The sequence below is a fragment of the Sorex fumeus genome, unplaced genomic scaffold (assembly GCF_029834395.1).
Source record: "Sorex fumeus unplaced genomic scaffold, SorFum_2.1 ptg000010l, whole genome shotgun sequence".
Taxonomy (NCBI): Eukaryota; Metazoa; Chordata; class Mammalia; order Eulipotyphla; family Soricidae; genus Sorex; species Sorex fumeus.
In genome coordinates, this window is record NW_026606067.1 from 1,956,260 (window position 1) to 2,026,350 (window position 70,091).

At 55.2% G+C, this 70,091-nt stretch overlaps 1 protein-coding gene across 1 annotated transcript; it reads right to left on the bottom strand.

The window, feature by feature from the left end:
* Positions 1–8,907: 8,907 nt before the first annotated feature.
* Positions 8,908–53,563, bottom strand: PKP1 (plakophilin 1). Its single transcript, XM_056110740.1, has 14 exons — positions 52,976–53,563; positions 42,613–42,716; positions 25,819–26,213; positions 22,970–23,114; positions 22,163–22,370; positions 20,894–21,071; positions 19,530–19,644; positions 18,233–18,388; positions 16,892–17,068; positions 16,018–16,171; positions 14,555–14,741; positions 13,826–13,910; positions 11,452–11,555; positions 8,908–9,066 (listed from the first exon to the last, which is right to left on the bottom strand). The coding sequence occupies exons 1-13, from the start codon at positions 53,175–53,177 to the stop codon at positions 11,481–11,483; spliced, it is 2,181 nt and encodes a 726-aa protein (XP_055966715.1). The 5' UTR covers positions 53,178–53,563; the 3' UTR covers positions 8,908–9,066; positions 11,452–11,480.
* Positions 53,564–70,091: the final 16,528 nt, after the last annotated feature.

The window sequence follows — 70,091 nt, forward strand, 5'->3', positions numbered from 1 at the left end:
ACACAACTCATTCCTCTCATCCTTTTCAGTAGAAAACTGAAAACTGTTCAAACTTGTCCTCTATTTCTTCTATATTCTCTTTTTCTTTTTTCTTTTCCTTTTTCGTTTCTGTTTTGGGGGCCACACCAGCAGTACTTAGAGGTTACTCCTGGCTCTGTGCTCAAGGATCATTACTGGAGGCCTCTGGGAACCATATAGGGTGCCAGGAATTGAACCTGGATTGACTGTGTGCAAGGCAAATGCCCTATTCACTCTACTTTTGCTCTGGGCCCTCTTCTATTTTCCTTAGATGCACTCATCAAGTTCCTGCTCCTCCCATATACCCTGTCAGGGCATCAGTGAGTCTCATGTCACATTTGATGGGCAGAATGTTTTATTCTCAGTTATGGTGGACTTAAATCACCTTTTCTCTAGAGCAAGATTTTGAACCTGTCATGAAATAATAGCTAAGAAGGTATAATGGAGTGGCCCAAAGTCATAGATTTTGAAGGCGTGTTGACACTCAGAAAAATAAACTTGTACTGGGCGACTTTTCTGTATTTATAGATTATTTGTTTGTTTAGGGGCCATACCCATAGATGCTTGGGGGTAACACCTGGCTCTGCACTCAGGAATTACTCCTGAAGGTGCTCAGGGGGTCCTATGGGATACTGGGATCGAACCTGGGTGAGCCAAATGCAAAGCAAATGTCCAGCCCACTGTACTATCTCTTTGTATGCCTCTAGATTTTTTTTTACCCCCAAACTGGTTGCATTTTGTGTCATGCAGACAGAAAAGCTCAAATAGAAATGCATACTTTTGTTGCATTAAAGAACAAGAGGTAAGAGTTTAAGGAAATCAGCAGAGGGGAAATGTTAGAAAGAAAGTTAGAGAGACAATCCTTCGCATCCTAAATAGAAACCTGGCCCAAATCTCTAAAATTACCCATGTGTGGAGAAGAATTCACTCAGTCCAACTGAAAGTAGTGAACTAAGTAGGGATCTCAGCTGCTTCTCATTAAGAAGTTTGAATTCTGCAAGGTAAATGCCTTCTTAAAGAAGCAGTGTTCTTCAAGGAATATAACAGAATCCAGGAACTATTCAATACATTATTCACAGTGATGCAGGTGAGGCAAAAGCTTTGGTGGCAGGTCTTTGTGTTTGTTTGTGATCCCCAGGTTCTTCAATATTTTCAAGAATGAAAATAATGAATAATAAAGATGCTCAGACTCAGAGTTGGAAAGTCAAAAAGTTTATTGGAAAATAGAAGAGAAAGAGAAAGGAACTTCCCATGTCGGGAGGAACTTATTCATGTAACTATTCACATAATTATTCACTATTCACATAGCTATTCATTCACATAACTCTTAACTTCAGTTAAAAGTAAGAGTTATGTGAATAGGTCTTTTTAAAGGCCCTTTGCATTTTTTTAAATGCTTTTTGGGTCACACCCGGCAGTGCTCAGGGGTTACTCCTGGTTCCTGTATTCAGGAATTACTCCTGGCGGTGCTCGGGGGACCATATGGGATGCTAGGAATCGAACCTGGGTCGGCCGCGTGCAAGGCCCTACCCGCTGTACTATCGCTCCAGCACTAAGGCCCTCTGCATTTCTTATGAAACAACAAGTATTACAGAGAATGCAGGAATCTACGGTTAACAATGGTTAACTCCCTGTTTATCAGAAAAGCCCAGGAATTTGCAGGAGGGATTCTGAGGACCTCTCAGGGGAAGCGGGGGTCTTCTGCTTCCCCCTAGCTGCCTGGGAGGCAACAGTTCCATCTGTTCCACTCAAAGATGCCAGGGCTCCAGAGGGGAAGAAGGCAGGAGGCATCTTCAGCTGACCCAACTCTCAGTCTCTGACCAGCTCTCGGCTCCCAGAAGCCTCCCAGTGGCTCTCATGGCAGCCCTGGGTCCCTCCATCAAGGAGCTCTGGTTTGATGGAACCAAGAACAAAGACTCTGACCCCAGGCTCAGACAGACATGGGGAACTGCTGGGGCACTCAGAGCTGGCAGGAGAAAAGGAGAACTTGAGTGATGAGCAGCCCCCCCCCCCCGCTTCCCCCCCAGCTACTCCCCCTCTCTCTCCTCCCCCCGCCCCCCCCCCCCCATCCACTTGTCTCTGAAAGGGGCTTTCTCTGTCCACAGGAGCCAGCAAGGGAGGAGGGGGCATGAGCTGAGTTCTAACTTTGCTTTGAGTGACTTTTTAGAGAACAGAAGCTCTTTCTCTCCCCAAAAGTTCTCTCAGATTTGCAAAACAAGAGAGACCCCAGGGAACAGTGAAATATTTTAGAGCCTGTCTCTTTCTCTGTTTGTTTTGGTTTTGGGGTTACGCCTGTGTTCAGGGCTTACTCCTAGATCTGTGCTCAGGGATTATTCCTGGCAGGGCTTGGAGGACCATATGGAGTGCTGGAGTTCAAAGCCTGTTCAGCCGTGTGCAAGGCAAGAGCCCTACCCACTGTGCTCTCTCTCCAGGACCCCAAAAATTGGTTTTAAGATACACTTCTCTGTGGTTAATTATTAGTAAGTTAGTGCTCTGGCCCCCAGCCTTGCTTCTTAAACTGTGAATCTTAACTCCACATGGGGTCACAAAACTGAATGTGGGGTTGGTGAAAAGTTTAAAAATGAGTGTGTGTGTGTGTGTGTGTGTGTGTGTGTGTGTGTGTGTGTGTGTGTTGGAGGGTGGTTCACACCCAGTGATGCTCAGGGATTACTCCTGGCAGTGCTTGGGGGACCATATGGGATGCTGGGAATTGAGCCCGGGTTGACCGCAAGCAAGGCAAACGCCCTACCCGCTGTGCTATCGCTCCAGTCCCCAACCCCTCCAATTGGTTTTAAGATACATTTCTCCATGGTTAATTATCAGTAAGTGCTTTTTACTGTATAGCTATTTTATCTGATCCGTCTAAACACTTCTGGGGTGAAAAGGAGTCAGGAGTGGGCGAAGCTTAAGAAACCCTGACTTTGAGTGTCTGTGTTGTAAGCATTGGCACGTTCAGACCCCATGCCCCACACATGCGAGGGCTGCCGGGCTGTCTGAGCCAGGCAGCTCCCCTGTCTGTGCTCCCCCGTGATGCTGGCCATTTCCAGCCACATTCCATGGGGAGTGTGAGCGGGCACTGTAAAAAGGTTGTGAGGCTTACAAGCAGCAGAGCTGAAAAGCTGTGAGCACAGAATGGCCAGGGAGTGCAAACCCTGGAAGAGCGTGTGCAAGCACCACCTCTAAAGAGTGTGAGAGCCCCTGAACCTGAGGTGTGAGCACCGTAGGCAGGCTTTTCTAGTCCCAAGTCTCCACCTGCAAGCTGTGTGATCTGGAGCAAATGACTCAGCCTCTTGGAACCAGACTCTCACCTGTGAAATGGGAATGGTCGGACCTACGTGGGGGCACCCGCATGAGGAGGGAGGTCACCAACAGGTGCTCACGTGCTAGAGGTCACGACTGTCTCAGTCTCCATCTGTGTCACACCGCTCTGCTGTCTTTCAGAAAACGTTCGGGCCCCAGAGTGCAGGAGGCTGAGTCTGAGAGGACCAAGAACCACAGGCTTGGGCTCACTGTGGCCTGTGGCCTCGGAGACCTGGCGGGGCGGGGGGGGGGGGGGGGGGCGGGGGCAGTCCTTTCTGAGAGAGCAGGATGTTACTGGCCTTATGTGGAGATGATGGAGCTTATGGCCCAAAGATTTTGAGCCACTTGATGAATGTCCTAATGCCTTGTTGCTAATTCACCAGACATGAGCTTTCATATGTTGGGGACCCCATCCGGGGGGGCTTGGGGCTTATTCCCAGCTCAGTGCTTAGGGAACCATGCAGTGCTGGGGATTGAGCCTGGACCACCCATGTGCAAAGCTGTGCTCTGCCTTCTGGGTCCTCTTCAGTTCCAGGAAACTTCTTCAGGGTCAACTATGGGGTTGGGAATGTTGGGATTGTGAAGACCTTTTTTCCTTCTCAGAGATACAGAGAAAGTATTTATGTCTCTTCTTTTCCTTTTTAGCTTTTGGGCCACAACTGGCAAGTGTTCAGGGTGTACTCTTGGCTCTGAGCTTAGGGATCTCTCCTGGCAGGGCTCCTCAGGCCACAAGGGATGTCAGGGATTGAACTTGGGCTAGTTGTATGCAAGGCAAACATCCTACTTGCTGTATTCTCTCTCCTACTCCATGGAAGTGATAAGTTTTCTTCTTGTAATTGCCCAGAAACTACTCTGAGATCTATTATTATTATTAATAATAATACTAATATTATTCATTTTAGAATCTTGATTGCATTTTTTCAAAGATTCCCGAGTAATATAGCTCAGTTATGGGTAATAAAAGTAAGTGGAATTCAGCAGGGAGATTTTATGAAAGAAGCAAATCTATAGCACTGGGAATTAAGTTTATGATCTGATGCTTGCCCTGCTTCCTTTTTTGTTTTGTTTTGTTTTTGGGTCACACCCAGTGGTGATCAGGGGTTACTCCTGGCTTTGTACTCAGGAATTACTCCTAGGGGACCAGATGGGATGCTGGGATAGAACCCAGGTTAGCTGTGTGGAAGACAAATGCCCTGCCCATTGTACTATCGCTCCAACCTCTATTTTTATCCTTAAATGAATTTAATTTAGTCGATGTTTATTATGCAAAGGATCAAGCTGTGACCTTATGCCTGCCCAGGGCCCCAGAAAGTCCCAGTTTGGGATGTGTCCTGTGGCTCTGGCTTTGCCTTCCTGACCTACACATGCTGATCTGCTCAGTGATGGTCAGAGTCTCTGCATCAGCGGCAGAGGTCTGTGGATGGTCCAGCAAGGTGGTGGATGCCCACTGGGCAGATTTTCTCCCTGTGGCTTTGATCTGAGCTCAACATTCTAACCAACCTCATCCTCTGGCCCCAGACTAGAGGACCACCCAGTGGCTGTCAGTATGTGGAGTCCCTGACTTGGAACTGCCCGTTTCCCAGTGTATCTGCAAGGAGCATCCATTTGCGGCCTTGGGCTGCCTGAAAGGTACATGAGCTTCCGATGCTAGAGACTGGTGATTCCCAGCAGCTGACCCTGGCCGGGCCTACCTTCTCTTGCTCAGGCTGCTGGGCAGGCCCCCCATGAGTGCTCAGAGCACACTTGGGCTGCAGGGAGGCTGCATATAGCAAGTTTGAGTCCCACTTGGCTCTGCCCCAACCTTGCTATAATGATGCTCTGGGCAAGTAACTTTCTCCTTTGGTGTCTCAATCTAATCATGTCTTGGCACACAACAAACAAAACAGTTGTGGCCAAACTGTTTTTCAGGTCTCAGAAAAATTTTGGAGACCCCTAAACTATTGAAGGTGGCCCTGTAGTCCTCAAGCCAACTACCTTCCTCCCTCTGGGAGTCCCCACTGGCCTCTATTAATCTATAAATTGAAATTTATTTATTTATTATTTTATTATTATTGGTTTTGGGCCACACCTGGCAGTGCTCAGAGCTTACCCCTGGCTCTGAGCTCAAGGACCCCTCCTGGCAGGGCTCAGAGGATAGTATTGGGGTGCTGAAGATCGAATCCAGACCAACAACACACAAGGCAAGTGCCCTACCCACTGTGCTATCACTCTGGCCCCTCAGAGGGACATTCTTGACTCTATTTATATCATAATATCAAACATTATTTGATGACCTTGGGTAGTCACATTGGGAGTGAGAGAGTTGGGGGGACACTGAGACACCTGGGGAGCAGACAGTGCTCTGTTCTTTGTTGGCGTGCTGGTGTACCTGTGTGCATTTCCCTGGAGCTGCCTGTCTTTGAACTGACACTATCCCGCATGTCTGCTTCACAGAATCGCAGCTTCACGGTGAAATGCAAGAGGACTTTGAGTTCCTAATCATGTCTTGGAACACAACAAACAAAAGAGTTGTCGTCAAACTGCTTTTCAGGTCTCAGCCAAATTTTGGTGGCCCCTAGACTATTGAAGGTGGCCCTGTAGCCCTCAAGCCAACTACCTTCTTCCCTCTGGGAGTCCCCACTGGTCTCTAATCTGACCAAACCTCCAAGAAAGGAAAAGGCAAACATGACAGAAATATGGAGCCTTTCAAATCACTGGTTCTGGGCCAGGCGATAGTACAGCGGGGAGGCTGCACTTGTTTTCAGGCAACCGACCCACGTTCCACCCCCAGCATCCCATATGGTCCCCCGAGCCTGCCAGAAGTAATTCCTGACTGCAGAGCCAGGAGTAACTCCTGAGCCTTGAGCATTGTCAGGTGTGACCATACCCCCCGAACCAAAAACTAAATCACCAGTTCTCAGATGCCACATTGAAACAGCGGTGTTGCCCTCCCCTACCCCTCCCCACTGCCCAGACAGCTGAGCTCAGGCCTTTCCCACCGTGAGTCCAGTTGGATCCTAGTAAACGGAACCTGAAAACAGTCCTACCTCTCAGGCAGCGGCCCCAGCTGCAGGGCCAGCCCAGCCACTGCTCGGATCTTCTGTCCCAAAAGTCCCTGTGAGCATCTTGTCCCTTATGAGCCTCTTGGGGTCGGGCCATGGACCTGCTTTTCTGGCGGTTCCTCTGGGAGGACACAGAAGCACCCGCATTCAGGAAAGGGAGGACATGGGGCAACCGCATTCGGGAAAGGGTGGACATGGGGGAACTGCATTCTGGAAAGGGAAGACACGGGGAAACTGCATTCGGGAAAGGGAGGACATGGGGGAACTGCATTCGGAAAAGGGAGCTGCAATGTCCCCCTGGAGGGCTTCTGCCGGGGGGTCTGGGCTCTGCTTCACACTTTCTCAGCTGGTCCCTCACATGTTCCCCCCCTCCCCAGCTTGTTTGTTTGTTTTGCTTTTTGGGTCACATCCGGCGATGCACAGGGGTTACTCCTGGCTCTGTGCTCAGGAATTATTCCTGGTGGTGCTTGGGGGATCATATGAGATGCTGGGAATCAAACCTGGGTGGGCCACGTACAAGACAAATGCCCTCCCCACTGTGCTATCGCTCCAGTCCCACATCACCCCCCAGTAGTTGCCTCTTCACAACTGCATGACTCAGTGCGCTGATTTTCACCCCAAGCCTCACATGACTTACTGGTGTGATGGCAAAGGTGACAATACCAGCAACACAGAGCATCCATCGGGGGATCAAGGATTCCAACACAAACATGTCTGCGAGGTGCTGGCCCCCTAATGAACTTGCTACCTCCCGGACCTGCCCTGGTGATGCTCTAAGCCTGGGTTGCACCCGGAGTCCCTGAGTGAGCTTGCAGCCGCCTTTATGCCTCCATAGGGACCCCCAATAATTCATTTCTTGCAAAAGTTCAAAGAAACGCCAGCAATTTATTGATTTCTTCTATTTCCATAAAAAGCAAATACATAGTGTATCCCGCACGGAGTCTGGGCCTGGCCAGCTCGAGGTTCTTGTACATTAGGGAGTGAGTGGGTGGTACAGTTAGGGAATGAGGGCGCCCCTCCCCAGCTCACCCTGAAGTCCTGCCCGGGCTGTCCTGGCCCCTTCCCCTCTCAGTCAGGTCTTGAGGTGGACAAGACAGCGTCTCCCCCTTCCCAGTCCCCAGGAGAAGTGTGGGGAGCTGTGGCCAGGTGGGCTTATGGAGGAGCTTGGGGGTCAGGGCAGGGAGAAAGCAGGGCTGCATCTTTTCCCAGAGGGTACCAAATTGGTGTATTTTTTGGGGGGTCTGCACCCTGCATCAGATACAAAGAAATGATGCCCCCTACTTATTCCTACTCTTGACCCCTCCACTAGTGACTGTCCTGGTTCCAAGGCAGGGGACACCCTGCCCCCGTGTCACCCACTCCCTTGTTGCCACTATTCCCTCTTGCCCTGATAAGATGGGACAGATTTTGGTGGGGCCCCTGAGCCCACGGCCTGAGTCCCCGTGTCCCCAGGTGCCCAGTTTCCTTCAGAAGGAGGCCCTACAAGGACAGAGGTCATGGGACGTGAGTGAGTGGGGGGGGGGCAGACCCCACTGGCACAGATGGGGTCTCCAAACACTCTTGGAGAAGAAGCAAGTTCTGTGTCTGTGGCCACTGCACAAGCCCACATCAGCGGACAATGGGCATGACCTCTGACTGTGTGTGGTCTTGTGGGTGCCCAAGGCTGACAGTGCCCGCCCCGACTACCCGAACCCCTTCCCCAAGTCTCTGCAGGTTATATTGATGGGGGGGGGCGTATTGACCTGATTATCCAAATGGCCTTAGCTGTCCCACTGGGAGCTGGAGCAGGCCCCGCCAGCACCGCCTGGGTCCCCGGGGAAGACGGGCAGGGGACAGTTGAGCCAGATGGCTTTGGCTTTCATTTGCCTCATTCCTCAGTGCCCAGGAGTCCGACACACGCCGTGCAGACAGGTGCTTTCCAGCCTGAGCTGCTCTGACGGGAACTTCGGAGGCTGGTGAGTCCCACCCTAGGACTGACGTGATCTAGCAAAGCCGGCCAGACTGTCCCCTTTCAGAGGACCCACCATCCCCTGCTCCCCGCTGCCTGCCAGCCTCCCTCCACTTGGCACTGCGGGGAGGGGGCTTTATCAGACAGCTGTTTCCAAAGAGATACACTGAAGCTCAGCCCCATGCCCACCTCCTTTCCAGCAGGTGTGCCTCTGAAGGCCAAGGCTGCCTGCTGCCTGGGCGTCTGGAACTCCTTCTCCCACGAGGACTCAGGGAGGAGGTGGCCAGCAGCCCACAATACTTGGCATCTATGGGTAGCTAAGAAAAAGATTCGCTGTAATTTCCCGGGAATAGGAAAGGTGGGGAGGGGGGCCCGCCAGTCCCACCTGCCCTGTCCCATGAGCTGTGGCGAGCTGCTGCCCTCAGGTGCTCCACACACACGTGCACACGTCCTCACACTCACGTCACACGCACGCACACACGCACACATATATTTACCAGTTCTCAGCGAAAGAAGTACTGACATCAGACACAAGCCCCTCTAACTCAAGAAAGTTCCCCCCCACCCCCCACTCACCCTCCCAGCCCCCATCGCCTGCCAGTTCCCACTAAGGAAAAAAAATAGAATCTAAAAATATTTCCATCATCCACAGTCTTCAGCGTTGCTCTGGGTGCATTTGAATTCTCCAAATACTGCACAGGGTTGACACAAAAACTCCTCCAGTGAGGCCCGAGGGCCCTCCAGGGGACGGTGTTATTTCTAGAAAAGGAGAAATCCTTCAGTGAGCACTTTTAGGAAGATATGGCTGCTCCTAGGAGCCTGGCCAATACCTTTGCCCCTTTCCCACCTCCAGAACTAACACCTTTTCGTTTATTTGGGGCCACACCCAGCAGTATTCAGGGCTTGCTCCTAACTTTGTGCTCAAGAATCACTCCCAGAGGGGCTCGGAGGAACATCTGGGGTACTGGGTATCAAACCCCAGTCGGCTGCATACAGGAGGCAAGTGCCCCGCCTGCTGTACTATCTCTCAGGACACACATCTTTGGTTTTATTTTATGTTTGGGGGCCACACCTGGGGGTGCTCAGGGGCTGGTTCTGGTGGTGCATGGAGGATCATGTGTGGTGCTGTCAATCAAACCCTCATGCCAGTTTCTTGACCCTAGAACACACATCCTAACAATCATGGACTCAGCCTGACCTGGCTTTCAGGCTGCCCCAGGCACCTTCCAAGAGGAGTTCCCATGAATTCAGAAGCTTGTCTTCTGTGTCTCCTCACCGCCATGCCCACCCTGTGCCCCCAACATGGAGCCTGGCACAGGACTGAGCTCCTGGGCTGTGCTCCGGAACCCAGTGGATTCAGATGGGCATGCAGAGAAGTCTCTTTCACCCACAAGGTCTCATCTCGGCTATCTGCAGATGAACCACGTGACCCTGTCTCTACAGAGTCCAGGCTTGATGATGTCCAGGTTGATTATCAAATTGTGGCCCTGTCTTTCCTATATATGAATTATTTTGGAGACTTGTTTAAAAAGGCACTTTCCAGGGGCCGGATAGACAGTACAGCGCATAGGGCACTTGCCTTGCATGTGGCTGACCCAGGTTCAATTCCTAGCATCTCATATACTCCCTGAGCATTGCCAGGAATAATCCCTGAATGCAGAGCCAGGAGTAAGCCCTGGGCATCCAATTTACCCACATCAAATAAATGTACTTTCCCCAGGCTGGGGAGATAGAACAGGGAGTAAGGCCTTGCCTTGCACATGGTTAACCCGGGTTTGATCCCTGGCACCTCAGCTCCCCCAGGGACCGCCAGGATCCCTGAGTACCATTGGGTATGGCCCAAATCCCCCTAAATAAAATTCTGGACCCTACTTCACAACTGCTTTGACAAAATTGTTGGGCTTGGGTCCGGGAGTCAGATCCTGGGAGAATTTAGCAAAAGCTAAGGCTTGTGAGCCTCCTTTGTTACTAAGCTGAGTGCTCAGTCTGGGCACCGAGGATCACTAGCTGGAAAAAAAGCTAGTCTACACTGTGCAGCCACAGAGATGGGTGCATTTTGGAGTTTGGTTTGGTTTTGGGGCCATACCAGGCTGTGCTCAGGATCACTCCTGGTGGGCTCAGGGGATCACACAGGGTACCAGGGATCAAACCCCGGCCATCTGCGTCCAAGGCAAGTGTCCACCCTGCTGTCCTGCTCTGCCCTGCTCTGGCCCCTATAAACAGTCTCTACAAGCAAGGGTTGGGAGCAAGGATGTAGGATGGAGCCCTGGATGGTGGTAGGTGTTGCTTTTGTAGAAAAATAAAGCAAAATATAAGAAACGCAACAATACAATGAACATTCTTAGTGTCTGGAAGTCTCCCCTAAATTTTCAGGAAGCAGCAGTGTGGGAATCACAGTAAACAACAGTTGCATTGACAGTTGACAGGAAGTGCCAGGGACTTTCACTTTCAGGGAATTCTCTCAATGTGCTACTATTGCGTGTCTGCAGTTTCTTCCCTGGAGGAGCCAGACTGTCAGCCACAGCCAGTGACTGCAGATAACAGAGTCTAAAAAACTCCATGCCAAGGCCAGTACAACTTTTCTGAGTTGATCACGAAACTTCTAATTGGAAGGGGCCAGAGCAATTCAAATTCCTCTTCAATGTTATATTGAGAGATCATTTTCTCGAACCCAATTGTAAATCAAGACCATTTTTCCAGGAAGTAAAGATTTCTCTCTTTCTGATGAGCTGTGGAGTTCCTCACCTAGATGGCCACAGGCCCAAGTCCAGGCTGGCCTCACACTGTGGTCTAGGCAGGTTAGTGCAATGTGCAACCTCGAGAGCTGGACTGTGTGGTCCTGCCCAAACCTTGGCCTGCTGATGCTAACCGAACATGGCACATCCCTCCTGTCCTGCAGCAGGACAGCACCTGGAGCCCCAGCCAGTGTCCATGGCTGCTCCCAGGCCTCGTGTCACCCCAAGCCAGTCTGCCTCTCAGGCCAGAAGCTGCTTTTCAGTCCTCCGGGAGAACCAAGGGGTCCTCCCTCTGGAACCAGATGAGGTTGTTGCAAATATCCCAGATGCCCTGGCTGTGTGTGTGTGTGTGTGTGTGTGTGTGTGTGTGTGTGTGTGTGTGTGCACGCACACGTGTGTGTAGTCTCACCTGCAAGCAAACGTGCCTGGAACCTCTTCTTAGAATCGGGAGGTGAAGTTCCTGAGACTGTTGGCCCCGGTCAAGGGTCCCAGCATGCTCCGGTCGAGACCTTGCTGCAGGGGGAAGCGTCAGTTGCACAGCAGGTCGGGGGGCGACAGTGGGCCCCACGGCTGCCCCAGAGCACCACCCTGGCCCCACGGACATGCTAGTAGCTGAGTGTGCCTGCAGACAAGCGGCGAGTGGGAAGCCCCCCATGGCTGCGGCCGCTGCCCCTTCTTACCGGCACGGCTGAAACCTGGTCAGCTGAGGGGCATCCGAGCTGGGCCCATTGTTCATGAAGCAGAACCACGCCCCCCCCTCGAGTCAGATAAGAAAAGATCTCCCTCTACTCCCTGACTGCTCCCCCACCTCTTTTTATAACTGACAATAGTCCCTCACCGGCAGATCATGCCCATGATTCTCAAACCCCAGGACATGGCTGGAGTGGCCTGCAGGCTGCTGGGTGCCCACTGTGTCCCCACCCGCAGCCCACTAGCTCCTGGGCTTTGAGAGGCCAGTCTAGTTCCCGCTCTCCTCCCGCTTCCTTCTCGCCCTCCTCTCGTCCTCCCTCTTCTCTTCCTCAGTTCCTCCCTCCCTCCCTGCCTTCCTCTCTTTCTCCTTTCCCTCTCCTCCCTTCTCCCTCCTCTCTTCTCCATTCATCTATTACTTCTCCTCCCTTTCTTCCTTCCTCCTCCCTCCCTCCCTTCCCCTCCTTCCTTCCCTCTCTCCTTCTCCATCCTTCCTTCCCCCATCCTTCCTTCCTTCTTTCCTTCCTTCCTTCCTTCCTTCCTTCCTTCCTTCCTTCCTTCCCTCCCTCCCTCTCCCTTCCCTCCCCTCCATTCCTCTTCTTCTTCCCTCCTTCCTTCCTCTCCTGGTACATCCTTCCTGTCCTGTAGCAGTTCCTCTCTCCTTCCCTCCTTCTTCTCCCTCCCTCCATCCTTCCCTTCCTTTTCCTTCTTTAACAGGAGCCCCTCTCAACAGTGTTGGGGGGCTGGGCTCACTCTTAAGACCACTCCCAGGATTTCTCGGCCTAATAGTGCTGGCAAGACCACTTAGTGCCTGGGAGTCCCCAAGTCCACCGCAAGCAGTACTTGGGGGCCATGCCATGCTGTGAGTTAAGTTCGGGCCCTGAGCTCATCTGCAGTCTGGATCCTCTTATTTCCTGGAGCAGGGTCTCACTAAGTGCCTTAAAGTGAATGAGAACAGTTGCAGGTATGCAGGGGCCCTGAGAGGAGACCCTTGGGATCCCTGTGGAGCTCTGAGAACCTGTGAGTTCTCCCTGTCTGTGGGAACAGGAGGGCCCTGGCAGTCAGCATGGAGCTTGGGCTTGTAGGGCTCAGTTTGGGGTGGAAAGGGCTGAGCAGAGAGCCCACTCCTGCGGGGTCCTGTCCAGGCCCAGGTCCAGCTGGGGCTTGGCTCCTGCGTGTAGGGTGGATGGAGGCATGTGACCCACCTCACTATGGCTGGAACACCCCAATGGAAGGCAGGGTGCCGTCGATGCTTCTGAATGGAGTGGCCACCCACAGTGGGGGCTCAGCCTCCCTGCAGCACTGCACAGGGAGTCTTAGACGGGGGATGCCTCTGCCCACACCAGGGGGTTAGCTGAATCCCGGAATAGTTCAAGGAAGCTCGCCCTCCTCCCTCCCTGGTGTGCCCCAAGTCTCTGTCCCACCAAGTCACCCTGGGCTGTCTTGACAGTGACCTCCAGGCACTTCCCAGTCTTCTCTTACTGCAGGGGATCCCTGACTGCCAGAGGTGTGCTGCCCTCCCTTACCCCTCTCCCTGCGGAGCTGCTCTCTTCTGGAGCATGCGCCCTCTCTGTCTGGCTCTTGTTTTGTCTTCTGTCTCTCTGGGCCATGCAGAGGCAAATCGGAGCCTCCGTGACCCGCTCCTTCCTTCCCTGCGCCCCCAAAGGCTCCATGGTGCTCCCTGGCTGCACCAGCAGTGCTCCAGAGGTCACCCTGTTGCTCAATCTCCATGTCCTCCCCTATATTGCTCAGAGCCCTGGGAACTGAGCCACTTTCCCCAGGTCCCATGCCATGGCCCTCACTTCATTCACACTCTGGGGGGTCTTATGGGAAACAGATGGGGTCTCTAGAACAGGACCTGAGGGGACTAGGACAGGTTAGGACAGGAGTCCAGTGTGGTCCCCCCATCCCTCGGGTAGATATGCAGAATACCTCCCCCCCCACACACACACACATACACAACCTCGCATGTGGTGAAGCCTGGGTTGCTCTCACCCTGAAACCTTCCCTCAGGACCTCTGTTGCTCCCTGAGGCCAATGCAAACCCGGGGCTGTTCTCTGGATCACTGGGCTCAGGGGTCATTGGAGGCCCTTACCTGTCTGAGGAGCCCCTGCAGCTCCTTGCTGGACCACATGTCAGACAGGAGGAGTCGGGCAGCTTCGGCAGCCTTGGGCGAGGCACTGTGGGCAGGAGCGTGCATGCGGTGAGACTCGCAGGAGAGCCTCTGCTTGCCTGCTGCCCCCTCACCCCCAGAGACTCGGGGAGACTTGGAGGCAGAGCCCCAGCCACTTAGGGGTGCGAGGACAGGGAAAGCTCACCCACGAGCACCCCACCCATCCTTGTCCTGGGAAGAAAGAGCTGAAGGTGCACAGTGAACTCGTCCCGGTGGGTCTGTTGTCCCTGGCTCCTGCGGCCCCCCCCCCCCCCAGGACTCCACAGCCCTCCATGGCTCCCTGTGCTGTGGCTGTCTCTGCTGGGAGGCCCTGGTTGTGGCCCCGTAGTCGCCCCGCCGCCCCCTCCCCCACTCTAAGGACTTCTAGAACCTCTCTGCTCTAGCCTTCCCATACTGGCTTCCCAGCGCGACTCTAGGCCCTGCTCCTCGCTCCCCATTTGCTGGAGCTGGGGGCAAGAGGAGCCGCAGTGGATGCGCCGCAAGATCCGCCCCACCCCTCACAAAGACGGGGACTCACTATCCTTGCTCACTACTCACTGGCCCCGCCCACCACTCAAGGTCCCGCCCACAAGCACTGGCCCCGCCCAATACTCACAGGTCCTGCCCACAATCACTGGCCCCGCCCACCAGCCCCACCCGGGTCCCGCCCACCTGCTGCGGCACAGGTTGAGGACGTTATTGATCATGCTGCTGGAGAAATGCTGCTTGGCCACCTGTGGCTGCGATGCCATCAGGTTCCTCACGGTGTAGCAAGCCGAGGACAGGATGTCTTCCGAGCTGCTGGTGTTGCCAGTGTGGCTGGTGAGGAGCCGGGTCACCTCTGGGAACACCTGGTTCCCTGGGGAGGGAGATGGCAGGTCAGGAACACAGCTGAGGTCTCCGGTCTGGGGCCCTGCCTGGCTTGCCTAGGCCAGGGTCCACTCAGAGAAGCCCTGAAAGGTTCTGATTGAGCCCCAAGTTCGTGCTCTGGGCCTTGGGTGGGACCTGCCCCCTCCCAGGAGACCCTCCATAATCACCATCTCTCAGTCCAACCTCCCTCCTGGAGTCCAACCGCCCCCAGAAGGGGTTAGAGGGTGCTCTGCCACTATAGAAAGAGTGTGTTTGTGTCTGTGTGTATGTGTGTGCTAAGTGTGTGTCTGTGTATCTGTGTGTGTATGTGTGTGTTGAATGTGTGTGTGTTGGGGTGTATGTATGCTGTGCTGAGTGTGTGTATGTGTCTGTGTTGGGAGAAAAGCCCTTATTGGTCTGCTTTGAAGTGAAGCCTGTTGCAATGTATATTCACTATCCTGTAATGCTGCCATGGGACAGGACATGGCACAAGATGAGTCTGGCAGATGTGCGGGTGACAGCCTATCCATTATGATCACAAAGGAAGAAGTAATCCTATCTATAGAGCTATAATGAAACAATGTAATCCTATCTATAGAATTGAGATGAAATGCATGTTTGTTCTGACCACTGTGACTACGTGACTCCCCATGAATGCTCAAGCCTATATAAGCTTTGCTGTTTGCTCAATAAATTAGAACTGCTTGATAAGACCTCCACCGTGCTCGTGTGCTCATTTCTTACTTCTCGTTTGTGGTGGAGGCGGTGGCATAGGTTTGCTCTTTTCCTTGGATCCCTCTCTTTGCAGGCGAGGGAAGCCTGGCCCTGTCCTCAGGACACTGAGGACTGGCCCCTTACTGGATGAGGGAGCACGCTGAACAGAGACCAGGAGAAGACTCCAACATGTCTGTGTGTCTCTCTCTGTGAGTATGAGTGTGCTGTGTGTATGTCTGTGTGTGTATGTGTGTACTGAGAGTGTGTGTGTCTGTGTGTCTTTCTGTGTGTATGAGTGTGCTGTGGGTGTCTTTGTGTGTATATATGTCGTGAGTGTGTGTCTATGTGTCCCTGTGTGTATGAGTGTGCTCTGCGTGTGTGTCGATGTGTCTCTCTGTGTGTCTCTCTTTGTATGCTTGTGTTTCTGTGCATATGCATGTGCATCTGTGTATGTCTGTGTGTCTCTGTGTGTGTGCTGAGTGTGTATTGGGGATGTGTGTGTGTGTGTGCGTGCGTGCAGAAGGCTGCATCTGCTGAGCCCTGCCTAGCGGGAGGCTGAGATGGCCACTCACCCATCACTCTATGCAGCACGGGGTGCCGGGACATGTTGCTCAGCAGGGAGGCGCCCGACCGCACCACATCGGCATTGCCAGACTGCAGGAGGCGGGCGATCTGGGGCAAGCCCTTCTCCTTCAGCCCGATCAGCTGGCTCATGCCGCTGGACATCTGTGGGAGAAGATCCCAGTGAGGCCCGAGTCTGGTTATAGGACACTAAGGCTGGAGGGACAGGAGCAAATGTTCCTGAACAGAGTCCCCCAAACCTTCCCCTTATCATGCTACACTGGCAGAGACAGACAAAAACTCAGTCCATGTGAACACAGCAACCACCAAACAGGGCAGTGACAAAGCACCCTTTCTGGTCCCCATCCCTGCCCCCAGCACTGGCCACCCTCCCCTCCTGTGCTCTGCAGGGACCAATGGAGTGTGTGCAAATCAGAGAGGCTGGCGTTCACCGAGAGAGCCCGTGCAGGGTGGCTGGGATGGGGCAGCTCACCTGGCCTCTGACTACTGATTATAGCCTGATCTAGGTGGGCTTCGAGCTCTCTGAGACCCCCAGCCCACTCCTCACTGTGGGCAAGATGCTTTTCTAACTTCGTTACCTCTCGGCCCCGTCTCTTTTGAGTAAGTAGGTGAGGTTCAGTGGACCATGGCCCAAAGAGGCCCCAGATAGCTGCACCCCATTTGCCCTGTCCCCCAATCTGTACTTGGCCCCTACATCTCTCCAGCTTCTCAATACACCCAACTCTATTTGCTCCTTCCACAAATGAGGGAATTGCCCCCTTGGCACCCTCAGCCTGTCAGAACCAGAGGGCAGTAGGGGGCCTGGAATCAGGGAGCTCAGGGGCCCCTAGGGCGCAGACAGATGTGGGCAGGGGGGGCCCTCACCAGTCCCTTGCTGGCCGTGAGGTTCTGCAGGGCACCGGCGCAGGCCTCCAGGGTGGCGTCCTTCTTACTCTTGCCCATCAGGTTCAGGTAGGTGCGGATGGCGTCCGAGTGGTACAGCCAGCTGCTGCCCTTGGGGTTGGTCTCTTCCTCCGGGAGGGGGCAATCGTAGTTGTTGTTCTGAGGACAAAGGGAGCTCGGTGAAGACAGGAACCCCACTGCACTAGGGAGCAGGGCCCCGGATGGGCGTGGCTAGGGGCGGGGCCACGAGGGCTGCCACGCCCCCTTCGCTGCCATTGCTCCTGTCAGTTCCAAGGATGAGGGTTTGGGTTCTTGACTTTCTTTTTGGCTTTTTGTGCCACGCCTGGCAATGCTTAGGGGTTACTCCTGGCTCTGCACTCAGGAATTACTCCTGGTGGTGCTCGGGGAGTAATGGGATGCCAGGAATCAAACCCGGGGCCAACTGGGGCTGGAGCGATAGCACAGAGGGTAGGGTGTTTGCCTTGCACATGGCCCGACCCGGGTTCGATTCCCAGCATCCCATATGGTCCCCCGAGCACGGTCAGGAGTAATTCCTGAGTGCATGAACCAGGAATAACCCCTGTGCATCGCTGAGTGTGACCCAAAAAGTTAAAAGAAAAAGAAAAAGAAAACCCGGGGCCAACCATGCTCAAGGCAAATGCCCTAAACTATACCATTGCCCTGGTCCCAAGGGCTAGTGACTTGCAACAACCTGTCTCCAGGGAAGCCAGAGAGAGTGGAGTCTCCAGGTGTGTGCTCTGCACCAGTCTGCCCAAGCCCCAAGGCAATGTTGGGGGCTCATTCCCCTTGGGGAAACATTCTTCCTTCCTGGAACCAGATTCTGGTCTTGAGCCACTCTGGACTGTTGGGCTGTCCAGGCTCTGGCCCCTGTGGGCATGGAGAAAGCCTGGAAGGCTTCTTTCTGGCTCCTGGGACATACCAGGGGCTCAGCAGGCAGTGGGAGCCAGGCCATGGGAGCACTAGGGTTCTGGCTGCCCCGCAAGTCCTCAGGGATGAGGCTGAAGAAGAGGACCCTCGAGCAATGTGCAGCAACAGAGATTAGGGCCTGCAGAGGGCTGGTGCTTTGATTTCTGGGGTGCTCTGAGCTCCCCCAGGAGCACAGAACCCCTCTGAGTACAAGATAGGAGCTCCCAGCCCTAGTTCTCAGGGTGCAGGATGGTCTCAGGGCACAGGCTGCTACGGGCACCACCCCTAGGGCTGGACAGCGAGGGTGAGGAGGGAGGCTCCATGGGCTGCTTGGTGGGAAGCGGGCTCTGGCTCTGCCCAGGCACAGACAGATGGACACCAGTCCACGGCCCTTACCATCATCTTGTCGCTCTTGTTGCTGAAGCAACCAGTGGATGACTTCTCCGTGTAGGCGTTGCGGGCGTTGTACTCCAGTTGGCGGTAGCGGGTGGGCACCTCTGCGTCCAGGCGGTAGGAGAGGTTGTGCAGGATACACATGCAGTTCTCCACGGACTGTGGGCCGAGCAGGGTGCGGTGTGAGCCTCTTCTTAGTGCCACAGGCTCCCCACTCCTGCCCTGGCTTGGGGTGGGGGGAGGCAGGCAGGCCCCTCAGCTGCCCCGAGAGATGAGCAGAGGGAGAAGCCCCCTGTGGGACATACGGCTCCCAGCCACAGACCCTGGGTCTTGCTGGGTATCTGTCCTGTCCTGCCATTGGCTTATAGCTGGATCAACCTCATCACGTGGGGTGTGATGCAGTTGGTGATGCAGTAGGTGATGCAGTTACCTACTGCAGTGGGATGATGAGCCATAGAGAGGACCTTCCTGGGACCTGGGACACAGCAGACAGTGGCCACAACAGATGGGGTCACTAGCTCACTTGGCCCATCCTAAACGCCTTTAAGACCACCTGACATGAGGGTGAGAGTTCCTCGGTCCCTACAGTACCTACCCTTCCCCCTTCCCTTTGCCCAGGTGCACCCTCCCCTCCCCCCCCAGGGAGATGCTAACCAGCCCCATCATATGGATGGAGATGTGGCACCCTCCTCCCCACTTCACAAGGCTGCTGTCCCCATGTGTGGCCATTTGTCTCATGTGAACCCGTAGGTGAGAGTTGGCCAGCAGATAGCTCAGGACTCCTGACACTGCTGGGCTGGAGGGCCTGGGCTCCCCGAGTGTAGAGGGCCCCAGAATGAGCAATCCCAAGGCTCCCTCCGGAGGTCCTGCTGTCACTGCCAGTGGAGGGAGGAGGACATAGAAGGCCCCTGCCAGGGGCTTACTGTGATGCCCATAATGGTCAGCAGAGCCCTGGTCCTTCTGGAATCGCCTGGCCCACCTCCTCCTGAGATGCTTTGTACATTCTCTGTCCCATGTGTTCCTGAGTCCAGAGAAGGCAGGACCATGGAACAGTCCTCCATGCCACCCTGGGCACCTGCTGCCACAGGGCTGCAGCTCAGAACACCCCCAACCCCACAGACCCTCCTCCTGGCTCTGACCCTGGCACCAGACCATGCTCAAGGGCTTCCAGAAAGTGCTGACTAGCCTGGTGGAGTCTGGGTGAGAAGAACATCAGGAACAAGAGGCCAGAGAGAAGCTCAGGATCAGGACCCTGGCGGGGACTATGCACACAGCTGGGGTCACCTGGAGACACCCTCACCTTGTCATCACAGCGGCTGGCAGCCACGCAGTTCTGGACATAGGCCACCAAAGAGTCGATGAGCCCCGTGTAGTTCCGCATGGTCTGGCGACCCATGTCAGCTGAGCTCAGGTTCCTGGGGTGGGTTGGTGGGGGCGTGGGGTGGGGGAATGAGGGCCCGAAGCAGAGGTACAGGAAATGAGCGTGCAAGAGGGAGAGGGACAGAAGGTGGTATGTGGAGGGAGGGGAGAGAAATGGGGGTACAGGGAGGAAGACAGGGGGAAGGGGTGCAGGCAGGGGCAGAGGAGGGAGCAGGTGGAGGGAAGGAAGTGGGAGACAGTGGGGGGAGTGGAGGAGAAGAGTGAAGATTGGAGGTTGTGGGAGGAGAAAAAAATGAGTAAAGAAGTTATTTTAAAAGGGAAGGAGAGAAAATCAGTCAATTCCACTGGCCCTGGGAAAGCCCGGCGGGTCTCCTTTTTCCCTCGGGTGCCAGGCAGGAGCTCAGGATTGAACGCGCGGCAGGTGTGCATCCTGCCACTAGGGGGCGCGTATTGAGCTGGACGCTCTAGGCAGAAAAAAGGCAGCAGCGCTGACACAGGGGCTGAACTTGGGCAGCAGAGGCAGGAAGGGGACTGGGTGGGGATCAGATGCCCCTCCTCCTGGGAGCTGTCTTTGCGGGGCAGAGGCTCATTCTCAGCAGCCTGGACCCCTCTGCCGACCTAGCAGGTGGGGTGTGTCTCTCCCAGCGGCCAGGAGCCCCTGTGAAGTCCTTAATTACCCGCCTTTTCATCTCCTGCCTCTCCGCCTCTCTACATGCTGGAGGCTGGCGGCTGGCATAGAGGAGCACAAGTTGAGACACAGAAGCACATACCAGTGCCCACCCCATTCTGGGGGTTCTCAGGAGATGGGGGAAGACAAATCCTTTTAGAGTCCCCTGCTTGTAAACCTCCCTGCAGCCGCCCAGGGGCCCTGCCCCACCCTGCTATGGGACTCGGGAAAGTTTGGGCGAAGCAGTGCCATCTTCATGCCAATGAACGCAGCAAATGGGTTTTAGCATCACAGCGGGAAGTGACTCATGGGGAGACAAGCTCTTCAAGATCGTACAAGAAATTAACTTTGGGGGGTGGAGCAGGGGAAGCAATTGATACCCAGGTTGGAGAGTTAGACCCTCTTAGATTCCTAACCAAGCCTGCGGAGACCCCTCCGGGGAGAAGGTAGGGGCATGAGCCTCCTTCAGAGCTGGGGTCAGGCCCCTGCACATGGCGGTGCCTGCTTGTAGATTTCCTGGTAAGCTTCCTTCTCCGCTGTGACACAGTTTCCCTGAGGGACTCTGCCTGGGAAAGGGTCTGCAGCCAGAAGACCCCGGGTCTGTCCCCACTCCTCACCTCAAGCAGCCTGTGGCATTGAAGAAGACCTCGGGGTCTACCACCTCCCGGGACACATTGCTGTTGCCGTCACACCAGCCGGAGAAGGGGATGATGACGCGGTCGGCCAGGACGGGCAGAGCGTCTGAGATGAGCTCCTCCTTCAGCTCATCCGTGGAAGACAGGTTCCAGAGCAGCCCTGTGGCGGGACAGTGACACACGGGGCTCGGAGAGAGCCTGGGGATGCGAGCCCACCCGGCTCTGGCCCCTGCCACTCTCGCTCCACCCAATCTGCAGCCCAGCTATGCTCTGTCTGCTGCCTGCCCCTGTTCTCAGCGTCTCCATGGATGGGATGGCAGCTCCTCAGGCCCGGCCCTGTTCTAGAGCTCTCAGACCAGCTCCCGGTCATCTACGTGGGCAACGACCACAAACCATTGCAACATGGGGCTGGAGCGATAGTACAGCGGATAAGGCATTTGCAGAGGACCCATGTTTGATCCCCGGCACCCCATATGGTCCCCCAAGTCAGAGACGGGTAAGTCCTGAACACTGCGGGGTGAGGCCTGAAAAAAATGAAGTGTTCAGTGCTTTTCCTGTAGACATCAGCATGCAGAAGCTTCTACTGTTCTGACTTTTTTTTTTGGAGGGCAGTGGGGCAGGGGGAATGCATGCCCGGCTATGCTCAGGACTTACTACTGACACTCAGGCATCAGCCCTGCAAGGCAAGTGCCTGGCCCTCAGTACTATAGATTTGGCTGCTCTACTATTCTGTCTTGCATTTGAAAGTGGTTCTAGAAAACTTGTCTGTTCCTTTGTCTAAGACTCTGGTCTTCACCTCTGTGGCAGTCGTGGTGCCCACCCCAAGGAGTTAGTATATTTTCATAGACCCATCAGCCCTGCCTCTCCCCCATAACTGTAACCTGAAGGCCACAGGGCCAGAGGCTGCTGGGCTAACGGATGCCAGCACATTTGTCCTCTCTCCTTACAGGGGCCTTGATCCCTGGGCCAAGTGTGCACAATGCCCAGGGTCACCACCTAGATGTCACCAACTAATTCAAAGTCAGTGCCGGGACAGGAAGGAGTGGGGTCCTGGACATTAACCTGAAGGCACATCTGCACCTGGTTCCTGAACCCTGCCTGGAGAGATGGTCATGAGACACCCGCTGGGCTGCAGATGGCTTCCTATGTTCTGACTCCCTGTGGCCTGGCTCCCTGTGGCTGGGCTCCCCATGGACAGGCTCCCCATGGCCTGGATTCCGTGGCCAGGCTCCTCGTGGCGTGGCTCCCTACCGGTCAGCTGTTTCTGGATCTCCGTGCACCCGGTTCTCCTCAGGAGGCCAACGGCCTCGCGGATGCCGTTCTGCCGGCGCGTCTCCAGCTTGTTGGCAGAGCTGCGGAACACCAGGTTGCGCAGGGCCCCCGCCGCGGCCTGCTGCACGTTCTGGTTGGGGCTGCGGAGCAGGTCCACGAGCTTGCAGATGCCTCCCAGCTGGTAGACCTTCGGGACAGGGCGACATGCCGTCAGGGGAGCTACGCCGAGTGCCTTTCCCAGACCCACGTCCACGGTGGGCGCAGAAACACGGATGTCATTTGGAAGCAAGCGGTTGGAAGGTCGGACAAGCCAGGACAGACATTGGGCCCGGGCTGGACGCTGGTGCCCTTGAGCCCCGCATCTCTCCTCTGGGTGTGAGGGAAATGGGCCTACACATGTGTGGGCACAGACTGCCCCAGGAGCCCTTTCTCCTGTGGCCAGTGATGTTTGATACAAATGTACCCTGGGCACTTCCCCTCTGACTGAGCCGAGTCTTACAGGTGTCCTCTCCCCACCAGGCACACAGGTGTCCTCTCCCCTCCAGCCGTTTTCTGGCACAGGGGCCTGGTCAGAGGAAGGATCATAATTCAGAGAGACTGAGAGAGGATGGCTGGGTGAGTGTGGGAGGTGGGGGGCAGTTATTTCCTTTGGGGGGGGGTTCCATCTTTCGTGTTCCTAAGGAGAATCACATCTGACCAGTGTGCTCCAGTGAGCACACCCCCCTCACTCCAGGCAGCGGCCATGGCCCCCTGAATCTTACTGCCGTGTGCCCAGGGCCCCGTTACCTGCTGCTTGGCAGACTCGTCCTGGAAGCAGGTGTGCTGGATGTAGTAGGCCCCGATGGCCTGGTACTTCTCGTCCTGAGCGCTCAGGTACTGCACGGCCTTGGGGATGGTCAGCCCGCTACACTCGATGTCCTCACTGCAGATCCTGCCAGGGAGGGTGGAGCTGTGTTCCATTGGGGGGGGGGAGGCTGGGGGTCCCCCTTACAGGCCTGAGGGACTGGGGCAGCTCTGACCCCCATGGAGAACACCCGAGCACCAGGGAAAGGTTCAGCGCACAGTAAACGTGGCTCAGAAGGCATTCTGATCAGGGGTTCATGCCAAGAAAGTGGGTCTCTGCACAGAGAAGGACCAGGACTCTACCCCGAGGGGCTGCTGTGGGGTCTCCCATGACTCTGCTGGGACGGGGAGATGCAGGAGGTGGGCTATGAGCCTTTCTTACACCATCTTCCTCCCTCCCTCCACCACCCGTCTTCCTTCTATCCCTCTGTCCCTTCATGCATCTGTCCATCTTCCCTTCCTCCTGCTATCCACCATCAATCCCCCCTCCATCCCTCTATCCGTCCTCATCTGTCTGTCTTTCTTCCCACCCACATTTACCATCCATCAGTTCAACTCCCCTCCCTCCATCCAGATCATCCCTCCATCCATCATCCATCTGCCCTTTTCTCCTCCCTCTCCCCATTCATCTTCTCCCTTCATCCCTCTGTACACCCAGTCATCTTCTCTCTATCACCCACTTCACCCCCCTTCGTCTCCTACCCTCATTCCCGAGTTCACCTAATCCTTCTTTTTGCTCCCTGCTTTCCTCAGGCAAGTTCTTCTCGCACAAAAACTTTCCCTCCTCCTTCCTTCCATCCCATGCTCTCTACCCACAGCACTCTGGCCAGTGTCCCCATGCTGGCTCTTCTCCAGGGCCCTCCATTCAGCATTGGACCCACTGGCCAGAATGGCCATCCCCTGATCATGCTTTCCCCATTGGTGGCTTCTCTGTGCTGCAGGTTAAAGTTCAAACTGCTTAGCTCATAGCCCAGCACACGGGTTCGACTCCTGACATGACAGAATCAGCTTTTGTTTGAACCACAAAACTAAAAGCATCATGTTTCTCCTTCTTTTTGTTTTTGGGCCATACTTGGCAATGCTCAGGGGTTACTCCTGGCTCTGCACTCAGGCAATTATTCCTGGTGGTTCTCCTGGGATGCCAGGGATCGAATCCAGGTTGGCTGCATGCAAGGCAAGTACACTCCCAGCTCCTTACCCCCTTCCCAACCTGGTTGGGTCTGCTCATCCAGTACTCCTTTTATCTTCTTCCTTGGGGCTCAGTCTGTGCCTGAGCTCTGTCCCCCACTACCCTTGGGTCCAGCTGTGGCCCCACATCTGTGAGCCCGCCTGGGAAGGACTTGTCCCTTCAGGACACGCACCTTGCTCCTGCGGGGTGGCCCTACAGGCTGATATTCTACCTGCCTGTATCACCCAGGCCACCCCACAAGAAACTCGCCTGACATTTTGGGGTGAGCTCCCTGCTTCTGTATTGGCCTCTTCTCCTGTCAAAGTAGGTGCTCAATAAACATCTGTGGCTTCCCACTTCTGGGAAAAACCCTATTTCCCACTTCACACTAAGACCACGTCACCTCATACCTGCCAGTCAAATGCCACCTCTTGGTGGCCACTCACTCCCCACCCCTCCCCGCTCCTGACCTCCCACTGTCTCCAGCCTGGACCAAGGACTGCCCTCAATAGAATCCAGGGAGAGAAGTTTCTTCTCAAACCAGTCCATGAGTCCCAGCACTCTCTGGCCATCAGGCGCCACTAGAGAATGGGGCTGAGTAGGGAGGAGTCTGCACAATACCTCAACTGTGTGGCCTTGGGCAGATGCCTTAACTTCTCTGTGCCTTGCTTTCTCCTGGGGAATCCTACGCCTTCTGAAAGGGGCTTTGAGGATCGCAGAGGACAGGGATGAAGAGAGGCCGACCAGCCAGACCTATGCTTGCCTGCTGCTCATGCCTGACGCTCCGCCTGCCCAGGAGGGTTTGGCCCAGGGCAGGACCCAGGAGAGGTGCTGGTCACTTCCAGATAGCAATGGCCGTGAGGCGGTGATAAAGGACAGCTGGGAGGGCCCTGGGGCACACAGCATCCAGGAAATGAGGCCTGAGGCCCCTCAACACAGTGGCCCCAAGTCTTCCCACACAAGCACCCCTTTATAGGGGTCCCAGGCTATCTCCTTCACTCCCCTGAGCTTGCCCCAAGCTGGCAGCCCTGGCTGTGGGCACTCGGCAGCGTGAGCCAGAGCTGGCGGGGATGTGAGTGGGGGTGGGGGACTCCCACAGCCTGACACTGCCCCTCCCAGTGCGTCTGAGCAAGAAACTCTGAGCGGCCAGAGAACAGTGCCCCCCAATGCCCACCCGGCTGAGGCTGCTGGCCAGAAAGACACACATGGTGAACTCAATCCCTCAAATCACCCTTCCCTAAGGCTCCTTCTCTGTTCCTAATCAGCGCCCTTTGAAACTTCCCGGTTTGGGGGGCCACACCTGGCCGTGCCCAGGGCTTCCTCCTGGCTCTGTGCTCAGGAGTCACTCCTGGCTGATCTCGGAGGACCCGCTGCAGTGCCAGGGATTGAACCCAGGATGCAGCTAAAGCAGCCACCAGGCAGAGAAGTGCCTGACCCCTCCCTGCCATCTCTCCGGTCTGGCATTTGGCTTCTACCTCCCCTGGACACTGAGAGGTTGGGAAACCCTGGGCCCAGAAGGCCAGCAGGGACAGGGAACCCCTGGGGACAGAAGCCACGTCACCCCCACCAGGGGGAGCGCAGACCCCTGCCGTCCACCTGTTCCCACCTGCCCGCCGGGACTCACTTGGAGCTGGCCCTGGAATGGCCGAAGGACAGGTCCTTGTTGCAGGTGAGGGGCGGCACATACACAGGGTCTTGTTTGGACGTACAGGACGGCGGGCGACCGGGACACTTCTTGACGGCCTTCTGGCCGCTGCAGGTGCTGTAGAAGCTGTAGCGGTTCTGGGTGGTCTTGTGGCCCTTGCTGCTCAGGGTGCCCTTGTGCAGGGTGCCCCGAGGGTCGCAGTAGAGGTCAGGCTCACTGCGGCTAGCCTTGATCTTCTGCAAGAAGCAGATGTCGCTGCCCGCGCCCGTGGTGTTGCAGCCGCCGCGGGGGTAGTGCCGACCCCAGTTCTCCATCTGGCTGTAGGAGCTGAAGCGCCTGTTGTCAGTCTCACGCTTGAGGGTCCCGTTGTAGATCTGTCGAGAACGAGGGGAGGCTCGTTCAGGGCTACGGGCCAGGGATCCAGGACCCCCACCCCTGCCCCCAGGCCCTGCAGTGCCGGAACCTCAGTGGGCACCCGGGAGAGGATGTTTGAAGCCAGGGGGTGTTGCCAGAATGGATTACAGAGTCAGCTCAGCCAGTGGCCGCCCCTTTCAACACGAAACTTCACAGTTGGCACAGGAGCCAGGAAGATCCGTGCTACTGCGGCCAGAGGCATGGCTCAGGGCTGGAGCACTGCCTGGCACTCGTGAGATCCTAGGTTCGATTCTTAGCACTGCATGGTCCCCTGATCTGGGAGTGATTCCTGAGTAACGAGTTGGGAGTGACCCCTGAGTACCCTCAAGCAAAACTAAAGTGACAAAGATTCGTAGTCCTGTGAGATGTATGGGAGCTGGACAACCATGGATATGGGTTTCTGCCTGTGGGACACTGGCCGATGTCCATGTGGACCTTTCTGGGAGGAAGGGAGACATTGGGGGGGAAATTCGAAGTCCAGAGAGAGGGACTTCGGTATGGTCATTTGAGATGGATAGACAAAGCTGAGCTAACCCTGTCCAGGCCGTGCAGTCCATGCCATGGCCTGTCAGCGGGTCCCTTGTAGGCAGCGGGTGGGACTGTCAGCACTTATTCCCCTGGGAAACGCCAAAGCTCACCCCCACAAGCAGGAATGGGTGTCCCAGAGGGGAGCCCCTTGACAGCAGGGGGAGAGCTGTGTCCCAGGCCTTCTTTGTGCGGTGCTGGCTTACAAGGGGACGGTACCAGGAGACCACAGGGTGGGGCTCTGGGCGGCCACCTGGCTTTACTGTCAGGCTCGAAGTGGGTGGGGGGAGTCAGCTCAGCAGGAAAGTGTCCTCCTGTGAGGGCTGTGTCGGCACAGCTGGGAGGCCGGCTGAGAGGGCGCTGCCCGAGCGGGCCCAGCTCTCCCGGGCGTGGCCGCGGCCTGCTCTGACTTGCCCATGGACCCGAGGAGCAACACTGAGCTTGATAAAGCCGACTCGGGGCTCACCTTCGCTGGGGCCAAGCACCACTGCCCAGAGGCTGGCTGGCCACCAAATGTGTGTGAGTGGTGTGACTGTGTGAATCTGAGTGTGGATGCTGAGGGGGTGGGCCTGTCTCAGTGGCACTGTGTGGGTGAGTGTGTGCACACCTCTGTATGTGATTCTGTGTGTGTACATCTCTGTGTTGTGTAACTGTGTGTGACTGTTTGTGTGTCTTTATGTGACTATGTCACTGTCTCTGTGTGTGTCTCTGTGTGACTCTGTATGACTGTGACTGTCTCTGTGTGTGTGTCTAGTGTGGCTGTATCTGGCTGTGTGTCATTGTTTCTATGTGTATTTCAATGTGTGACTGTGTCTGTCTGTGTGTAAGTGTGTGTGTGGCTGTCTTTGTGTGTGTATCTTTATATGACTATGTGTGTCACTGTGTGTGTCTCTATATGACTCTGTGTATGACTCTCTGTGTGACTCTGTGTATGACTGTGTGTGACTGTCTCTAGGTGTGTCTCTGTATGACTGTGTGCAATTATCTCTGTGTGTGTCTGTGTGCTCTGTGTGACTGTTTCTGTGTGTCTGTGTGACTCTGTGTGTGACTGGCTCTATGTGTGTCTCTATGTGTGTCTGTGTGACCATGTGTGATTGTGTGTGACTGTCTCTGTGTGTCTCTATGTGTGTTCTGTGTAACTGTCTCTATGTGTGTCTCTGTGTGACTGTTTCTGTGTGTGTCTATGTGTGGCAGTGTGACTCGGTGAGTATGACCGTCTCTCTGCATGAGTGAGTGTGTCTCCATGTGGGCTGTGGGTAGGTGCATCCCTGTGTGCTCTGCAGGGCAGCAGTCACCAAGGTTGCCTCCGTGTGTGTGTTTGGGGGAGGCATGGCACAGAGGCAGGGACATCCCGTGGGACTGCATTTCCCAGCAGCCCTGCCCCCGCCAGCCACACCCGGGTGGCATCACCCATTCCTGGGAACCGCACCCTGTGTCCCAGCTGCTGGGGGCCATGGTGTGAGGGCTGAGACCGGCCTCCCAGGCTCGCCCATGACGCTGTCACCAGGTCTCAACCTGGGCTGAAGTCCCCTCCAGGCACAGCCACTGCCCAGGCCTGTGACCCTGCCCCTTTGCGTTCTCAGGGCTGAGACGGCGGCTCCAGCCTTGGCTCCCTGGACAGAGATTCCCCACAGAGGGATCTGGGGGGTCCAGAAGACAGACCAGACTCAGAAGCCAGAGGGTCTGGCCTGAGCCCTGGCCAGGTTGCAGGGAGTCAGTGCCGGTCTCTGTGTAGGACAGAGAGAACCTGACGGGAGTGTCTGCCCATGGGGTTGGCTCTGACTCTCTGATCCCTCTGGGATCATCTGCTTGGCTGTAGGACCAGGCTGAGGGCTCTCCGTCACCTGGGCCATACTCACAAATTGGTCCATGAAGAAGTTAGGAGAGAAAATGAAAGGCGGGGCATACCGGGGCTCAGAGCCCCCTGGGGTTTCCTCCCTGTTCTAGAACAGGCCTCAAGAGAAGAGTGAGCTCTCTCAGAGTCCTGAGAAGTGTGGACTATAAGGAAGGTGCCCCAAGTGAAGCCTGGCTCTGTGACAGAATTTGGGGTGTGTGTTTCCAGGGGTACCATCAGTTCTTGGGGGAGAATGAGTCTTCATCTAGAGGTTGTTCAGACAGTGCAGTTTCAGAAGCCCTGGTTCTTAAGCCCTGCAGGCCAAGAACGCCTCCTTGTCATGTGATGAACAAGAAGTCCCCCTCTTTCTCACCTCTCAGCTCCCCAGGCCCTGGGCCGGCAGTTGCGGGCATGCGCACAGGTGCCCAGAGCAGGTGGGGGAGCCAGCTGCCAAGCCAGGGCCCAGCACACACCCACTCTCAGATAACATCAGCTGGCAGTGCACTCTGCTTTGAATACAAAGACAGCGAGACACACACGGCCTTGTCTGGCTGTCCGTGCTTCCCTGGGAAACTTTGGCTTCGGGTGGGATGACCCAGGGATGGAACATTCCAGACTCTGGAATCTCGTCTGGGAACAGGCCAGGCTCAAGCAGCAGCTGGGCTGGACTGGACAGCAAGCAGGGAGGCCTGGGCTCTGTCTGGATAGACACTTTCTCTCTTCCAGAGACCAGAAGGACTATTTAGAAGCCAATTTCATGATGGGCCAGGGTTGCTGCTCTGAGCAAGGAGTCCTTGCCTCCTCCTCTACAAGGGACTCCGGGCTTGGAGCCCACCCATCTGCTTCCCTGCTTCCTCTCCTACCTGGAGAAGTGTGGGGTTTCACCTCTCTAGTTAGAGACCCCCCAGATCTGCCCCCATGCCCACCCCTAGCTCCCATCTGGATGCTCTCCAAGGCCAAGCTTCTCATTCTGAGGTGCAGACACAGATATCTGAAGGCGACCAGGCCAGAGTCCAGGAGCCCAAGTCCCAGAGCCTCCAAGAACTAGTTTCCCCTTGCAGAGGCCTGACCGGGACGGTCTCCAGTTTGCCTACTCTCATGGACTGGACAGGAAGATGGCATCCTTCTGCCCCTCCTTGAGAATCCTCTCGACTCCTCCCTTTCCAGGCTGATGCACAGACGCTCATTTGCTCCACAGGGCCCGGTCCAGGGCCCTGCCAGGCCCCCGCCCAGCCTCCAGGCTCTGGTGCTTGCCTGCCTAGTGAGTGGTGTGGTCGCCTTGACCTTGCTCAGACAAAGCTCTCATTAGCCCAGGTCTTCCTTGGGAGCCAGCAGTGTGCCCATGCTACCCGCCCCGCCCTGCCTATCCACTCATCTCCACCCGCCCCTCCACACCTTGATGTGTGACCACCGCCCGCGTCGCCTCTCAGTCTCTGGCCATCCCGGGAGCTCCCCTTGCCCATCTCCTCTCCAACCGTACAGTGCCTCCAAGGCCCTTGGCGAGCCTCTCAAGCCCCCAAAGCCTTCGCTCAGCTGCCCCCAGATGAGTGGCCCTCCCTCATCCAGTGGCCTCTGGGCCTCTGGGCTGCAGCTGCTAATGCTGGTTTCGGTGTTTCCCCAGCTCGCCAGGGCACAGATATTCTTTCTCAGGCCAGGAATGGGGCTGGGCCCGCAGCCAGGACTCAGCAGAAGGGCAGGTATAACTGCCTTGGGAATTAGCACTGATTCAGCCGCCGGTGGGCACTGGGGTGCCACTGTCGACCAGGTGAACAGCCAGGAGGCAGGGGCGTGGGTCCATCCCTGATGTTCCGGGGAGCCCCCCGTCCTCCGTGACCTGGCTAGCAGCTTGGGCCAAGCCCCAAGAGCTGTTGCCGCTCCGCTGTCCAGACCCCAGTGGCCAGGCTCCTGGGCGCCTGGCATGTGCAGGCCAAGATGAAAAGCTCATCTGTGTCCCCAGCTATTAGCCCATTGGGAAAATCAGCTTCAGCCAGGAAGGTGGGGCCTGCCGAACTGGCTCTCCCGTGCTATGCCTGCTCTCCCTGCCCTGCGCTCAGTCCGCAGTGCTCACGGGGTTCATTTCCACAACACAATGTCCACAGTGCTCACTGGGTCCATTTCCACAACACAATGCCAACACTACCGTGAGAGTTAGGTGCATACACGAACATGCAGACACACACTCACAGACACACAGACACACACATATGTATGCATATACACACAAATACACATGTAGACACACAGAGACATACAAACACACAGAGACACAAAAATGCAATGTACATACATAAACAATATTCACACACATAACACAGAGACACACATACACACATGCACAGAGACTAACACATATACACAAATGCAGCACACATACAGACACACAGAGACACCTACATAAAGGCACACACATACAAACACACATGCACAGAGGCACACAGACACATGCACACACTCACAACATACGTACAACATTCAGATACAGACACACAAACATACACACTCACTCTCAACTTCACAAGTCTCAGCCTCCAAGTCCTAGAAGGTTCTCCTGAGAAAAGGCCTGGGCTGTAACGTCCCCAGGCCCCACCAGCAGGTTTGGTTGCCATCTCCTCGTCCCCAGGACTCCCCATCCGTGTCTGTTGGACGCAGTCAATCACAAGGCAGTGTGGGGGGCTCTCTTGCAAGTGGCCACTCTGCTCTGCACCCCTTCTTGTGAGCAGAGCCCCCCAGCGTGGGTGCTCAGGGATCCAGGCTGTGGGGTGCCCTGAGGGGGCTGACTCACTCTGGAGTGAGCCTGGGAGCCGCGAGTCTGAGTCACTAGGTGGGCAGGAGTGTGCCTGTCCCTTCTTTTCCCGGGCACTGCTCCTTCGGGCAGGCCTGGAGAGGCTGCCTCTCCCCAACCCCCAGAGCAGGTTCCCCATTCCCTTCTTGGATCTCCACTGGGTGAAGCCTGATGTCTGGGCCTGGGGGTGACATGAAGATGCCAACTGGGGTGTTCCCCATGATTCCCACCCCCAGGATATCAACTGTGTCCACTAGCCCAGGAGAAAGCCCACCTGGGAGTGGGGCAGCCCCCAGTGCGGGCGGGCACCTCTCACCACCTGAAGAAGACCAGGAAAGTTTGGATGCCTGCCCAGGGGTACTGGTGTCACTAGGGACCTGATTGACAGCAGCTCGTGGCCCTCACAACCTCTGAAGGGGGTCCTCATGGCACGCAGCTCGGCTCTAGGATGCAGTTACCTCAGAACGAGTGTTCTACTCACTAAGGCCAAGATCTTAGCACGCTCCAGACTGGACTCAGGGCCCTGCAGGAAGGGGCGCCCTTGTCCTGGGCAGGCACGGAGGGGGCAGCTCGGTCTCTGATGTCAGGGGTTGGGGGAGCCCTTCTGTGTCCCCCTGAGCTTCCTGGGGCATCCCAACACCTGACAGGGAAACACTGCAATGGCTGACTGTGTTGCTCCAGCACATGTCCCTTCTCCAGAGCCTACTGAACATGGGGAACATCTCTGGCAACTGGCCCCCTCCATCTCCCACCTGAGAAATGGGTCTTGCTTCATTCCTGACACCCCATGGGGTGGTTTGAGGACAATGACTTCAGGCTTCATTTCAGGAAGGAACCCACTTGGGACATGTTCGCCACTTGGGTGCCTCTCTCAGTGGCCAGGACCCCCTCCTCATGCTCATCCCGGATCTTCATGAACTCATGCAAGGCTGAGCCCTCCAGGCACCCAGGCTCAGCCCCACATCCCCATGATGGCGCCTCCTCAAAGTGGCAACTGCTAGGCTTTCCAAGGTCCCCAAGGAAGGTGACTCCTGGCATTTTCGACAATGACCAGCGGCTAGAGGAACGTCCTGCTAGAGACACAGGAAAGCCCACGGGGCCAGGAAAGCCCTAAACCTGCTCTGTGCTAAAGTCTTGGGGAAGACTCACTACTGACCACTGCCCACCCTAGCTTCCTTTCCCCTCTCTGCAACTGGGCCAGGGGGTGTATTCCAGTTCTTGGAAGAGAAGGGCCCAAGGCTGTAGCGGGGCGACATCTGAGGGCAGCGAAGGCTTAGCTGCAGATGGGACCCGCAGTGATAGCATATCACGCATGGAGGGAGAGCTCCTTGGGCATCCCAGAAAGAAACCCCCTTTGGAAGATGAGTCTCTGTGACTCCCCTCTTCCCACCCCCAACACGTGTGCATTGCCTCCTTCCCTTCATCGCTTTGCTGGTGTGAAGTCAGGAAGAGAAGGTCTTGGAAAGTTCTTTGAGCACATTTTAAGCACACTTTAGCCTGGGGCTCAACAACTGGCAAAGAGCATCCCCCTTTGCTGTCCAGAGTGGTCTCTCAGCAGCCCTGTCTCTCTGTGGCCACTGCTGTGGCAGACAGCGGCATCCTCCTTCCCTTTGGGAGAATCTGAGGCCCAGGGAAGTCAAGGCTTGACCAAGGCCGCTCAGCTAAGCTAGAGTTGGAGGACTCTGATTTGCTTTCTCCCTTCCCCAGTTTGTTCACCAGAAACTGGGGTCCTGAACCAAGTCCCAGAGGCCAAGAGTTTCTGCAGCTAGGGGGCGCTCTGCAGGACCGCCACCAGTACCTCTGATTGGTTGCTGGCCCAGACTCTGGGCCTTTGGGAGGCTCAGGACAAAGGTGTTCAACTGTGTGTACCTTACTGCCCAGACACCAAGGGCTACCTGAGGACAGGAGGGCCTTGTGGACATGAGAGGTGGCGCATCCAGGCCCACAGGGAAAGGGCCACTGACATAACTCCCTGACTCTCCCTCTCCTTCCTCCCATAGCCCTGCAGTGGAGTGGGGAGTTCGAGAGCTGAGTGCAGGTGCAGGGAGATGTGGAAGAGGCCCTGCAGGGATTTCCTGCAGTGTCTCTCCGGGTGCAGCGGGTGGTGGACAGCTCAGAGGAAGCATCATCTGGAAATGCTCCTCATCAAGGCAGGGCTCCCTGGGGCCCTCGGCCCTCCCTGACCTGCTGGCCCAGCCTGGGGAAAGTGATTCGGGAAAGTGATTCTGCAGAAGGAGCAGAAGTGGTGGTGGTGGGCCACACTTGGGGGCAGTGGGGAGGGACTTTAGGGCACTGATGGACACAGTAGCAGCTAACACTGCTCTTTCCTGCCCTCCCTGGGCATCTTCAGGGCAAAGTCACGTGGGAACAAGGGTGCTCCTGACACACTGCCCAACCTCCCTTCCTGAGCAGGATGGTGTGTGTGTGTGTGTGTGTGTGTGTGTGTGTGTGTGTGTGTCTGTCTGTCTGTCTGTCTGTCTGTCTGTCTCTCTGACTGGGGACTGGGGGGTGGGGGGAGCTTTATCTCCAGGCCATTAAATCATGTGTTGCTTTTTTTCTTTTGTGATTGCTGCTTAGAAGCTAGGTCAGTTTCATTGGTGGCAAAGGACACTGGTTTGCCTGTGTGAGCTCAAGGTAGAAAGTTTCCTTTCCAGGGGCTGGAGCGGTAGTACAGTGGGGAGAGCAATCTGCCTGGCATGCTGACTCGGGTTTGATCCGCAGCATCCCATATGGTCTCCAGAGCACTGCCAGGAGTAATTTCTGAGAGCAGAGCCAGGAGTAACCCCTGTGCATCGACAGATGTGGCCCCCAAACAAAACAAAACAATATAAACAAATTAAAAAAAAGTTTCCTTTACAAACAGACACATGCCATTGGCAAGGCGTTCCTTACAAATCTGATATGGAGGGAGGTGGGGGAGGCAGGTCTGGAGCCACTGCTGCCTGTGATGGCAAAGGTGAAAAGATGTGATGCTATGACAAGGGCCCTCAGACACAGGTTGGCAGGTCAGGGGTGATATGCTGGCTCTGCCCTGGTTTGCTGTGTTGCCGGGTGGGGGGGGGGGGGTGGGGGGGAGGCTGCCACATGACTCCTCTGAGCCCTGGTTTTCCCCATACCAGAGTGCCCCACAAGGCTGCTTTTTGCCAGTTTGTGACTCTGCCCCTCCCAGTCCTGCTCCGTGCTGCCAGGCCTGTGTCCCAAGAGGTGCTGTGTGTGTGTGGGGGGGGGGGGGTCTTGGGGATCCTCTCCCCTCTGGGTCCCCACCTCCCCGCAGCACTCCTCCTTGCTGATGAGATGTTGTTTTTCAGCTGAGTTTGCTCTCTGGGGCAGGAAGGCCTCCCGCAGAGACTTGCTGGGGGCCTGGGGGTGAATGCGGAGCCCCACCCTCGCCAAGGGTGGCGACAGCGCTTCCGCCCACTTGGGAGAAGCGGCTGCCTCCGTCTAGCTGAGCCCAGCGACAAAAGGAGCCCTGGGAAGAGGCCCCCCCTCTGCCCAGACTGTGGAGCAGTTCTCAGGAGTTTGGCAGAGACCTGACTCATGGCTCTCCCTGCCACCTCCTTTCCTCCACTCCCACCGCCCAGCCCACCCAGCTCTCTCTCCAGCGCTCTCGGACTCAGTTCTGACAAGTCTGCCCCGGCTGCGGGCAGGCCCCAGCACTTGGCTGTAGATGCGCCTTCCCTGCAGATAAAAGGGGAGAGGCAAGCCCAGCTCACACAGACGACCCAGCGCTGAGTCCCCAGGCTGGATAACTCTGGGGGTCCGAAAAGGAGAGGGGGAAATGGGGTGGAACTAGAATTCTTCCTCTGTGAGTTGGGGCCTCGGCCCCCCAGCTCTCTGGTCCTTTGGGAGAAAGCTAGGGAGAAGGCTGGGGGCCCACATGAGCCCACCTGTCAAGCCTGGAGGGAGCTTGAGAGGGACGTTTAGCATTCATTCGATGCCACACTCTCAGCCCCACAGCACTTGGCTTGTTTTAACTGTCACCTGAGGACTTCCAGGCTTATGCAGTGAGTTGAGCGGTTCTTGTCAGGACAAGAAAGGAAAGGAAAGGTCAAAACCAAAATTCCACTCATATTCTTCAGGTGCTGAGACTTCACAATGCTTCCTCTCAGGCTCTCATTTGAGTACGTGTGTGAGGAGGGAGATTACTGGAGAACCCCTCCTTTGGGAAGACCCTGAGCCCCTTCTCCCTCCATGGCCCGAGGCTTGTACACTTCAGAAGATCTCAGGATGGCAGGAGCTAAGGCCCGGCCTCCCCAGCCTCCCATCAGAGCTTTGAGCAACGTGGAATGAGTGACCCAGAGGCACGGAAGGGTTAAGCCACAGATGCGTGGGCTGTGAGAAGCCCCCCCCCCCCCCACATCCTACCATCTGTACAATCCTGGTGTGTCTTCATAAACACTCAGACCAAAGGAACCCTGTCACGAGGGTCCACACATCCAGAGAGATTCTGTCTTCTCCTGGGTTAGGAGGAAGTGAAGGTCCCCTGGGTTCACTCAGCGCTGAGGGCCAGCGTGGTGTCTGTGCCCTCAGGAATTGGTGACAGGAGGCCAAGGGAGGAGGAGGAGACCTCTGGGGCTATTGACATGTAAGCAGTTGACCCCTTATGAAACATTCAGGAAGGAGGGCCCTAGCCTGAGTCCAAAGTTCCTCACTCTCTCTGGGGTGAGAGTCTCACTCTGCTCAAGTCTCAGACTCCTCAGGCCGCAATGCATGCCGGGACAGGCCTCTTCTTTCCACAAACCCATGGTGCTGGTAGTGGGGTAGAAGATTATTCTCCAACATCTCCCTCCTTAGCTGCAGGGGAATGGTCAAGAACTGGTCTTGCTGATGAGGTGTAGCCCTAAAGGTCTCAGCACCAGTCACCTGGGCAGGGAGCGAGAACCAGGACTCGGACCTCTAGAACCTTCTGTCCTCCCTGACTCGGCCTGACTCACCTCAGCCAGGATGAAGGGTCTCTGGTCCCACGAGAGGCTGAAGTCAGTCAGCCAGGAAGGAAAACAAGTCAAGGAAGGCAGCACCTCATGTGGGAACCCAATCCTCAGGCGGTCAGAAGTGCTCACAGGGAAAATGGCGCCCCTTTGGGGAACTGGAGCTAAAATCGCAGGGCACCTCTCCAAGGGACAACCCAGACCAAACTCTGCCCCTGGCTTTTCTCTCCTCTGTAGTTTAAGGGTGGGGAATGTCTCCAGTCTAGAAAATAACAGGAGGGCCTCGACCCCGGGCCCAATACTGTTCTAGGGTCTGGCTTTGTGATACATCATTTCACTGAAAAAGCGCCATTTCCAAGAACTTACCACCAAGGGGAATCTCGCTGCCTCTATTCATTCCATCCTCGGCAAGTAGAGGGCTGTTTCTTCTTGTTGGGAGAGAGCCGGGGGCCTCGTGGGGCCCCTCCTATCTCCTGGGGCCAGTGGGGGTGAGTCACGGGCTGGAAGCAGGAGCTCTGAGTTGGCATTACACCAGTCACTCCCTCTCAGGTCAGGAGCCTGCGTCCACTCCCGCACTCTCTCCAGACTTTTCAAGTACAGCGGCCCAGCAGGCACTGCCCACGTTGCGTGGCCGCACTCTCAGTGCTGAGAGACAGACGCAGGGGAGAGGCTGGGCCTGGTTTTCTGAGCCTGGGTGGCAGGGTGGTTACTAGACAATGCCTGTTGCCCTTCTTAACATGGTGTGGCCAGCTTCCCCATCCTGTGGCAAGGGCTCATTAGCGGCTGTTTTCCTGGTGCCTGGAGCGGCCCAGCAGGAAGCAAGGAGGAAATACAGAAGGCCTGAAGGGGAGGGCTCTCTGGAGCCATCACTGACCCTCACCGGGAAGGTCACCATTCAGGCTTTGGGGTCCTGAAACTACCCCAATTCTGCTCTTGAGCCTCATAGAAACCTGAAAAGTGGACTGGATCCCACCACATTTGACTGGATGGATCCTTGGTCAGGCTTTTATAGACAGAGTGCCAAGGCCTTGAGGGATGAAGACCATGCCAAGACCCTCTGTTTGGAGCAGTCCCACGGACACTAGAATCCAGGCCTACCCCGATCTGATTCTCCATATCCACAAACTACTGTCCTTCAAACTAGAAATTTCACCCTAGCCTGAAGTAGATAGGCTGGGGTTCAGGCTAAAAAGTTGCCATGGCGAGTTAAGGGATGGGGCTGGGATTTGGATTTGAAGTTTCTGGCCAAAGTCCAGAACTTGTTCCTCCTTACTGGGCTTTTCTAGGAGTTCACTGGATTAGCTGTACATTGATAGATATGTCTCAGGAATATTCAGCACAGCTGTATCATTCAATATGGCGGCCCCCATAGTACACCTGGCCCAGACCTCCATATGGCTCCCCCCGCATGGTACACCTGACCCAGATCTCCATATGGCAGCTCCCATGGTACACCTGATCCACACCTCCATACAGCAGCCCCCATGGTACACCTGACTCAGACCTCCTGGTTGGTGATGTCAGCATGACTTCTCTTCTCTATGGGCCCCATCCTATGCAGGACAGTCTCGTCCAACCCAAGGAACAGGTCATATCAAAGCATTCCTGGAAGAATTGAAGGATGCTTCTTGACACATCCATAGGCAAAACCAATAGGAAAGGAGCTTGTCGTCTTCATCCAGAAATACTCACTGGAAATCAAAGTTTTTCCTTGCCTCATTTTCCTTGTCTCACATTTAGTGTAAATCTAAGTAATGCAAAGCCCGTTTCAGCTTTTAAACAGACTGTGCTTCCAATGCCTCCTGCTCCTACCACCCCATCCCGGTCTCTGCAGAGGAAGATGCAGGGATCCAGTAGGACCTAAACCAGACGGGGCTGTGCTCTGAGGCCATTCTGTTTGAGCCCCTTGTCTATGTGGAGGACAAAGTGGGTATTGTTTTTTGTTTTGTTTTCTTTTGTGCTCAGGCTTACTCCTGCCTCTGTGCTCGAGAATCACTCCTGGCAGAGTTCAGGGTAACATATGGGGTGCTAGAGATTGAATCCAGGCTAGCCACGTGCAAGATAAATGCCCTACTCTTTTTGTGCTTTTTGGGTCACATCCTGCAATGCACAGGGGTCACTCCTGGCTCTTCACTCAGGAATTACCCCCAGTGGTGCTCAGGGGACCATATGGGATGTTGGGAATCGAACCTGGGTCGTCCGTGTGCAAGGCAAATGCCCTACTCTCTGTGCTATCGCTCCATCCCCATAAATGCCCTATTTTCTGTACTATCTTTCCAGACAGTAATTTTTTTTAATTAGAAGAAATAAGTGGAGAGCCACTGGTCTAGGGTGGACAGATTTATCAAATAAAAGCATGGAACAACATGTTAAATGTCAATTTTAGATAAACAACATTAAAATGTCAATTTTAGATAACTTTTTACTGTAAGGACATTGGCACAATGTTTTTTCGGGTAGCTCTCTTCCAATCACCCAGCTCTAGCTTGAGTCCAGGGAGAAAGAACAAGGCCACTCCCCTACCTTCTGCTGAGTTAGTTTGACTCCTCAAGTAAAGAGTAGGCTTGGTTATGGGCCAGGAAGGGAGATGATGGGAAACAGATTCATGGTCCTTGGGGCCAGAGCAATGGTTCAGCATTGAAGGCACTTTCTTTGCATGTGACTGACCCGGGGTCAGTCCTCAGCATCCCATATGATCCTCTGAGTACCATCCTGAGTGTATCTCTGGGTATGGCCCCCAAGCAAACAAACAAACAAACAAAAACCAGAATCTTGGGCCTCTTGCAAGTTCCAAACAAGGTTGAAGTGTTAAAATACTGAGGTGAGAAAAACAGAAAGAAGTCTGAGATAATGAAAACAAAATCCCACTAGGTGAGGAGTGGGGAAGTCAGGGGAGCCAGCTGCTGTCCTTTCAACTGATGGTGTGACCCTCAATGAGCCTTTTAGGGTTTCTGGGAAGTCTGCACAACTGTACAGAGCAAACCTCTGTATCAGGGCCCTGATATCCCACCTCCTGGGTCTGGGACCTGGAAGAACAGAGTGAGTATCTGGGAGGATGGTGGCGGGGCTCTGCACGTCACCCATTCCCTCCCTCTCCCCCAATGCCCATGGTACCTCGGGACTCTGCTGTCACCACTATGGGGAAGAAGTGGGGGGTCTCTGAAGGAGGAGCAGGAAGTTGGGGCGGCCAGCAGAGTAAAGAATTGATTTTCTTTGAACCAATATTTGTTTTCTTTTAAGCCTTTGATGTTGTTTATGATCAACTTGCTTTGTTTTGAGTTTTACTTATTACTAGTGTCTATCGATTTCCTTAATTTGTGATGTATGTACTCATAGAAACAGCCTATATTTGTCATTAGAGGAATACTGCTGACACAGAAGGTAAAACCAGATGGTGATACCACAGCTTTTTGAAGCAGTTTAGAAATGTCTATTTGGAATAACCTATACACCCTTTACATACATACATGAAATATATCCTCAAGGAGACCAGTCTATGTTATAGATGTGGTATGTGAAACCATGACCAAGACTCAGGCCTGAGGTTTGCAAAGCAGTTAATAGAGTTTCTTGCCCAACCCAGGCCACAGCAGTGAAGAAATGGGATGATTTTTCGAAAGGGCCCCTACAACCACTCAGTTCTAGTTAACAAAATTTTAATTATTTGTTATTATGATTATTATTTTGGTTTGGGGGTCACACCCAGCAGTACTCGGGGCTTACTCCTTGTTCTGCATTCAGGGATCACTCTGGTAGGGCTCAAGGCAAATATGAAGTATCGTGGTCAACCACACACAAGGCAAGCGCCCTTCCCTCTGTACTATCGCTCCAGCCCCTTAACTTCTGACTTTTTTGAAGGTTAAGAAACATTTGGATCCATGGGGACTCTGATGCAGCCTTTCGGTGTGGCCGTTCAAGCCTGCTTTGATTCCTCAGTTGCCCTCTGAGCTTCTCCACTCTGCTACAAGTTCACCTAGGGCAGAGCCTCTTTCCTGGCGCGGCGGCCGTGTGCCCCACTCCCTGCCATCTCGTTGCTCAATCCAACTTGTTTGATGGAGAGAACATAAAGTTTCTGCAGAAAATGGGCCTTGAGCGCCTTGCAGAAGCTCCGGAGACCTGCTGACGAGGCCTTTTCAGCCCTGCCTTGCCCTGCCCCCTCACTCTTGGGCTGCCATATTGGTTTCCCCAGAGGTGAAGTGCCAGGAGTGCCAACCCTGGGGAAACCCCACAGACCCAGGGTTATCTCAGCGTGGGCCCATCTCGGTTAGCCTTTCTCCTTGCTTCTTCCCTCTGAATAGCGACCCCTATGGCTCTGCCAGGCTGAGTCCAGGGCTGGGTCCCAACTCAATGACTCCAATTCTTCCCTGCCGGGCCCCCTCCCTCTGCCAAATCCTCGTGTGTGCTCAGCGCTGAGCTGTTCCCATCGCCTCTCCTGAACTGAGAGGAGACAGAACGTGCCTCAGCAGCTGCCCTGACATGAGTCATGTCTCCAGTCCTGCCAGGAGGAAGGAGCGAGGAGGGTGGGGCCGTGGGGTTTGGGAAAGGAAAGCATTTGCACTGGTTGTCTGTGAAAAAGCACAGGGTGGGGATGCTTGTTCTTTGGGGGCCTGGGAGGTGGGAGGTGGTGGTGAGATTACAGAAAGTTCACCCCAAAGAATGATCCACACGGGCCATTGGAAGCTTTGTGGAGGAAACACCTCCTCTCACAAAGTTCCTTTAGAACTTCCAGTGACATATTTTCGTGTGTCAAAACTCACCAACCCCCACCCCACCCCGACCCTTAATGGCCCCTTCGATAATACTTCACAGTTAGTGCTATGTGGTAGGAAGGAGACACACAGGTAATGTGAACGAAGTCGACACACACGTCTGGAAGTCCCTGTTTCACAGAGAACACTGACGCTCAGGGAAGTTTAAGAGGCTTATCTAAAGTCACAGAGCCAGAGAGAGGCAAACAGGGCTGGGATTGGAGGAACTTAGTCTCGGTGAGGATTTGGTGACATAATGGATGTAAAGAAAAGCAACTGTGCTTTGTCAGCATGATTATTCATTCATTATCCTCACTGCTGGTCCCATCCAGGGATCTGTCTTCCTTGGCCTCATCTAATCGTTGACACTGCATTACTAAGTCGTTTCCCCAGATTCTGTCCGTTCATCACGGTGTCAAAGCTCTTTACTCATTCATCTGCCAGCTAATTGGTCTTAGTCAACTGTATTTATGTTGCATGGAGGGTAGCAAAGAAGATCAAGAATCAGGAAAAGAGGAAGGAAGGTAAATTTGTGGCAAACTTGTGAATCCTTTCAGATGCCACAAAATCATCCAAGAATCATCCAAAGGAAGGAAAGGATAAAATCACTGACAAGAGCATACCTGATTCACCTCCCACTCACTCTCTCCCTTGCCCAGAACGCTGACAGTTGGGGGTGATATTTGTGAGCAGGATGCATTCAAAGAAGATTCTGCTGAAAATCTGGAACCTCCCCACCCCCAAAGACAGTACCCAGTTTTCTGTCGCAAGTGGCATTTATTCCCTAAGCAAATGTCTGCAGAGTTTCACAAAAGTATCCTTAAGAACAAGTACAGACAAGTGTTGAAATTCATAAAAATAAAAAGAAGCCAGAATTTTGGGACCAGGAGATATCCATATCCTCCTAATAATAATTTCACTAGACATTCTCTGCCATACAATTTTTTTTTTACAGGAAGAACAGAAGCCTAGCAGAGAGTATCTTACCCAAGTCCAAGGCACAATAGAGCTAGAATCTGAACCCACATTTGTCCAACTTACAAACTCAACTTTTTGCTCCAGCATCACATTCCCCTGGTCTCAGGGAAGAACCTTCTAGAGCTCCCTCCTTGACCAATAGTTCAGACTAAATGAAGAGTGAGGTTCTGTCAGGTACTTCCTAGAAACATCTAACTTCATTCACGAACAGACTTGAATCCAAACTTATCTCAAATCCATCATAGAACCAGATAGAGTGGGAAATAGGCTGGGGAAAAAGATTCTCTTTTCTTTACTCCTTTCATAAAATGGGCTCATTTTGAGACATTCAGAAAGAGCTTGACTAGAGCCCTCAGTAAGAGCAATGAAGTGATCTAGGTCATTATCTAGGGAGTGACACCCAGCCTAAGAGGTGAAAGCCTAGTGAAAATGGCCAAAATCCCACGCCAAAGCACCAACATCCACCTGTATCCTTTTCCTTGGCCACTGTGGCACTCCCCCACCCCAGGGTCCCATGCTACTCCCCAGAGCAACTCAGGTCTTTGGATGGAAGCATCGCCTTACCGGATAGCCCCAGGATCCATTCCCCGCCTGGAACTTGGAGAAGTAGCTGCCGCGGCTGGTCGCATAGTTGTTATAGTTGTCAGCCAGGCCATCGTACATGGAACCTTGAGGACAAAGGCAGTGGGTTAGGCAGTGCTGGCCGTAAGGGGCACCCAGGCCTCTCTCCTGGTGAAGTCACCTCACTCAGGTCCGTGAACCCACAGAGGCGAGGAGGAGAGGAGGGTGATGAGCTACTCCACTCCCGCCCAGACGCGACTTCCAGACAGCAGCCGGCACCTGGAAGTCTCGTTCACCCCAGAGGGGGTGGGGGGCGAACACCTACAATTCAGGACTTGGCCTGGAGAGGCGCGGAGCACTGCTGTTCCGTTGCAGGGGATCACGACGCCATGGGGCACAAAGATCAGTTTCCCGCTGGGGGACTGCAGGCAGGACCTCCACATTCCAGGTACAGAGCCAGGTCAGCGACCCAGAGCAGCGGCAGCTGGCACCATCCACCCTGGGCAGGACTCTGCCCAGTCTCTGCAGTGCCCCGCCCGTGACGGGGTGACTTTCCACTCCTTCCTCCGTCTCCTAGGGGCTCCCGCTGGCAAAGGGGGAGCGTCCGTCAACCTCAAAGGCCCCGCTGAGGATTAATGAATGTTTTCGGAGTGCGTGGAGACCCACAAATGACAGGCTCCAAAGGAGGGCAGAGTCATTAGGATTATTAGCTGCAAAGCGGCCCTGAATCACAGAAATCAGACCTGGATTTGGGGTTCCTGGAGGGGCTCCCCTTTTCATGCAATTGGTGGTGGGGGGTTGCTGCAGGAAAGCCCCCCCTCTCTGAGAAAGCTGGCCTGCTCTCTGTTCTTTTGTCCTCAAAGCATGGTTGATGGTCATACACCATCGTTTGCTGGCCCCGGGCCCTGGCCAGGCCTGCCTTCCCCTTGGACACAGCCGTCAAATCTCCTCTCCCTCAAGAGCCAAGATCAACAACACGTCCTCTCCTTCCTCCAGGAACACCTTTGTTTTTGGAGGGGGATGGGGAATGGGGGAATGGGGTACTGGCGCCACACCCAGCTTTGCTCAGGGCTCATGCCTGGCTCTGTGCTCAGGGCTCCCTTCTGCTGGTGCCTGGACATATGGGGTACCGGGGACGGAACCCAGGTGAACCGTGTGCAAGGCCAGTGCCCTGCCCACTGTCCTCTCTCTGGTCCAGGGGACCTTTCTGAGCAGCCCACCTCGGGCAAGCTCTGTGTCCTCTGAACACAGGACAGCCTGTTCTCAGGTCGTGCCGTGCTGGTGTCTCCTGCCCCACATCAGGGTGGGTGGGGTGGGCACAAGGATGTGGGGTCCAGGGTACTTGCCCCTCCTTTCCTGATGGCTGCATCGGGTCCTGCACCAGAACTGTTCCAGGGGAAGGTTTTGGTGGGGACAACTCCCCAAAGTCTGTCACACTCCCTTGGGCCTTGCCAACTTATCTGGAGGGAACGGTAGGAGATAGGGCACACTTAGCCAGACGGAGGAACAGCAGGGAGGGCACAGCCCTGGGAGGCAGCAGCAGTCCCTGCCTGGTGTCACACAGGGGCTGGGGGTGCTGCCCTGATTTCCTGTCCACCCATCCCCACATCACAGGTAGGCAGTCAGTTGGCCACCAGCACCCTCTGCCTGGCCAGATGCCTACCCTGATCTGGCATCGGGGCAGCTCCTCTGCTCTGCCCTGCAAATTTCTCGGACCTCTCTGTCCACCCAACCCAGGCCCCTTCCTGCTCTACTGTTCTGGACTGGGCCAGCAGTGACCCAGTGACCAGTGACCTCTGCTGGCATTCAGAGTTCTCAAGAGAGGGTGCTGCTGAGAAGGAAGGAGGGCAGACATCAAAGGCCCCTTAGCGGCCCGCCTCAGGGCCCTCCCAGAGCAGTGTCCTTCCCCGAAGGCACCAGGCCAGGCCCCACTCCAGCTCCTCAGGGACCTTCTGGAAAGTGCCCACAGTTTGCTCCTCTCCCTTCCTCAGAAGCTGCCCCTCTGCCACCTCTGTAGGAGTCTGGAGGCAATCCAGAGACTCAGACACACCTCCTGTGCTCAGAGAGGAGCTGCAGCCAGCCCAGGCTTGGGCAGACCCCCCTCCAGGGTCCCTCCTGGGGCCTGGTTGGCCCCGGTGCACTTGGTGCTCACCCCACGAGTTGAATTTCTCACCAAAGGGCACGCAGGGGTCAGCCAACTGCTTCCGGATGGAAACTCTGAGGTGGTGATAGAGAATTCCTGGGAGCTGCAGCCGCGGGGTGGCCTCCTGAGTGGGGAGGTTTCCCGGAGGGGCCCTTGCACGGTGAGGTCACCCAGACCAAGGCTGTCCTCCCACACCCCAGCCTCCCTAGCTCCCATTCTGCTCCTCCTGTGGGGTGGGAGTCCTCGGCACGTGTGGGGGTGCACCAGATCCCACGGCACTGCACAAAGCAGATCTCTGTCCCAGGGGGACTTAGGGTGACAGGAGTCACCTGCAGCTCCTACTTCGGGTTTTGGGCCCTTCTAGGTCATTCCTGAAGGCACCCTATGATCTGCCTGAAGTTGGGGGTCAGATATCCTGACTGCACCCTGAAGCTGTCTGTACTCCCATGGCCCTGTCAGCTGCTGAGATGGGGAGGGGCAGATGGGGGGCAGGGGAGACCTGAACTGTACACGGGAAGTCACACCCTGTACTGGGCCCGAAGGAAAGAGCCGCAGGACAGAGAGACGCAGTTAACAGGGGCATCAAATGTGGTCTAGCCCCATCCTGACCCTGGGCTGTGCTTTTGGCAATAAGTGCTCCCTTTGAAAGTGCACAGTGGAGAATAATAGTCATACTCTGCCTCAGTGCACATCTATGGAACCAAACCAGACCCACGGCCCTGGGCAACTCTCTCCACACTCAGGGGCTGGTTTTGTGTGGCTGGTTCTCGTCTCATGGCAGCCCTCGTCATCATGTACCCCCACACCCACTGACCTAAAAGCAAGTCTTTCCTGGGGAACCTGAGCATAGGACACCGTCCTGGCTGACCAGAGCCTCTCAAGGCCCACCGAGACCTTTGTATCAGCGACATCTCCCCACAACTGCCTGGAGAAGTCTCTCGAGGGTCAAAAGACTCAACATCCTGTAACTGTAACGGGTCTGAGGTCCTGGAATGCCACTGCACCAGCTGCCTCCCAGCCACAGCGGTGCCCTGAGAGTCAGATACACCACCGGAAGAAGGAGTAGCTGAGAATTTGGCCTAAAGGACAAGCCTCCTCCTCAAGAACAGCCAAGGCAGCTTCCGTGTGAAGGAGGCCTGGTCCCCAGGCCAGGTGACCTCAGCACCAGCTCACCTCATCACTTTTAACCCTTTCAGCCAGGCGTCTGTGCGCCCACAGTTCCCTTTCGGAGGACGCAGTCGCCAGGAGCAGGCATGGTGGCTTTTGAGAGATGCTGGCTACCCGCCTGATGTACGCACTTCCTGGGGAGGCGTCCGGCCGCCCACAGAACCCCGAGGTCATAGAGCAAATGTCTCAGGAAGAACGTTGTTTTCCTGTGTGTTCAACCAACACCAGCTGCTCACTCACACATCAAGCAATGCTGGGATGTGCGGCCCTCTCGAGATGCCTGAGTGCCTGTTTCCTGTCTCTAGGTGCTGCCAGCTCAGTGCCCCTGAACCTTGTCTCCAGATGGGACTGCGGAACTCAGCGTGAGGCTCAGAGCGCTGGCAACAGTGAAAAGTTTCTGAACGTGAATAAATTTAAAATTAGCCCTGGAGTGACTCAAAGGTGCTTCCAGCAGCTCTCCCAGGTTTCATTTCTCAGGCGCAAGGGGTCAAGAGTGAAAAGGGTTTCGGATGCCCCGTCCTTGATGATGCTTGTGCGCCGTGTTCTTGGGGCCATGCTCTGGAGAGGAGCCCCTGAGAGGAGCCCCTGCAGGAGGTCACTGCAGTGGGGCAGAGAACCTTTGGGTTGACTCATCCCAACCACTGCCAAGCTTTCAAGTGGGTCACACCCATCGCACCTGGAACGTTCTTTCTCTCCTCAGCCAAACCTTCTGCAGCATTCAAAACCTTAAACAAAACCAGCTTCTGCCAGAACTGACCCCACCCTGTCTTGGGCACTCCAACCCTCTCTTGTTCCTACCTCAGAAAAACCAGCCCTCCACTGCTCTACTCCCTGCACACACACACCCTCACCAGGTGTGAATGTAGCTTTTGTGCAGTGTGTAGTGTGAGTCTGCGATTGCGGATGAGTGTATGTGACTGAATGTGTGTGAGTCAGTGTGTGTGTGTGTATGTGTGGTGACGTGTGAGTGACTATGAGTGCATGAGTTTGTGTGATGGTGTGTGAATGTATATGATTGAGTGGGTGAGTCTGTGTGCGCATGTGTGTGGTGAAGAGTGACTGAGTGTGTGAGTTTGTGCGACAGCGTGTGAGTGTATGTGATTGAGTGTGGTGAGTCTGTGTGTGCATGTGTGTGATGAAGTGTCATTGAGTGTGTGTTTGTGTGACTGTGAGTGTATGTGATTGAGAGTGTGAGTCAGTGTGTGCATGTGCGTGGTGGAGTGTGAGTACTGACACGTCTATGAGTGTGAACGTGAGTCTGTGAACATGTAAGTGTGTGAATGAACGTGTGTAGTATGTGAATGTGTGAGAGAATGTGTGTTACGTAGTATGTAACAAGTATATGTGATTTGAGTATATGCATGGGCATGGATGTGAGTGTGTGTGCACTTATGTGTGCGTGGGTACACATATATCCACAGACCCTTCCTCCAGTCAAGCTGGAAACTTCCTGAAACAAGCAGCCTGCGGTTATGAGTCAAGGATTTGAAGTTCAGGACATTGACACTGGCTGGTCTGGCCAACAGCTTCCCTCAGAGGCTGAGGTCTTCTAGAATCTTTTCCTCTCCCCTCCCCTGCCCCAAGCCCCTCTCACTGCTAGTCAGGAACACCAAATACTGACGGGCTGTGGGTAGCCATTGCTTTATCCAGAGACCGGATGTTCATGGGGGTAGCTGGAACTTACACTCTAACTTTCCTGTTTCTCACATCCCATCCAGCTTCTGTGACCCCAGTAAAGCCCGTCTGCTCCTCAGCGTGAAAAACTCAAGAACAGATCCCTTGGTCTTTCTTCCTAGAAGTGCTTTTACTTCACTGCTGAAATCTCTCTCCCCCAGGGTGCCCAGGAAAGCAGAGGAATTAAAATGAGATAAGACACAGGAAAACTGAGTCCACATTTCCTCAGCTGAGTCTGAGAGTTGCAGATCCTTGCAGGAGGAGAGAGTCAAACCTGCCCCCTCCCTCTGCTCGGCAGAGGCTGACGGGGCATCAGCTCCCATTCTGCATCCTCCAGGAGGCTGAGGAGGGCATGGGGTTCGCGTGACCTCACCAAGAGCTTCGCTGTGGCTCTTGCCCTTTCCCTGGGCATGTGAGCAGAGCAGAGAGGCCTGGACAGCCCTGCTGCTTGCCTCTGTGCTCGCTTCTCCCCCAGTGGCGCACGTGACTCCTGAGGGCTCTGCTGGGACATGTTGGAGCCAGGGCCGCGGGACGCCACCCAACCTACAGGATCGGGCAAAGGTGGGAGGTAGGACTGACCCAGGGCTTGGGTTAAGGTGGGCAAGGTCCAGAGCAGGACTCAGCTGCCTGGGTGGGTATCCAGGGTAAAAATCATTGGCAAGCCAGAGAGACAGGCCAGCGGCAAGGGCCCTTGCTTTGCATGGAGCTGACCTAGGTTTGATCCCTGGCACCCTATATGAGCCCCAGGGCCTGCTGAGAGTGATCCCTGAGCACAGAGCCAGGAGTTAGCCCTGAGAGCAAGTGGGTGTGACCCTAAAAATATCAGCAACAAACATTCACTATATTTGATGTAGAGACAGGGAGAATGTGCCTGTTTAGGGAGTGACACAAGTGAGTGAGGATGATGGGAACTAGGGAATGATTCTTGAACTTTGCTGCACATCAGAAGAACCTCAGAACCTTTAAGAGCCGCCCACCAAACCAAAAGGAGAGAGAGAGAGAGAGAGAGAGAGAGAGAGAGAGAGAGAGAGAGAGAGAGAGAGAAGAAAAGTAGAAAAGTGCCTGCCATAGAGGAACGCTGGGGTAGGGAGGGGCAAGAGATGGGTGTTGAAACATTGTATGACTGAAACCCTGAAACCCAGTTACCAACAACTTTGTAACTATCTATCTCACGGTGATTCAATTATAAAAAAAAAAAAAAAAGAGTCACCCAGGCGTCCATATGAATTCAAGCAGAATCTCCTGGGGAGGAGCCCAGCCACTGGCCTTTTCTTTAAACTGCAGGATGACCGACCCCCCTCCCCCAACCAGTGTCTCCCAGTTTGAAAGCTGTGGCTCAGAGGCGGGGTTTGGAGGCCTGGGATGTTGACTAGAGCGAAACTCTGAGTGATGAACCTTGAGGGAAGGAGCTGCTGAGGGACCGAGGCAGACAGGGATGCAGAGGTCGGGACTCATACGAGCTATTTCCACAGCGTGTTCCCATCGCAAAGCACTGGGGGATGATCTCATTCGACCTCTCACAGCCTCGGAGACTGAGAGGGGGGCAGTGACTCGCCCAGGATCACACATTGCGGCAGAGGGAACTGGAGTCCCTTCCAGCTGATCTCCTGCAAAGCGGGCTGTGTCTGGGCACATATGTGTGCCTGAGCATGCATGACTGAGAGCTCACGTGTGTGCATGTGTGTGCCAGGCCACAATGACCATGTGTACCTGCTCGTGCCTGCATGTTCTAACATTCTTCTCTTTTATTTTGTTCAAGAATCATCCCCCAGGGCAAAAATCACTCCCAAAATTTTAAGGTCATAACCAATATGACTTATTCATATTTGGTGTGCAGGGAGATGAATTTGGCTTTTGTTTTCATGTGTTGGAATCTGCCGTTGGGGCTACCCAAGGTGAGGGAGCCAGGGGACGCAGTACTGCCCCTGAAGCACCCCAGAAGAGTCAGAGCTTTTTGCCTATAACAGGCCAACGGAAACTCTGCCTAAAACCTTAACTGCAAGCCAAGCTACATTGTAAAGAAGCAAGAATTGGTTCATTTAAAGTTTAATGAATAGGTTTCACGTGGCAGTAGGTGAAAGCACAAAGAGCCTTTATATCCATCGGCCAGCTCTGTTTTGGTGCTAAGAAAATCACCCAGGAGTGATGTCTGTTCACGGGCTGAGGGGTTCATGCTGAGAACACAAATCCAGATGAGACAACAAAGCAGAGTGGGGTGACACCCTGGCCACTGTGAGCCCCACATGGCAGCCCCCTGGGAAGCCTCTAGTAGCACCCACCAGTGAGAATACTGGAATGGGAGACTCTGGGAGAGGAGATGGCACCCCTTTAACCCCATGCCGCCCCTTTAACCCCTCTGTAACTTCGGAGAAACACAGGCTTTGCAGTTTTAGATGGAAAACTTCTCAGTAGAAAGGAAAAAGAGAACGTCAAAGCAAAAAGTAAAAGTCACAAATGCGGTGAGAGATCAAGAGCAGATACAATTCCCACTGCAGGGAATGAGGAGAGGAGAAAGAAAAGACACGGGTTCCACTGAACTCCGGGAAGCATGGCTTTGTGGTGGGGCAGTGGGGGGGGGGGGGGACTGGAACAATTGGGATTTGGGGAGAGATTGCAATTGAGGGGATAAAAGCCCTGGACACACGCAGCATATGCAGTGTGCCAGCCCTGTCCCCAAGATGGCAGTTCATGGTCAACCCTGCAGGGAGCAACTTAGCCTACTGGGGGCGGGGGGGGGGGGTGCTCAGCTGCCACACCCCTGGTTTTCCTGCTCCTCATGTAGCATGAGTGACAGTTGGGGCCATGCAGGGACACTCTCAAGCAGGAGCAGGTTATGGTGGGACCAGCTGAAGCAAAGAGGCATATTATTCATCTCAGACTCCCTCTTGCTTCCCAGGGGCTGGCTGACAGGAGGGAACCCCAAGTTTCAAACGCAGGGGGCACCAAGACTGCTTCCCGAGGTTCTGTCCAGCCCTCGGAGGCTATGATGGGGACATCTCGGCCAAGCTACAAATAAAACCAAAGCAGGGAGGGCTCTGAGGAAAGCTACTCCTATTGCCAGCACTAAGGGCAGTGAATTCTTTGGTTGTCCTTCACATAGCAGGAGGAGTGGACTCTACCGGGCACTCCACAAGGAGGTGGCCATGCTGTCTTTCTTTGAAGTGGGAGTTCTATTTTTTTTTGCGGGGGGGGGGCAGTTTCTCTAGCAGTACTGAGGGGCCCTGACCACTCCCAGTGATACTCAAACCCAACTCTATGGGCTGGCAATGTTGCTAAGACCTGGACCAGGGGGTCACTAGGGCCACACCGAGCAGTGCTCAGGAGGCTGTAGGGCATGAGGGATTGAACTAGGGGCCTCACACATGCCCTGTGAGCTCTCTCTCTCTGGATCTCAAGTGGGATTCTACCCGGAAAGGACCTGAATGAGACTGTGGTGGTGGTGGGGGGGGGTGTTGGGGGGACAGAGATTTTGAGTGCATTGGGGGCTGGAGGGTGAGGGAATGGTGCTGAGACACAGACCCTCCACTGCCACCCGCTCTCCCCTCCCGGAAGCAGAGCAGATACACAGGAGGGGTGCCCCGATGAGAAAGAGGGGCCCATGAGTGGAGGTGGCCCTGGAACAAACCAGGGAGTGCTGGGCGGCTCTGATGAAGAGGAGAAATCTGATGAAAACAAAGCCAGATAAACCAGAAACACCAGCTCCAGTGGCCTAACCGCCTCCTCCACTCAGGATGCCGCTGGGAAAACTGGCCCCCGTGGGAACCTTGCCAGACTGGGCGCCAAGGGGCCACGCCCACAGGGCCAGTCCTGGAAAGCCCAGCTGCTGGACAGGGGGCATCGGTCCCGGGAATCCCTCTTGGGCCAGCGAGCACGGCCCAGAGGACCTCACACTAGGGAAGTGGGGAGGAAAAGAAGGAAGAAGAGTCTGGCAGATGGAGGCCACCCAGGCTAGACCTGGGGACTGTGAGGCACACCCAGCCCATGCCCGAGGGCTGCTGGGGAATGGCAGCCGTTTGAGATGGTGGAGTCGGGAGGCTGAAACTGAGGCCAAGGGTGGAATAGGAGAGGATGGGGGTGATGGGGTGGGGAGATTGAAAGTTGGGGGAGGAGACAAACTTGGCTGGGAGTGGGGCAGACTACAAGTAGCAGTGGATCACTTGATTATCCCAAAAGGACTCCACACCCATGTCTAGTAAGCAACCACCAAGGCCTTCAGTCAAAGGGAAGGAGACCAAGGTTTGGCGGGAGAGGGGTGTCAGGAGGTTGGCAGGGAAGATACAGGAGCCCAGGCAAGGCCAGACAGAGCAGTGGAAGCCTTCACCACTGGGGCTCAGCCCGCCATTTGCCCTCTGCAATCCCACGGCTCTCGGCGTTGAACTACTCAGACTGTGCATGTGTGTGAGAGGGAGAAAGACAGACAGAGATGGAGACAAAAACACACAGAGGCACGCAGGTACTGCACCCACTCCTCTCTCAGGAGCTCCAGACTCAATAAACAACTCAGGGCTTTCGGGGTGTGAAGTCTGCTGAGCCAGGAGCCTGTTGCTGAATAGTTGTTTAACAGTATAAACGAGTGATTTGGATGCAACCCTCTGGCTTCCTGTGCCGGAACTTGACCTCACCATTCTGGGCACAAGCCCCTCCCTGGTCTTGATCCTTGATCCTTGAAGTTCTGGGGTCCTACCCAGTCTCTTGCTTTCCCCCATGAGGGGGCTATTCGGGGGTAGAGTGGGGCTCTCTCCGCAGGAGGTGATGTGAGGGATCATCCATGCCCCCACCCCTGTAGATCCCTTCCCAGAGCCGAGTGTGGAGGGAGCAGCCGCAGGCAAGCAGGGTCTCTTCGCCTGGCGTCTGGGAACCAGCCGCATGCGTCCCGTCCCTTCCCTTCCCGGCCTCTGGAAGCGCTGGCCGGGAGTGACCTTCGAACCAGCCCTGCCTCTTGAAGCACGGAGGTTTTCAAGGCTCATCTCCATCCTGGTCCGTGCCCGCGTCCCCTCCCCATCCTGCCACGCCGGCCCGACGACCCAGAGACCCGCTCCCACGCGTCAGCCCTTCCTGAACGGCGCTCCCGCGCCCCTGGGCGCCTGTTGGCCTGGCCGAACCCGCAGCAGGGCAGGTCGGCTAGGAGCGGGTGTAGGAGAGGGGCAGCCGCGGGTGATCCCCGAACCCTCGCCGTTCCCCCAGGGATCCCGGGCGGAAACCCGGAGACCCTCAGCTTCCTGCCTGTGACTCCTCGTGGGGGCAGCACGGGCGTCCACTGCGCGCTGCCCATTTCCAGGGACCGCGGAACCCCAGGAAACCCGGGGCGCGGCGCCTGGACGCACCCGCGCGCCCCCGGCACCCCGTCGCCAGGTGGCCGAGCGGGTGCCCGCGCGCCCTTACCTCGGTTGGAGTGACTCAGGGTGGACGACTGCGAGGACTTGGACTTCTGCCGCTTGACGGTCATCATCACCTGCTCCTGCACGCGCTGCCGGCCCGACGTGCCCGTCTTCATCTTCTGGTCGGACGGCAGCGCCAGCGTGGAGTTGTCCTGTTCCTGGAAGCACTCGTAGGCCAGCGCGGTCTTGAGCGGCGAGGGGTTCATGGTGGCGTTGCGCGGGGCCCGGAGAGCGAGGCTGGCGGCTGCGGCGGCGGCGGCGGCGGGAAGCGGCTCTGCTCGCGCTCAGAGGCTCCCTATGGCCATAGAGCGAGTGTGTCGGCTGCGGGCGCTCCACCCCGGCTCTCCCTCTCCTGGCACTGGCGAGGCCCGCCCTCCGTCAGACTGGATATACCACCTGCCCTGCGCCACCCACTGCTCTCAGAGGCACGGCTGCCGGGCACCCGCCGCGGGAGTGGGCGCGCTGGGGGCAGGGCCCAATGTGGGGCGCTCCGGGGCTTTCCCTGCTCTGCGCCTGCTCCCCCTTCGCGCTCTCCACAGGGGCAGGAAACGTGGCCCCTAGGAGCCGCCCTCCGTCCTGTTCCTGCTTGCTAAGGTGGAGTCTGCACTCAGCCCAGGCACCCGGGAGGCGTCTCTCTAGGAACAAGGCTCCTTTCTTAGGGCCCCCAAGAGTCGGAGGAGGATCGTGGCCTTCTGTCCCCCGGGCCTCCCTGGTTGGAGGATGGGGGTTAGCCCCTGTCCTAAGAGAATGCTCTGAAAGTGCTGGTACTCCCCCCCCCCCGCCCCCCTTTCTGGAAGACCGCTCCCTATCTGCAGGGATTGGCGTGGGGGGCCTGAAACCCACCCAGGCACAAACTAGAAACCCCATCCACAAAGTTGAGCCCCGGTCCCATTGGGTAGGAGAGGAAACTCCCACTATAAACAGAACTGGACTTTGCGCTTAGACAGGATGGTGCCTGGACAGGATTTGGAGTTCAATTAAAAGAAAAAAAAAGTGTTTCAACTGGTTGAATGACAGTTAGTTCACTTAAGATGAATTAAGTCTGATTTGAACCCTACCCCCATCCGTGGTGAAGACCTGAAGTGTGCTTAGACAACACACTCCAAACTCTCACTTTCCCCAGAGTTTTGTAGGACTTCTGGGTATATTATACTTCTGGGTATATCTCATTCCTCCCTGGCCCCCAGCCCCCATATATACACACATACACAGGGATGCTACCACCACCCAACTCTCAAGCCCAGAGGCTGCCCCACCCAGGGAATTGGGTGAGTATCGGAAACCAGCATTTATTTGATTTTCTTGTTTTGGCATCACTTAATGGTGCTTAGGGCCACTCCCGGTGGTGTTGGGGGTCCCTGTGGAGGTGCTCGGGCTCGAATCCAGCCTCCCACATGCTGAACGTGGCCGTGGAGCTGCCTCTTTGGCCCCGAAACTAGTATTTTTACAACCAGCTGACAAAACTCTCTCTAAAGGGATCCCACTCCACTTTTTTGTTGTTGTTTTGGTTTCGATTGGAGGCCACACCCAGTAATGCTCAGGGTTTACTGCTGGCTCTGTGCTCAGGAATCACGCCTAGCAGTGCTCAGATGTGGTGCTGGGGATTGAACCTGGGCTTGCTGTGCACAAGGCAAGCATCCTACCCACTGTACTTTTGCTCCAAGCTCCCCACTCACTTTGCCTTCCAAAGGGAAAGACCTAAAGGTATATTTTTGGCATCTCTTGTGGCATGGGATTCTCATTCCAGCCTCCCATTCTGAAGTGTGGGTGGGTGCCACGTGGCCAGCCCCCTTTATGCTTTTACCTTTTGACTCTACAGAAGAAGGGACCACCCAAATCTATGCTGGTGGGGAGTTTGGTGTCAAGGAACAGTTGAGAATCCTAAGTGACAGATTCAGAGACCCCCATGAAGGTCACATGCTCACATCTTGCCGAAGCCCCAGCTTTTCCCCCAAATTCATTCCTGCAGAGCATGAGCCGAGCAGAGAATGCTTGGCCAGCAGGTTGTGGATTCCAAACAAAATGGTTTTATAATGGAGGCTTGTCTTCCTAGCATCTTGGCAGCAAATCAATCAGAGATGTGACCAACACTATGTCATAGGTAGAAAAATTCAGCACCTGTAACCTGTATCGTGACTTGCACCATTGACTCTCCAGGCTGGACTATGCCTTGGACATCATCCAGTTCTGCATTTTTCTGAGCAAAGGTGGCTTGACATCGTCATCGGTTAATGTGTGACAAAGCCTTCATTCTCATCAGTTGGTGACTCCCGGCCAGTGCTCTTCCTTCCATGCCAGGCGGTCTCCCTTATAAAATTCCCATAAAGTGAGCATTAAAGTACAGCACTCACCGATTCCTTTAGTACCCAATGGACTATAAAGTATACACAACAGCACATAAAAATACAACACCATTGTATCACACTTGGGGCCTATCTGAAATCTAATATGCTAGTTATAATAAATGCTAATTATGTCCTTAAATAATGATAATCTTGCTACCTTTAGGACATAGAAGGGCCCTGGAGGAGGGGATTGGAATTGCTTACGCTTTGTTTCTGGAAGCTCAAACTGATGGCCCATACATTGTTTGGTATGAGGTTCAGATTTTCTAAATATTTATTCATTTTTTCCTTTTGTTTTGGGACCACACCCAGTGATGCACAGGGGTGACTTCTAGATCTGCACATAGGAACTATCCCTGGTAGTGCTCCGGGGAATTTATAAGATGCAAGAGATTGAATCCAAGTTGGCTGAATGCAAGGCAAATGCCCTCCCCACTGTACTGTCTCCATCCCTCTGTTCTGAGAATTGACAGTAACGGCCAGCATTCACTGTGCCCCTAGGAGCAATGTCTATCCGCCCCCCACGGATAGACCAGAAGCAGGCCTGTGTGTGTGTGGGGGGGGGGGAGGCAGGGAGGCGGATAGACATTGCTCCTAGGGGCACAGTGAATGCTGGCCGTTACTGTCAATTCTCAGAACAGAGGGATGGAGACAGTACAGTGGGGAGGGCAACAAACACTCTGAATCAAGGAGCCCTCATTGGATACCCTGTCTAAATTATGGCGTCTGTCTTCCCACTAACTTCCCCTGCCCTGGGAGGACTTAGTTTGCAGGTCAGAAAGCAAACCAGAAAGGGTAATTTGGGATAAAGTTTAGAATCAAACCCAGGTTCAATCTCCAACCTGGGAGGAGGAAAGGACGGGACCAGGGGAGGGAGGAGGTTCAGACTGAAAAGGTTGGTTTGAGGCTCATACAAACTTGGCTCAAAACCCAGAGGCCAAGCTTTAGCCGTCACCTCTTGCTTCTGCCATTTGGGGGGCTTCAGAAACAGGCCAGAAAGAATGCCACGTCCCCAAAATGGAGACTAACTGTTCTGGTCAGTTTCCAGTGACCTTCAGAGCATAGATCTGGATGGAGACAAATTTAGTGCATATGGCTGAGTTTAGAGGCCACAGGATAAATTTCCTGATTCCAGTAAATATGAACTTGATTCTGAAACCGGAGGAAGACATTAGAATGACATGAGTAAGAACAAGGTTCAAATTTTCTCCATTATTTGCCATCTTAGAATGTTACTCTTGGGCTGAAAAGATGGTACAGGGGTGAAAGCACTTGCCTTGCACACAGCTGCTCTAGGTTAGATCCCTGGTACCCATATGATCCCCAAAACCCACCAGGAGTGATCCCTTAGCACAGAGCCAAAAAGTAAGCTAGCACAGAGCCAAAAAGTAAGCCCTGAGCTTATATCCAAGTATGCCATCACCCCCAAAAGATTCTGCTCTCAAGGCTTAGGGAGAAACAGAGGGGCTAGGGGTGCATCCTTTGCCTGAGTCGGATCGCAGTTCTACCCCTGGCACTGCATGATCCCTGAACACCTCTGGGTGTAACCCTGATGTCCCTGGGCACAGGCTCTGTGGCTGTGGAAGTCTCCAGGGCTAGAGCTGTTCCATGTGTGCAGGACCTAGCACTGATCTATTCAATCCAGTTGGTAGAGGATGGCCAGCAGTGGCCCTGAGGCCCCTAGCACGGCTTAGGAGGTGCCGTCTCTCTCTCTCTCTCTCTCACACACACACACACACACACACACACACACACACACACACACACTTCACTCTTGACACTCAAGGCTGCTAGTAAAATATCCTGTGACCTCAGTGTTTATTGCAATGTGGACTCTGGGGACCCGGCATACAGGGAGAGTACACAGGCCTCATGGAGGGGAGACCCTGGGTGGGATTCTTCTCTTTCTCTCTCTCTCCCTACCCCCATCTCTCTTTCTCTCTCTGGGGGTGGGCAGACAGGATCTGTGCCTGTGAAGGCTGAGAAAGGGCCTCTGAGACTCCTCCTTACTCCTGTTTCCAGCCCCCAGGATAGGGAGCAATGTCATGTGAACCCCAAGCTGGTGCAGACACCGGAGGATGCAGACAGAGGCAGCCTCCCTTCATGGACCAGCATGGCCCCTTCCTCAGCCCACTACTGTCAGACGCTCCCTCCATCTCTCTGTCAGCAATCAACCTCCCTTACCACTGCCCGTCTCAGTGTAAGAGCCTTAGCGCCTTCCCCCAGGAGACGCAAGCCCCTTCCAGTCTTAAATAGCCTCTAGGAGGCTACCTCCAGCTGTTTCCCTCCAACTCTCACCTGCCTGGCCTCTACCAGTGGCTGCCCCTGGGCCTTTGCATGTATACAGCCCCTCTGAACAGAGGGCATTGACTGTTGGTCCCGCAAGTTTAGCTTACATACCATGCTGCACCCCTGCCTTCCCCACCTACCCCAATCCTACAAGACTAACCCTGAGAAGAGACCCCCTCCTACTTTCATGTGAAGCAGGTATAGACAGATAGAACTGGTCAATGATCTGGCAAACCAGCCATAAGGGACACAAATTGTCACCAAGGATGCCAGTGAAGCTCTGGTGGGGAACATACAAATAGCTGACATCTGCCATGTGGCTGGGAGGGCCACTCAGCTGAAACCCGAAGTCTGGAGGTGTCACCTTTTCTCAGGAGTGAGGGAAGAGGCAGAGGAGATGATGGGGTCAAGGCCATGAGCTGGGCATGTCCTTGAACCCACAGACCCCTGTAGCCTGGTGTTAGGGTCAGGAGTGCGGCTCAGGACAGGTCCAGCGGGAGGCAAACAGGCTCTATGTCTGTGTTGGCGACTTATATCAGCTTAAATGGCATGAAATGAACAATCCAGGCCTGTAGTCACAGAATCCAAATATTCAAGAAGCAGCACCGGTCATTGGTCAACATAGGTCATTGGTCATTGGACAGTGTGGACTCATGCTGGACTTTCGAAGTTCTCTAGGCAATCACTTTTAACCGCCAGTCTGTGGCCTGCTGCCGGTTCACAGCAACTTCCTGCCACTTCATTCAAAAGTTACTACTGTTTACAATACATCTGGGTCATGTCTTGTGCTGTTATAAATCCACACTAAGTATCCTTGTTCTTAGCATTGCCTTTACTTCCGCCCTGCCATCTGGGAGATGTTTCTCCTGTTCCCATTGGCTCATGGGGACAGAGATGGTTGCTCTTTTATCCATAAGAGGAGGTAGACACCAGCTGAAGGCCCATAAATAGGCGGGGATGATGGACTTCTACCACCCCCTACCTCCAGCTCCTGCTTGTCAATTCTACTTTTGCTTTTTCTGGAATCCCAGATTAGATTCCAATCACAGGGCTGGAGCAGCTCCGCGTGTGCGCTTGCAGAGCCCTGCACCTCGCTACCCTCAGGTTCCAGGGCACCACTGCACAGAGTCGAGGTCTAACCTCCGATGTGACCAATGTCCAGGAGACTCTACCGGGAAAGGGCAGGTGCCCTGGAAGAAGCTCTGGGGGGGAGGGATGGGCGGGGACCGCGTTGGCCACGCCCCAGCGCCTCGCAAGCATTCTGATTGGAAGATGGCAGCACGTGTCCGGGCAATGCGGCCCGGCTGTGCGGTGCTGGCGGTGAGAGCCAGGGGGTCCTGGTGGAGGCGGGAAGGTTGGGCTGGGCTGGGCTTGCCGAGCAGCGGCGCGGCCTGGGCGTGCACGGAGGACTCCCAGTCCAGAGCCCTTTCTCCGAGCTGCCCGTTCTAGTCTCTCTGGGCGCGGCGGGTGGGGCGGCGGCCTGGGCGGAGGGAAGGTGATGAATAACGCGGCCGACCCGGCCCAGGCGCAACCGGCTGTCGTCAGCACTAGGTGCTCAGGGACCGGCCCGCCCGCCAGCCAACCCAAAATTCCAGTTCTGCACCCCTTCGCAGCGCCAGCACTCCTGGCCTCGTCCTTCCATCAGCCCTGGCCCCCTGGCCTAGGGGCTTCTTGGAAACCCTCGTCCCTCTGCGGGACCAAAAGCTATTTGTCCAGAGACCTTACCCTGGTGGTTGGGGGGGGGGGGGGGGGGCGGCGGGAGGCAGGAGGCAGCCTCGGTAAAGAAGACCAGGGGCGTTATCAGTGAGTGGCCAAGCATTGGCCACTGTTGGCTGTGGAACTGTGTAGAATGAGGTAGTGGGCCACCTTACCATGTTCTTGGAACCATGTATTGTGTGAGTACATCACGGAGGGGGCGGGGAGAGAGAGAGAGAGAGAGAGAGAGAGAGAGAGAGAGAGAGAGAGAGAGAGAGAGAGATGACAACTTCCAGGCTGGAGAGATGGCTAAAAAAGTCAGAGCTCAGGCTTTGCATGTGGGATCCTTGTGCTTGGTCCCCTGAGCACTGCCAGGAGCAACACCTGAACACCATCAACGTGGCTTAACCTCCCAAATAATGAGAACCTCCTGCAGCCCCCAGCTCCGCCTAGCTGTCCCACTGGAAACTCTCAGGGCCAAGAGGCCACCTGAGCTTTCCTCTGCCGTGGAGACCCTCACCCTTCCCCCCACCTCGAGCTGGAGAGGGGTCTTGTCCCTCGGGGTCTGTCCCGGCCCAGCCATGGGACTGGCACTGTTGTCTGTGGTCAGGACCCATCATTTTGCCTGGAAAGGCTTTAGAATTCAGAGGGGAGCCCAGGGGCCACCTGGCCCTGGAAGGGGCAGCTGTGTGCCCCAAGTCCCATGATCTGACCATGGGAAGCTGCCGGGGTCCTGTCCCACCACCATAGGGGGCCGGCAGGAGGCCCATCTCCCTCCTCTGGAAGCGGAGGCTGGAGGGAGGCCCAGACTCCTGCTGGAAGCAGCAGCAGGCTCTCGGGGGTGGGGCTGGCCCAGGGAATGGCCGTGGGAGCCCCAGAGCTGGCAACAGCTCAGGGTGCGCACCCGCGGAGCTGAGCAGGCCCCTGCGCCCTCCCAGCCCCCATGGCAATTTGATGAGTCACCCGCCCGCGCCCGCAGACGGGGCAGCCACACCCAGGGCAGCTGGCACCTCCATGCTCCTGCTCAGAGCAGCCTGCCAGGCCGCGGCTGGGCAGTGACGGGAGCCGAGATGTTCAGGGCCTCACGCCAGGTTCCGAACCTGCTGAGTGGCACAACCGCCCGCCCGCCGTGCCCCACTGCCACGCCAAGGCTTCCTGCAGCAAACCAGGCCCAGCTGCCTCCTCCTTAGCACCCCCAAGAACAGGCAGGGACTGGCATCTCCCATGTCTGTACCTGCGGTGGAGGGGGGAGGGGGTCGGCCTGGCTCCAGTCGGGGCCCCAAGTAACTGCATCTGAGTGGGGACAGCTGGGCCCCTCTGCCTGGCACAGCTGATGCCCCTTCTCCACCTGGGGCATTCCCACCACAGGCTTCCCCTCACTCAGCCACCTCCCACCCGGTACCATCCCCTCTGCAAACTCCCAGGCTCTGCTCTCCGTGGCCACCACACGGGCCGCAGGCTCCCAGGCCCTAGTGTAACTGGAAGGGGTGACCGTTGGTCCTGTCCCTCTGCATTCCAGGGCTGGTCTCCGTTAGGACACCCCTGGGACCAGATGCCCCTGTGGGCCTCTTTCTGCTCCCCGCTGCTCCACCCTCTCTCCAGACTTATCGCCAGACCTGAGGCTGTGGCTGCAGGCACGGCAGGTTAAAGCTGGACCCCAGCCCTGGGCAATCCAGAGCCCTCAAGGAACTGGGCTTCCAGCTGCCCTCTGGCATTGCTCTTAGAGCCCCTCCAGCCACCATGGCTGCTAATGGAGCACCAGGCCTCACTCCCATGGCTTGGGAATGGGGGCGTGGGCGGGGGGGGGGGGGGGGCGGGGAGGACTAGCATCACTCCCTTCCCAAAGCCACCTCCCTGTTTACTTCTGCCAGTTGCTGGGCTGGGCAGCTGCCCAAGTGAAGATCAGGGGTCTCTCTATGGGAGGAGGTGCCTCCCTCCCCCACATACACACGCTGTGTTGGAAATTGGTCAGGCGAGGGGCGGGGGGATTCTGGGACGGGGTGATAAGACAGAGGGCTCAGGTGACTTCTGGACTTGCTGCTCAGGACTCTTAGCCCCAGGACTCTGGCCGCGGGGGGTCAGCAATGGGGCCTCCAGCTGAGACCTTTCAGGAACTGGAGCCCATGAGCCACACCAGGCAAGTTTGCAAACCCAGACAGACGTGTCTCTTCCTGCTGCCCAGGGAGAGTTTCGAACGGCAGAAGGAACGAGGCTCCTTTTGCCTCCTCCTCTGCCCTGCCACCGAACCACGCTCTTGCTCCCCACTTCCACTTATTGACAGAGGGACTTTCTGACTCAAGCAGTGCCCTGGGACAGCTCCACGGCTCACCATTGCTGGGCATGGTTCCCATAACAAAGTAATTAACAGCATTAATTAATGCTAACACTATCAATGTTGTGTTACATATTTGGATCTTGGGGCCACGTGTGATGCTGAGGGCTTACTCCTGGCTCTGCACTCAGGAATTCCTCCTGCTGGTGCTCGGGACCATACGGGATGCCTGGGATCGAACCCCGGTCAGCTGCATGCAAATCAAACGTCCTACCCGCTGTACTATCTCTCTAGCCCAAGTATCTTTTGCTGTTAATAATGAACAAAGACAGAAGCAAACCCAGAGCGGCTTCCTGCCCTTTGTCTCTGTGATTTCCCAGTGTTCCCTGGGAGAGGAGTTGGCCCCTTCTTGCCTGCAGTCAGGAGGATGCATGGGGGCAGGAGACAATGCAGCACCTGAGGACACTTGGCCAGCTCCGAAGGGCCTTCTCCAACCCACCTGGTCTGCTCCACCCCAGGTCCTGCGAGCCGTGTGAGGAAAGGGTTTGCAGAGGTTGTTCAGGAAAGGTGCTGGCAATGTGGACCCAGCGCCTTATCTTTTCTCTTGGACGGTCAAGGGACCCAAGGCAGCCCCGAGAAGACAGAAGACGCAGATCAGAGGGCTGCTGGCACAGAGCCCGGAGCTCAGGGCGCGGGAAGGAGGGCGGGACGCTGGCTCATGCAGCCCACACACCTTCCTTTGGGATTTCCAACTCCAGGCCAGTGAGTGGACACGCGTCTGTGGGGAAGACACTAGCGTGCGGTCATCTGTGGGGTGGCCACATCATCACCCTGAAACTCCCATCACTGGCTCCCGCAATCCCACTCAGCACGCCGCGTGCTGGGGTGTGAGAGACAGGCTGGGCCCTGGGGACACAGAGTGACACAGCCTGGCCGCCGAGGCAGCCCCCCCCCAACCCCCGCCCCGGGAGCCCCCTCCTGCCCCTGCCCTTTCCCACCCACTCAGGTGGTTTCACGGTAGGCTGACCCAGAGCCCTGGGAATAGTACAGCATCTGGGCGACGTCACCGCTGCACCCCGAGGAGCTGGCGAAGCCTGTGCCAGGAAGCCAGGGCCCGGCCTCTAATCACCGGCGGCCCGTCATCTCATCCCTCCCCATTAATGGGGTGTCTTTAGGAGTCCACGCCACAGCCACAATTAAACCCGCCACGAAAACGTCATGGGGCTTGTCTCTCCATGGGGGGAGGGGGGCGAGCAGCTCTGTGAGATGGGGAAATTGAGGCACTGTCCAGACAGAGAACCAGAACTCCAGTCATGTGACCGATGAGTGCGCTAAAGGTCCATCTGGTGCCTCGCTGGCTCCGACCCCCATGCTTTAATGGGAAACAGAGGAATTTTTCTTTCCCTGTTATGTTTTATTACCCAGAAAGACCTCAGGATCTGGGGCTGGAACGATAGCACAGTGGGGAGGGCGTTTGTCTTGCACACAGCCAACCTGGGTTCAATTCCCAGCATCCCATATGGTCTCCTGAGCACCGCCAGGAGTAATTCCTGAGCGCAGAGCCAGGAGTAACCCTTGAGCATTGCCAGGTGTGACCCAAAAAGCAAAAAAAAAAAAAAAAAATTTCAGGGTCTGCTCTGTTCTCTTAGCACAGAATGTGTGTGGCCAGACTGCCAAGGAGACAAGGGGTTGGAGAGGGGAGGCAGGGGATGATAGGGGGGTGGAGGCGCCATGAGCACTGCTCCAAGAGTCTTGGGACCTCACACAATGCCACGTTGTGTGTTGGGCTTGGCCTCTGCCTTTGCCATACGGCTCGGGACAAGTCACTTGCCCTCTCGGGGTTTCTGGGTTTCAGCTTCCTGCTCGTAAACACCCGGGTGTCAGAGCAGAGGTTCTCAGCCCTTCTCCGACCTTCCTGAGATTGAATCGCTCAGGAATGTTGTTGAAAAGCAGATTCGGGCCCAGCAGTATGGAGTGGCTCCGTACCCACCCAGCACCCTGGACCCACACTTAGACACGGTGAGACCAGGTGACTCTTCCCCGGCGGCCGCCTCCCCTGGTGCTGTTTGAGGGTCCAGGCGCTACGTGCATAGGGCACTTGGCAAAGCCGGAACTTTCTGCCACAGTCTCAGGTTTGGGCGTGGCTGCTATTGAGAGCCAAGGGCCTGGGTTCGAGGCCGAATCCTAGCATCTATGCACACTGCCTGGGCTGTGGAACGGGAGGCGAGGGGTTCAAGTCCTTCTGTGGGTGCCCTCAGAGGCGTGGGCAACTGTGAGGGCATCTAGGGCTCCTCCCAGCCCACAGGCTCCTCCTCAACCTTTTCCCGCCTTGGGGAGGCCGGTGCCCACCTGGCCTCTCTGCTTCCCTCCCTGACCTGACACTGGCCACTTGGCCCTTCCCAGCCCCCCCACCCCCACCCCACCCCCACATGCTCCCCAGGGGCTTCCCTGCTGTTCTGGAGGCTGCCTCCCGCTTGAGCTAATCCTCCCACCTGAGTTAATCCTGAGCTCCTGTGCAGTTCATTTCCTTGGGAGACCCCCCCTAGGCGCTGGGAGCAGCTCCCACCCTGCTCCTGCAGAGTTCCTGAGTGTTTCTTTCCGCTCTCCCACTGTGGCCCCCGGCTCCCGGCTCCCTCGTACTAGGAGCCCGTGGGTGAGCCATCTGCCTGCAGGCCTCCTGCATAGGCCACCCGCCTCCCTCCCAACCCGAACAGAAGTCTGGCTGTGTCCAAACAGAACCATTACCCTAATTGCTGCTTGTGCTAATTATACTGTCATCATTAGTCTGACAATAGGGAGCATTACTCACCCCAACTGGCCAGGGAACAGCAGTCAACTGCAGCCCCAAGCTTGGGCTACTGCAGAGGGGGCTCAGAGAGACCCCAATGTCCAGCCTGCCCATGGAGACGAGGTCCTCCTTGCACCATGTTCCAGGGTTTGGAGTGCTTGAACTGTTTCTGAAGTAGCTTAATTTCTAGTTGAAGGTTTAGGTTTGCAGGTGTATGTGTACATAATACAGCACAAAAAGAATTGCCATGTGAATGCCCTGCCACAGAGGCGGGGGGATGTGATTAGTGGTGGTGGAGAATGGGCACTGGTGGAGGGGTGGGTATTTGATCATTGTATAACTGAAACCCAAGCACAAAAATTTGTAAGTTTACAGCTGTACCTCATGGTGTTTCACTAATAAAAATTAAAAAAAAAGAAAGAAAGAAAGAATTGTCTTGTGAGCAACACCCAGATTACAGAACACAGAGGCTCCTTTCTTTCTCTTCTTTCTTTCTGTTCTTTCTTTCTCTCTCTTTCCTTCTCTCCTCCTCTCTTTTCCTTCCTTCCTTCCTTCCTTCCTTCCTTCCTTCCTTCCTTCCTTCCTCAAACTGCTCAGGCTTACTCCTGGCTCTGTGCTCAAGGATCACTCCCTTCAGGACTCAGGGGACCTTATGCAGGTCTAGGGTTCAAACCCACATCAGCTGCGAGCTCCTTACCCACTGTACTATCTCTGGCCCCATTTTTTCCTCATTGTAACACACCCAGCAATGCTCAGAAGCTAGTCTTAGCTCTGTGCTTGGGGGTCACTCCCAGTGGTGCATGGGAGACAATGCAGTGGCGGGGATGGAACCCGGGTTTTGTGCCTGCAGAGTCTGCACAAAGCTAACCACAGGAGAGCTGTGGGGAAAAGGAAAAAGGAATCTGAATCGTAGCAAAGGTTGTGACTCAGCACTGGAACACTTGCCTTGCATGTGTGAGACCAAGAGCTCGATCTTCGGCACTGTGAAAGTAATATATTTCCCCCCAAAATTCTTCAGGAGAGACAGAGAAGCTGCAGGCTTTGGCTGAGAGCCAGGGCTGCCTTTTGTGACCACAGCAGTGCGACCGGAAAGGTCTTCCTTAACACGATACCCCAAATTCTTTTATTCTTTTTTCTCTTTTCTTCTTTTATTTTTTTTTTGGGGGGGGGGCATCACATTGAGTGGTCTCAGAGCCCACTGCTGGCTCTCTGCTCAGGAATCACTCGTGGCGGAGCTCACAGGGTGGGACTCTATGGGGTTCTGGGGATCTTCCTACAAGGCAGGTGCCCTACCTGCATGCTATCTCTTCCGTTCTGATTGCTTTCCATTTTTATTTTTTATGCTTTTTTTTTTGGTCTAAGTCCTGCTCCTTCCCCTATTTGTTGCTATTGCCATTGTACCAGCTAACTGCAAGCCTCGTGCGCAGGGCCGCCATGTTGCTTCCCCACCGTATTGCCACGTGCCTGATCATGCACATTTGATATTTCCAGGATCCCAAGAGGTAATACCCTGGGATCCCTCTGGGTGCCCCAGGGTGCTGAATCCATGGCCTCATGCTGGCAAGGCTGGTGTGTAACCACAAGCCACATCCCTAGAGGCAGAGAAATGTCCTCACTGGTCTCTGGGTGCCGCAAGAGCAAGCCGGCACCTTAGGCATCCAGCCTGTGGGTGTGACCCCCTCCCCCTGCAGCCCCAGCCATAGAGTCTCAGTTATCCCTGCAGCTCTGCCCCCTTCTTAGCTCCTCCCTTACCCCCATCAAGGCTGAGTGGTGCAGCCTTCCCTCCCCGGCACCCACATTGCAACCTGGGTGTGGATCCTGCTACACTAGAGGGAGCCTCTCCAGCCAGTGGGGATCGCTGTCCCCTGTGGGCTGGTAGACAGAGGAAGAGAGCCACAGAGAGATGGAGTAAAGTAAAGTAAAGGCCCTCCCGTTGATCTTCGATTTGCTCAAGCGGGCCCAGTAACGTCTTCATTGGAGACTTCGTTGTTACTGTGTTTGGCATATCGAATACATCACGGGGAGCTTGCCAGGCTCTGCCGTACGGGCGAGATACTCTCGGTAGCTTGCCGGGCTCTCCGAGAGGGGCGGAGGAATCGAACTCGGGTCGGCCATGTTGGTTGCGTGCAAGGCAAACGCCCTACCGCTGTGCTATCGCTCTAGCCCAGAGAGATGGAGAGTCTCAGTGAATGAGGCATACTGGTACTTTAGCCTTAACCTAACCCCATTCTTAGCTCTAACCCTAGCTCCAACCCTGACTGTAATCTCAACCCCAGCCTTAGCCCCAAACCCCAGTCTTAACCCGAACTCAAGTCCTAATCCCACCCCAAGCCCAACCTCAACTTTAACCTCAATACCAACCCTAATTCCAACCTGAATCCCAACCCTTATCCCAACCCCATTCTCAGACCCGAACCCAACCCTAACCTTAATCCTAACCATAACACAACCCCAATCCTAGCCCTAACCCCAGCCCCAATCCCACCCAAGCACCAAACCCAACCTTAACCTTAATCCTAACCCATCCCAACCTTAACCCCAACTCAATTCCAACTGGAACCTCAACCCAGCCCCAAACCTAGCCCCAACCCCAGTCCCATATCTAACCTAACCTAACGCTAATCTGCCCCAAACCCAATGCCACCCCTACCCTCTACTCTCCGCAGGGAACAGCTGGCCCAGGAGGATAAGCAGTGATGACAGCATCCCACTCCCCCAGGGCTGCACATGACCATGCATGGCTCTCCTGGCTGTCAGCCAGGGGACACCTTCCAGGTGCTTCATGGACAGCATGAGTGACTCATCTAGGGACCCAGACACAGGAGGGCCATGGGATGAGGAGGCCTGATGGTGACAGGACCAGCGGGGTGCCGCTCTCCAAGGACCAGGCCTGCATGGTGCCAGAGCCCACTTTGTTCTCTTGACACCTCCCCAGAGTGGTTGCTGCCACGACAGTAGGTCCAGGGAGGGAGAAGGGGCTGCAACCAGGGTGTAAAAGAGCAGGAGAGACCCAGAGCAGCAGCAAGAGGGATGAGGGCAGCCTCCTGAGGGGACCTGGGCACAGTTCCCCAGCCCTGGGTGGGGTGGCGGGTGTCTGTTCTGCTCTATGACCACTTACAGCGCATTCTCTGCCACTAAGCAACTCTGTATCCCAGCCCAGGTGCCTTAAACCACAGAGCAGAGAAATTAGTCGGCAGTATTCTTTGGGGGGCTGCACCTGGGGTTTCTTGGAGACTGCTCCCATCTCTGTGCTCAGGGCTTGCTCCTGGCATTGCTCCGAGGACCAAGTGGTGCTAGGGCTTGAATGCACAAGATTCTTTAAAGAAGGTACATTTGGGGGCTGGGGATCTCATGCAAAGGGTTGAACTTAATGCTTTGCACTCTGGAGAACTGGGTTCGATCCCTGGCACCACATGGTTCCCCAAACACTCTGAGCACCAAGTCCTTGAGCACTACCAGGTGTGGCCCCAAATCAAACCAAACCAAACCAACAAAAATAGTGCCACTTTTCAGGAACCCTCATAGCCGTGGATGGTGATATTTTAGAAAGGGATCTGGCCAAGAGCCTCTGGGTCCAGCTCCTCTAGGAACTGGGATGGAATATCCAGTAGCCAGTGCGGCTGCTCCCACCTGTTTGCAGTGGAAGTCCTGATGGTACCAGTGTGTGAGTTGCTGGTAGTCTCCCACATCCATCCAGCCTGCTCCATGATCCCATGGAAGCTTGGGGCTATTCCTTGCCCCTCTCCCCTCTGTCCAGGCCATTCCTTGACCCGCAATCACTGTTTCATGCTCTGCTGGCAGACCCTGGTGCTCAGACCCTGTTTTCTGAGCACCTGCAATGTAATATTCTTACCCTGCAATGTAAGAATATTGGTGACTTGAGGGTCCCAGGATGCAGGTGCTAGGATTTGAAGTCAAATAAAACACCTTAAACAGAGTTGTCAGAGGGTCAAAGGAAGGAGTTGAGAATATGGTGCTGTTTTGTCACAGGGTACCAGGGCCCACCAGGCCTCCCTGGTGGTGCTACGGGGCCTCTGAGGTTGGCCCTGGTGATGCTGTGGGGTGCCAGGATTGAACCTGGGTTGGGCCCATACGAAACATGCACCTCAGTCCTGTACTATCACCCTCCCTAGAACATCCTTCTGTAGAAGGGCCAAATGTGTTCCTGCTGTTAGCCCAGGCCTGTCTTGTCCCTGGGTCCATCAGTGGACTCTGTGGTCTCCATCTTGGTCACCGCAAGTCTCTGCTCTGAACATGGGGAACAATATCTGTTCCAGGGGCCAGAGAGAAGGACAGCAGGTAAGGCATTTGCATGGCACGCAGCCAACCCCGTTTGATCCCCAGCATCCCATACGTTTCCCTGCACCCTGCCAGGAGTGATCCCTGAGTACAGAGCCAGGAGTAAGCCCACCAGGTGTGACCCCCAAAACAGAAACAACAGCAAACCCCATAAACATCTGTCCCAGTCTCTGCTTTCCACATTCTCTGGATGTCTACCCAGACCCTTCTCTCCAGGGCTCTCCCTTTACCTCGAAGTCTTCTTGCTTTTGATCTTCCTAGTCCATGCTACTTCTCTTGCTGGGGTGGGGGGTGGTGGGGGTGGCTGAGAGGGAGCAGTTGGGCAGGAGAGTATCGGCTTTGGGGTGTGTGTTACTTGAAACTGTCTTTGATCTTCTTATGCAAAGCCTCCGAACCTGACTTTTCTTTTTCCTAAAAGGAAACTAGCAAAGACCAATGGTGGGATAGTTTGAGGAGGATTAAGGCAGGAGCACGCACAGTTCAGGGGTTTACAGAGTGGCAGTGTTTGTGGTACACTAGTGGCACTCACTAGTGTCAGGCGTGGGGCCACTAAAGTTAGCACCAGAGTTAAGTGCTTGACTTAGGTGCAGCCAACCCCGGGTCAGTGCCTGGAAACACAGAGACAGAGTCTGAGCACCACCAGGGTCAGTCATAAGCACAGCCAAGAATAGCCCCTGGGTACCAGTGAGTGTGGTCCAACCCCTTCAGAAAAGAAAGAAAGCATTTCCCAGTGGGGTGGATACGAGGTGTTGAACTTTGGGAGAGCCGTGATAAGAAAAGCCCCTTCCCACCTTGTGATGACCTCCCCACTCTCTGGCTTTTATGTTCATAAAATAATAAGCAGCAAGTCTACTCTTGGAACTGAACTTTTTTTTTTAGTAACCTCAATTTCTCTCATAATGCAAACACATTCTTTCTTGCTTTATCCTCAGTTAGTTCCCAGGACTCTGTGGAGTGGCATCCATAATTAGAAATGACATCTTTAGGACCTGAGAACTGAAGGATGGAGTTCAGGCAGAGGTTGGGCTCGGCCTGGGATCGCTACAGCCAAAGCTTGGCCAGCAAGTATGTAGGTCTGTGCTCAGCATCCCGGGAAGAAGGGAATGAAGCCCGGCCCTTGTCTCCGGGATGCCGCGGGCATGAGGGCAAGATTTACATGCATGAGGCAATCCAGGGAACAATACAAGACAAATATGATTCACCAACTTTATATCAAAGCTAATAGAGGGTGTGTGCAGAAACGCTCATGTTCTCATAAGCAGTATGAGAATGGAATAGCACAGCAACTATGGAAATGTACTCAGTAGCTCGGAGACCAGAAAAAAAAAGGCACCTGACTTGCAGAAGCTCAATGAAGAACCCAGTCTGGAGGAAAACCTACACTAAAAACAGAAGCAAATTCCTCCCTCGTGTTTCATGCTTTTGAGAGTGT

Coding starts and splice junctions, on each gene's coding strand:
- PKP1 (XM_056110740.1), bottom strand. CDS start 53,177: ATGAACCCCTCGCCGCTCAAGACCGCGCTGGCCTACGAGTGCTTCCAG. Junction 17,069..18,232: donor ACAAGAGCGACAAGATGATG/GTAAGGGCCGTG, acceptor CTTTGTCCTCAG/AACAACAACTACGATTGCCC. Junction 13,911..14,554: donor CTCAACCTGTGCCGCAGCAG/GTGGGCGGGACC, acceptor TCCTGCCCACAG/TGCCTCGCCCAAGGCTGCCG.